General features: G+C 43.5%; 1 protein-coding gene across 2 annotated transcripts; it reads right to left on the bottom strand.

Moving 5' to 3' along the window:
* Positions 1-34,107: 34,107 nt before the first annotated feature.
* Positions 34,108-62,538, bottom strand: AGPAT3 (1-acylglycerol-3-phosphate O-acyltransferase 3). Of its 2 annotated transcripts, none has more exons than XM_063445737.1 (9): positions 62,447-62,538; positions 43,322-43,554; positions 42,964-43,133; positions 39,021-39,182; positions 38,156-38,309; positions 37,859-37,961; positions 37,490-37,565; positions 36,466-36,664; positions 34,108-36,069 (listed from the first exon to the last, which is right to left on the bottom strand). In XM_063445737.1, the coding sequence occupies exons 2-9, from the start codon at positions 43,497-43,499 to the stop codon at positions 35,981-35,983; spliced, it is 1,131 nt and encodes a 376-aa protein (XP_063301807.1). In that variant the 5' UTR covers positions 43,500-43,554; positions 62,447-62,538; the 3' UTR covers positions 34,108-35,980. The 2 variants fall into 2 exon arrangements, with proteins under 2 accessions (XP_063301807.1, XP_063301799.1); XM_063445729.1 differs by lacking the exon at positions 62,447-62,538 and adding an exon at positions 46,406-46,823.
* Between the last annotated feature and the right edge of the window lie 9,551 nt (positions 62,539-72,089).

The following is a 72,089-nucleotide window of genomic DNA, read 5'->3' as shown; positions in this document are numbered from 1 at the left end:
AGCCCTTAAGACGATCAAATAACTCGGTAATAAGTGGAATAGGATAGGCATTTCTGACAGTTATTTTATTCAAGCCTCGGTAATCGATACAAGGTCTCAGCGTGCCATCCTTTTTCTTAACGAAAAAGAACCCAGCCCCGGCCGGGGAAGAAGACCTCCTAATGAATCCCTTTTCTAAATTCTCCCGAATATACTCCTCTAGAACCAAGTTTTCCTGAACAGACAAAGGATATACATGGCCCCTCGGAGGCATAGTCCCAGGTAAAAGCTTAATTTTACAATCAAATGGCCTGTGTGGCGGCAAAGAATCGGCATTCTTCTTGTCAAATACTGCCTTTAAGTCTAGGTAAAGGTCTGGTATCTGTCTTTCTGTGGACTGAATAGGAGTCTCAGGTATGTTAACATTAGCTAATGGAGAAACCTTGCATAAACACCTATCCTGGCAACCCTGGCCCCACGAGAGTATCTCCCCTAACTCCCAATCGATAATAGGGTTATGTTTCTTCAACCATGGGTACCCCAGAACTATGGGAACGGAAGGGGATGAAATGAGCAAAAGAGATAAATTCTCCACGTGTAGGATACCAACATTTAAACTAATGGGTATGGTTTCACGAAAGATAACAGGGTCTAGTAGTGGTCTACCATCTATGGCCTCAACGGCCAAGGGTGTCTCCCTTAGCTGGGATGGGAAATTGTTCTTAATAGCAAAAGCTTGGTCGATAAAATTCTCAGCAGCACCGGAATCTATCAATGCCATAGCCCTTACTACTTCCTTCTCCCAAGTTAAGGAAACTGGTAGCAGAAGCCTGTGATCTTTATAATTAGGAGTAGAGGACAAAATAGAAACACCCAAGGCTTGTCCTCTAGAGAGACTTAGGTGCGAGCGTTTCCCGGACGGTTAGGACAGTTCGAGAGTAAATGACCCTTGGCTCCACAATACATACACAAACCCTCTCTTCTCCTGTACTGTCTTTCCTCCTCAGAGAGGCGGGTATAACCTATCTGCATAGGTTCAGGAAGCAAAGATACCATGGAGTCAGGACTTGGAAAAGCGGGGGCTAACCTAAAAGAAGGTCTCCGGTTCCTCTCTCGAGTGTTCTGTCTCTCTCTTAAACGTTTATCGTTCTCCCATAGTGGGTTGGCCCATGACAACAGAGGCACCCGGCGGCCAACACAGGTCCCAAGTTGGGTACACCAGCATATTTAATTTAAACGATTCGCTGGTGGTCCACTGGTGCGCACCAGCAGTAGGTGCAGTCAGATCATATCCTCTCCCTCGTGGTTCCGGTGCTCAGTTAGTGAGTCGGAGCACAGGCTCAGAGATTCTCAGCCTGTGCTCTGACAACATTGAAAGTCAGAGCCGTGAAGGAGCGGGTATGGCAAAGAGCTACTGATTAGCATAACATCAATATCCGTTATAAAACCAGAAAAAGGTGGGCATGGATGGTGAACTGATTTGGTGGCGCAATGGGCCACTTGACTGGTTTTGCCCCCCAGGCCTAAGGCTGCCAGCCCTCCCTTGTCTGTGACACTGTAAGTATATATAGCAGGCCGAGCAGAGAGAAGAAAAATGCATAATGGAAAAACTTATAAATAGGTCATATAAAAGAGGGACTGTTTTAATTAGGCTTGTAGGCGTGTGTCTGGAGTGTAAAAGGTCTAGAGAATACACAGCTTGCCTGACTCTGTTATATGTTGCTATCGTTAGCCACGTCCCATGAGGTGCCTGAGGCAGAGGCTAGAGTCCAGCATCATACGCCCGTAAGGATTCCCCTTTCAGCCTATACCCGCCGGGTGTTCTGTTGTGTCCATCTTGGGGGTGCCTTGCCCGGGGGTGGCTCGCTCTTTTGGGGGGGTGCTGGTGGTTGTGCTGTCGCGGTCAGGTGGTTGCCCCCTCGATGCTCTCGTTCCGGTTGACCGTGGGTTATTCTTTTGTTTTTGCCATTCGGACCCCAAATCTGCTGCGGTGTGCTTTTTATTGCTATCGGCTCTGCTAGTCCCACTGTGCCGGGTTGCGCTGTGCGGGACGGCTGTTGCTGGGGCCCCTTGTTGGTAGGCAGGTCGGGTACTCCTGCAGGTTCCCTGCTTGAGTTTGGGGTCGCGTGTGTTGTCCTGTCGGGAGGCTATTTTGGAGCCACATGGGGGGTTCCACCGCAGGTCGCGGCAGGTAGCCGGGCGGATGCATGCCGCCACCGCTTTCGCTGCCCGTCTGAAGGGTTGTCTCCTTGCCTTAATTTTCACCCACAGGTAGGAACAGAGTCTGTAGAAAAACTCTGTTGTGTGCTGGGGCGGCTTGGGAGGCTTCTTCCTGCGCTGTACCTGCTCCGCCATCTTGGTTAGGCCCTGACGCCCCCGTTTGGGTGCGGGTTTAGTTGCTTAGGTTTAATGGGAAGCTGTAGCCGGTGCACTGGTGCCGTGATGACCCTCAACAGCGGGGGGGGGGAAGCAAGAGCCCAGCAATGCAGGCAGCGGGAAGACCGGCCGTATCTCCCCAGCCGCTCCCGCAAGCAGGCCCAAAAGAAGCTTCAGGTTTTGACCGCCGGTCAGGTGAAGAGATGCCGTAGGAAATGTCTCCCAGGAGAGTATAGTTACTCCAGCCGGATAAGAGCTCGTTTTCTTAGGTGGAAAATCTTTATTTTCATTCGTTTGGTTTCACTTGTCGGGAGCTCACTTCATGTGCGTCTTGTCTGCATGGCGGTCGGGCCCTGCCCCCCACAAACAAAGTATTTTAAAGGTCTGGGGACAGTCTTAAAGGGGCATTGTTCCCAAAAGTCCCAATATGAACCCAGACGGTTCTTAAAGGGCCAGCATGGTCCAATAAAAATCCATAAGCTCCAATGCTGGTTTTAAAAGGCACCAGGGGCCATAGTCAGCAGGCAGGAGGCGGGCAAGCAGCCCCCTCCAAAAACCAGTGTCGAGGTCCCTTTCGCCACAGATACTACTGACTTGGGGGAGCATTCACTCTCTAAGAGCCAGGAGGAGCATTCATTGGTGTTCGCACAAGAATTCCCGAAAAATTACCGGACGATGCCCCCTTTTCTCTGGAACTGTTTGGGCTATCACCTTTACTTAACCCGAATGGCGATTCCGTTCTAGCGAATGGATCTGAGTGCTATTTGGACAACTTGGGTGCTCAAATTCTAGATATAAGACTTGTGGGTGTCGTGCAGTTTGAATATATTGTTGGGGTGTTTTGTATATTTCATGTATGGTTCCCTGTAACTGAGAAATAATTGAGTTACCGGTCGTTGACTCAATTATCTCCCAAACACAGGGACGGGTTTGTGTTGTTTTGTATGGAGACCCCATGCTGGGGGCCTGTGCATAAAAAGCCAAGTGTGGCACAATAAACCTCAGTTGTACTCCCAGAACTGTGTGTCATCCAGTTACTGGGGAGGGATAGAGCTATTCACTTTACAGCACCTTGTTCCAGAGTTCCAGTTACTACAGATACTTGTCAGGACTAGAGCTTCGCTACATTGGTTGGCAGCAGAGGGATCCAGAGCTCACTGCGGAACAAGAGCCACAGTGTCAGGATCGGGACAGGGATCCAACACGCAGAGTACAAACAGTAGCCAGATACGTATACCGGACCTTAGAATGGCCGGACTAACGTAAGTAGTACCGTATAGAATGGTCAAAGACAAGCCGAGGTCGAGGGTAACAGAAGACAGGTAAGCGAGAGACAAGCCGAATCAAGGGTAACAGAGATAAGCAGAGTAAGGTAAACAAGCCGGGTCAAAACCAAAAGGGATAATAGAATACACAAGCACTGAGTGACTAGAACAAGCTAGAACCACGACAGGGCAATGAGCTAATGAAGGAAGCTCTGTTAAATACCCTGTTCAGAGCAGTAACCACACCTCCGCGACGTCCTGATTGGTCCTGCAGCAATTGACTGACAGGTCGATCCGGGGGAGTGTCCTGATGATGACTTCCTGCCTAGATGGTGTAAAAGGCAGTCACTCCCTCGCGGCCGGCCTTGCATGACCGGATAGACCGCGGGGAAGGGAGTCATCAGACCGTCTGGATGGTGGAACAGCTAAGTCTCTACCTCTTTTGGAGGTAGAGACCACAGGTACCCTGACAGTACCCCCCCTCTCAGATACGCCCACCGGGCGGAATGAACCGGGACGAGATGGGAAGCGAGAGTGATACGCCCTGCGGAGACGGGGAGCATGAACATCTTCCTGAGGTACCCAACTCCTCTCCTCAGGACCATATCCCTTCCAATCAACCAGATATTGTACTCTCCCCCGGGAGATTCGAGAATCAATAATAGAGTTGACCTCATACTCCTCCTGACCCTCCACCTGAACGGAGCGAGGAGGGGCTATTGTGGAGGAAAATCTGTTACATATGAGTGGTTTCAGCAATGAAACGTGAAACGAGTTCGGAATGCGTAAGGTATTAGGAAGAGCTAAACGATACGCAACCGGATTGATACGGGTCAGCACCCTGTAGGGTCCTATATAACGAGGAGCGAACTTCATGGAGGGCACTTTTAAACGGATGTTCCTCGTGCTCAGCCATACCCTATCACCTGGAACAAAGACCGGAGCCGCCCTTCTATGTTTATCAGCGTGTTTCTTGACCAACATAGAGTTGTGCACAAGGATTTGTCGAGTTTGATCCCACAACTTCCTCAAATTGGCAACATGAACATCAACCGACGGCACCCCCTGGGAAGGAGAATCCGAAGGAAGAATAGACGGATGAAAACCATAATTCATGAAGAAGGGGCTTGAATGAGTAGAATCGCAAACGAGATTGTTGTGTGCAAACTCTGCCCAAGGAATCAAACCGACCCAATCATCCTGGTGTTCAGAAACAAAGCATCGTAAATATTGTTCAATTTTCTGGTTGGTACGTTCAGCAGCTCCGTTAGACTGAGGATGATAGGCAGAAGAAAAGTTTAATTTAATACCAAGTTGAGAGCAGAAGGACCTCCAAAAGCGGGAAACAAATTGGGAGCCTCTGTCCGATACAATTTGAGAGGGTATCCCATGTAGGCGAAAAATCTCCTTGGCGAATATCTCTGCCAATTCGGGAGAAGACGGAAGTTTAGGCAGGGGAATGAAGTGTGCCATCCTAGTAAACCTGTCAACCACGGTGAGGATAACAGTCTGTCTTTTAGAGATAGGTAGATCGACAATAAAGTCCATGGCCAAACAGGACCATGGTTTCTCTGGAACCTCCAAGGGTTGCAGGAGTCCACATGGAAGCGTATGGGGTTGTTTGGTTTTAGTACAAACTTCACATGCAGCGATGAACTCCTCAACATCCCTCCGTAAAGTAGACCACCAGAAGTCCTTAGAGATCAAGGCGTAAGTTTTGCGAATACCAGGATGTCCCGCCATCTTGCTATTATGTAAACACTGTAAAAGTTCCAGTTGAAAAGCAGGAGGAACGAAATGACGACCCGCAGGGGTCTGTTTAGGTGCGAGATGTTGCAACTTAATGATCTCGGCCAGTAATGGAGAATGAATCCTGAGATTCGTATTAGCAATGATATTGCACTTCGGAACTATAGAAGAAAGAACTGGTTCAGGTACAGTAGAAGGTTCATATTGGCGAGATAATGCGTCGGCTTTAGAGTTTTTAGAACCAGGTCTGTAAGTCAGTACATAATTGAAGTGAGTCAGGAATAAGGACCAACGAGCTTGTCTAGAGGATAAGCGCTTAGCCTCCCCAATATATGACAAGTTTTTGTGGTCTGTCAAAATCGTAATAGGGTGTAGGGTCCCCTCCAACAAATGTCTCCACTCCTTTAAGGCTTTAATGACTGCTAACAGTTCCCTGTCTCCGATGTAATATCTGCTCTCAGCCCCAGAAAGTTTCCTGGAAAAAAAACCACACGGGTGTAATGGTTTATCTACCGCTAATCTTTGTGACAGAACCGCACCTACTCCTGTCTCAGAGGCATCGACCTCGAGTAGAAACGGCAAAGTCGTATCAGGATGGACTAATATTGGAGCAGAAGCAAAAAGTTCTTTGAGCCTCTTGAAAGCAGCGAGAGCTTCAGGAGACCACGTCTTAGTTTCTGCCCCCTGTTTGGTCATATTGGTAATGGGCGCAATAATAGACGAGTAACCCTTAATGAAGCGCCTATAATAATTGGAGAAACCAATAAACCTCTGAATAGCCTTGAGTCCCTTAGGTAATGGCCAATCTAAAATAGACTGGAGTTTGTCAGGGTCCATCTTAAAACCTTCCCCAGAAATCACGTAACCAAGAAAATCTATCTGAGACTGATCAAAGCTGCATTTTTCCAATTTACAGTATAGACCATGTTGCAGAAGTTTCTGTAATACCGCTCTGACCTGTCTATGGTGAGATTCAATCTCCCTAGAGTGTATCAGTATGTCGTCTAGGTAGACAATGACACAATCATGTTGAAACTCCCTAAGTACCTCATTAATCAGATCCTGAAATACTGCAGGAGCATTGCAAAGTCCAAACGGCATAACTGTGTATTCATAGTGACCGTACCGAGTATTGAACGCCGTCATCCACTCGTGTCCCTGCTGGACTCTCACCAAATTATATGCCCCTCTGAGATCTAACTTGGTGAAGATTTTGGAGCCCTTAAGACGATCAAATAACTCGGTAATAAGTGGAATAGGATAGGCATTTCTGACAGTTATTTTATTCAAGCCTCGGTAATCGATACAAGGTCTCAGCGTGCCATCCTTTTTCTTAACGAAAAAGAACCCAGCCCCGGCCGGGGAAGAAGACCTCCTAATGAATCCCTTTTCTAAATTCTCCCGAATATACTCCTCTAGAACCAAGTTTTCCTGAACAGACAAAGGATATACATGGCCCCTCGGAGGCATAGTCCCAGGTAAAAGCTTAATTTTACAATCAAATGGCCTGTGTGGCGGCAAAGAATCGGCATTCTTCTTGTCAAATACTGCCTTTAAGTCTAGGTAAAGGTCTGGTATCTGTCTTTCTGTGGACTGAATAGGAGTCTCAGGTATGTTAACATTAGCTAATGGAGAAACCTTGCATAAACACCTATCCTGGCAACCCTGGCCCCACGAGAGTATCTCCCCTAACTCCCAATCGATAATAGGGTTATGTTTCTTCAACCATGGGTACCCCAGAACTATGGGAACGGAAGGGGATGAAATGAGCAAAAGAGATAAATTCTCCACGTGTAGGATACCAACATTTAAACTAATGGGTATGGTTTCACGAAAGATAACAGGGTCTAGTAGTGGTCTACCATCTATGGCCTCAACGGCCAAGGGTGTCTCCCTTAGCTGGGATGGGAAATTGTTCTTAATAGCAAAAGCTTGGTCGATAAAATTCTCAGCAGCACCGGAATCTATCAATGCCATAGCCCTTACTACTTCCTTCTCCCAAGTTAAGGAAACTGGTAGCAGAAGCCTGTGATCTTTATAATTAGGAGTAGAGGACAAAATAGAAACACCCAAGGCTTGTCCTCTAGAGAGACTTAGGTGCGAGCGTTTCCCGGACGGTTAGGACAGTTCGAGAGTAAATGACCCTTGGCTCCACAATACATACACAAACCCTCTCTTCTCCTGTACTGTCTTTCCTCCTCAGAGAGGCGGGTATAACCTATCTGCATAGGTTCAGGAAGCAAAGATACCATGGAGTCAGGACTTGGAAAAGCGGGGGCTAACCTAAAAGAAGGTCTCCGGTTCCTCTCTCGAGTGTTCTGTCTCTCTCTTAAACGTTCATCTATACGAGAGATGAACGAAATTAAATCTTCTAAATTCTCAGGGAGTTCTCTGGTAGCAACCTCATCAAGGATTACTTCAGATAGGCCATTCAAAAATACATCCATATACGCCTGCTCATTCCACTTGACTTCTGACGCCAGAGACCTGAACTCTAGTGCATAATCCACCAGTGTTCGGTTCTCCTGTCTCAGGCGCAACAGTAATCTGGCTGCATTAACCTTTCTACCTGGAGGATCAAATGTTCTTCTAAAAGCAGCTACAAATGCGTTATAGTTATACACTAATGGGTTATCGTTCTCCCATAGTGGGTTGGCCCATCTCAGAGCTTTCTCAATAAGTAGGGTGATAATAAATCCTACCTTTGCCCTATCTGTAGGATAAGAGCGGGGTTGCAATTCAAAGTGGATACTAATTTGGTTTAAAAAACCACGACACTTCTCAGGAGCCCCACCATAGCGTACTGGGGGGGTAATGCGAGAAGAAGCACCCACTGTGGCTACCTCTAGACCTAAACTGACAGGAGAAACAGGGGTATTACGTATCTCCTCTGGTGGGTTATTGGCATGAGATAATAGAGCCTGTAGCGCAAGCGCCATCTGATCCATTCTGTGATCCATGGCTTCAAACCTAGGATCAGGAGAAGCCAGCTGACTGTTTGTACTTGCAGGATCCATTTTCCCTGTCGTAATGTCAGGATCGGGACAGGGATCCAACACGCAGAGTACAAACAGTAGCCAGATACGTATACCGGACCTTAGAATGGCCGGACTAACGTAAGTAGTACCGTATAGAATGGTCAAAGACAAGCCGAGGTCGAGGGTAACAGAAGACAGGTAAGCGAGAGACAAGCCGAATCAAGGGTAACAGAGATAAGCAGAGTAAGGTAAACAAGCCGGGTCAAAACCAAAAGGGATAATAGAATACACAAGCACTGAGTGACTAGAACAAGCTAGAACCACGACAGGGCAATGAGCTAATGAAGGAAGCTCTGTTAAATACCCTGTTCAGAGCAGTAACCACACCTCCGCGACGTCCTGATTGGTCCTGCAGCAATTGACTGACAGGTCGATCCGGGGGAGTGTCCTGATGATGACTTCCTGCCTAGATGGTGTAAAAGGCAGTCACTCCCTCGCGGCCGGCCTTGCATGACCGGATAGACCGCGGGGAAGGGAGTCATCAGACCGTCTGGATGGTGGAACAGCTAAGTCTCTACCTCTTTTGGAGGTAGAGACCACAGGTACCCTGACACACAGTCAGTGGAAAAAAAATAAAATTTTACCCATGTGACATCTAGTGGAACAGGGGAATAAATAATTATATAAATTTGCTGAAAGTCCATTTCTCACCGACCAGGGAAGCCGATTATTAGTGGCGTAGACTCACTTACATCCAAACTGTCTGAATTTATAGATTTCCATCTCCAAAAGTAGGCTCAGGGGGCAAGATCATACCTGAAGGACACAAAAAGTCTCATACAAGAACTTGACTGTTTAGAGTGGAAAAGTGACTATATTTGGGCAACAGTTGATGTCACATCACTTTATATGATCATCCAACACCATTTAGGCCTCCTGGCAGTGAAGACAGCCTTAGAGCTAGATACAGAGATATCGGCAGATTTTTGCTAATTTTTATTAGATATGTGATATGTAGATAGATATGTAGATAGATATGTGTGTTTTTATTTTAACACATAATTTCTTCCTTTTTAATAATGAGTTTTATCTCCAATTGCAAGGGACAACCATGGGTACCAAGTTCGCGCCAAGTTGCGCAAATTTTTTTTTGGATCATTGGGAACAGAATTTTATTTGGTCTAATAATCCATTTGGCACGAACTTGGTACTCTGGAGAAGATATATCGATGACATTTTTATTATTTGGAATGGCACTGAAGACACTTTAACACAGTTCATGGCTTACATTAATGATAATAATTGTTCATTCATTTTTTCTCCAGTTTATAATAAGAATGAAATACATTTTTTTAGACCTTACAATTTTTATTAAGGATTCTAAAATACAAACAAAAACTTTTTTTAAGCCGACTGATGCTAATGGTTATATCGACACTGAAAGTAGCCACCATCTAACCTGGCTCTGATGGGTTCCTCGGTGTCAGTTTATGAGATTGAGAAGAAATTGTACCGACCAAGAACTTTTCTTAGAACAAGCTTCCCTTTTTTTTTTTTTTTTTTTTTGTGCAAAGAAAAATAACAGCATGCGTGTGGTACCCCGACGGCATTCCTCACGCTAAGTTTCAACATTGTTTACATCAGTGTATTCAAGGGTATGTGCACATTTTTAAAATTTATTCAGATGATGTTCACGCATAAAACTTACAATTTACTTGTCACACACGCTATGTGTGTCTAGGAGAGTTTCAAGAGATTCCGGCAGTCATCACGAGGGTGACAGGATTAACTGAATGAATAACAGCCTGGCTAGGGAAACTACCAGCGGGGGGACATATATTTATACTTTTGCTAGGCCTGTATGTCTGACTACAAATAACAGATAAGAGCTTAGGCAATCTAATCATGAACTAAACAAAAAGTAACGAGAGGAAGTCTGTAGCATACATTACGGCAGCCGTTCAGCTCAGTGTAGGTTAAGTATAAGCATTGTGTCTGTGTATGGCATGCTTGGAGCTGTTTGCCTAGTCCAGGTGAACCTATTTAGCCGATGTCCGTGCGTGAGGCCAGTTCCAGCGGGTCTGACGGTGGTGCAGCAGGGAGCGGTTTCCATGCGTCCCAGGGGTGCAGCCTGTGGGAGATTATTGTGGGTGATTGCCTGCATGTGGGGCGCGTGTGCGCTGCCGTCCCTGAAGGAAGTGAGCGGGTTAGGTGAAGTCGTGGGTAGTCTTCATTTTTTTCCCTCCGCGGTCGCCTTGTTTTTCCCCCTCTCTGGGTGTTGGTGCACTGCTTTTGCTGTGCATGTCTGTGGTCAGGGGGTGTTGGGGTCTCTGTGGCCGGCCCGGTTTGTCCGCCTCCGGGGGGCCTTGTTGGCCTTTCAGCAGGGCACGCATGGTAGTGATGGCGGGCCCCGCCATGTGTGTATCACTTGGTGCTTGTTTTAACCTGGGGGGCTCCCCTTGTTGATGTCTGCTCCCAGGAGGTGCGTTTCCCCGCTGTACCTGCTTGTGCTGGTCTAGGGGGGAGGAGTGTTATGTATTGGGGTGTTATGCAGTCCACCTTCCAGTAGATGGCAGCATAGTGAAGTTATGCACTTGTTCTGTTGTGTTAGTCTCTCTCGTGTTATGTCATTATGTGTGTGTACTGAAGTAAAGATAAGTTTTATTTTACTACAATGTCTGAGAGCCATTTTGTGAATATATAACATGCTAATACACTAACCTGGCGACGAGGATGGGATGTCAGTAAATGGACACTGCAGTATATATATACAGGAAATAAGATCAGCCTGAGTGAGGAAGTAAAACTTTCCTTTTGGAATTCTATTATCTACAAATATCTCCAGCATGGCTTCTCTGGGACACATGGAGGAATTTGATCTGGCTAATCCAGCCTCATGGAACCCACATGCTGAGCGGTTAGGGTTTTTCCTGGAAGCTAATAAGGTGGTTGAAATGACTGCAGGTGTTTACTCAAATGTCTATGTGAATAAAGTGGAAAATTCGCCATCAGGACTGAAGATTTACACTGAAATTATGCTGCAAGATGTTCCGTGCAAAATGGAAGTAGATTCTGGGTGCGCATATTCTTTGATTTCAGAAGAGACATTTACATTGTTATGGCCTCATAATTCCCCTTCAATAGTACCTTGTGATATTCATCTGGTGGACTACAACAAACAGGCTGTGGATGTTAAAGGGGTTTGTTTTATACCAGTAAAATATGGTAAATTCAGAGGACACTTACGTTTAATAATTACTAAGGGAGAGAGTGGTTTGAACCCTTAGGAATTTCATAACTGGAGTTAATAATGTATCCACAGATATTCTACAGAATGTGATTGATAAATTTAGTGCAGTTTTTGAAGAAGGTCTAGGCATGTTTAAAGGCCCTCCTGTTTCTTTTGTATTAGATTCAACAGTACCCCCAATTCGTATGAAGCCTCGCAAAATTGCATTAGCTCTCAGACCAAAAATAGATGCTGAGATTACACGTCTTGTGAAACAAGGTATACTTGAACCCGTAACACACCGAAAGTGGTGTACACCCAAATTGGGATATCAGAATCTGTGCTGACTACAAATGTACAATCAACAAAACGTTGCAAGAGCATCCCTATCAAATTCCAGCTGTTGGTCAACCAACCTGACCGGACGCCATTTGCCTCAGCTCCTGGATGGCCGACTGGAATCCAGTTAATATCACCCCACACAGGGACCATCGGCCCAAACAAACCAGCTACCCGGCATCATGACGACGGGGCGAACGGATTAATTCAGTTTTTTCAAGCCGCCAAACAAACCCGGCAACGGCGCAAGTCCGCGGCCTACCGCACCACACCAGCCCTCAACCTCGAGGTGCTTTTCGGCGGACCGTGAGAGGGCCGAGACTACCCAGCATACTCCCAGCCGGACACACCAACCATGGGCCGCCGCACTCCTAAGACTACTGCAGGCGACAGTACCCAAGGTAGGGACATTGGGGAAATGCTGATGAGGCCAGCACATACCGCGCTAGCACAAGCGGACCACCCGCCAAAAATGGCCCCTGTCCCAGAAATAGAGGGAAGAACGACCCCAGACACTCAGCAACTCCAGATGGGGCTTTTGAATTCCCAGTCCTCGCCAGAGGACTCAGCTCCCACCACTAAAGGGGATCTAAAAATGCTCCTGGCAGACATACAGAAGCTACTGGCTGCTGACATGGCCCTGATCAAAAAAGATATGCAAACAGTCACAGACCGAGTAACAACTACAGAAACAGACATAGCAGGAGTGCACAACAATATAACCACCATGAAAGACTCACTCCAACAACTGCAACAGGAACAACAAGTATTAGCAGCCCAAATAATGTCCCTTGAAGATAGACAAAGACGGACACGCATAAAAATCCGCGGCATACCCAACACCATCACCACTGAAGACCACACTACACGAGACGCCTCCTGGCAACGATCCTGTCACACTCAATAGCAAAAAAAATCACTCTGGATGGCATATATCGTGTCACAAGCTCTGTCCGCATCACACACGAAACCCCCAGAGACGTCATTTTACGCTGTCACCATACATGACAAAATTCAAATAATGACTGCCCTAAAGGGCAAAATGCCACTAGAATTCGAGAACGCAAAACTTCTATTTTTTCAAGACCTCACCAGAGCCACACTGCTCAGACGCAAAATCTTTGGCGCTGTGACAACCACTCTACGTAAAGCAAATGTACCTTACAGATGGGGCAACACTGGCTCTTTACTCGTCCACCAGGAGGGGACCACTCACAACCTCACCACCCCGATGGGAGCTCCGGCCTTACTGACTGCACTAGGACTCCAACCGGGGCCACACTACACTACAGAAGACAACTGCGATGCAACCTGGGACCAATCTGCTAGCACCTCCACCGGACCAGTGATGAAGAACCTGCTACCCCCAAATACCTAAACCACGACGGGAACTGAGAATCTTATCTAGGTTCAGCCCCATGACTACCTAGACACCATACTCGAACGGTCTATCAGGACTTTAATTCCAACCAGCGAAGAGTCCATAGACTCATATTCTGTTACATAATGTTCTTTTCCCCTTTGTCTCCCCCCCTCTTATCTACTTATTTTATTTTGTTTATGCACACACGACATGCACCCCCCTTCCCCCCTGCCGAGCAAACAACTAGCCGCAAACCACAAGGCTTTCCAGAGACGAATGGCGTCTGTAATACCCCCCCACCACACACTAGGCCAGGGGTAAACCTGGGCATGTCAGACCACCAACAAACCACTACTCGCACAAACATGTCTCTTGCACTGCACATAATGCCCACAAGGCGTATACACCCTGGCACCACTACCACACAACAACCAACCTGATAATATGCACGTAAAAGCTCCAATGCAGCACTGCATCCTCCTGAACCTACAGGAGCACACCTTTAACCTTCAGCTTGTAGTATCCCAGGAGCGCAACAAGCACTAACACAACACTTGCCAACATGCTATGAGCCCTGGGCATGTCACCTAACCTGACCCCCCCCCAAAAAAATGTGCCCGCCAAACACATTTCTAAGCACACCCTGTTAATCACCTCCAATGATGTTAGAACAAATGTTAGAGTTACATGCTTGACAGTTGAAAGTTTGAAATTACGCTGAAATGTCAGATGTCATCTTTTTGTACCACCAAGTACGGAAAAATAAAGATAAAAAAAAAAAATTCCAGCTGTTAATCAAATTCTTACTACTTTGGCAAAAGGAAAAGTATTTGCCAAGTTGGATATGGCTCAAGCCTACCAGCAGTTACCTGTGGATGATGAGGATGGTGATGCACAAACGATAACACACAAAGGAGCTTTCCGAGTAAGACGTTTGCAGGTGGAGTTTCCATTGCTCCTGGCATATTCCAGAATGGAGGACTAGAGATGTCCCGAACGGTTCGCTGGCGAATAGTTCCTGGCGAACATAGCTTGTTCGCATTTGCCGCGGACGGCGAACATATGTGATGTTCGGTCCGCCCCCTATTCGTCATCATTGAGTAAACTTTGACCCTGTACCTCACAGTCAGCAGACACATTCCAGCCAATCAGCAGCAGACCCTCCCTCCCAGACCCTCCCACCTCCTGGACAGCATCCATTTTAGATTTATTCTGAAGCTGCATTCTTAGTGAGAGGAGGGACAGTGTGCTGCTGCTGATTTAATAGGGAAAATGATAGCTAGGCTAGTGTATTCAGTGTCCACTACAATCCTGAAGGACTCATCTGATCTCTGCTGTAAGGACAGCACCCCAAAAAGCCCTTTTTAGGGCTAGAACATCAGTCTGCTTTTTTTTCCCTGTGTAATCTAATTGCAGTTGCCTGCCTGCCAGCTTGTGTGTCAGGCTCACATCGTATACTGTGCCCACTTGCCCAGTGCCACCACTCATATCTGGTGTCACAATAGCTTGCATTTTAAAAAAAAAACAACTTTTTTGACTGTAATATAATAGCAGTCAGTTTCCTTCACACGTGTGCATTTCAGGGCCTGCCAGGGCACAGTGTCACACCAGTGCAACTCATATCTGGTGTAACAGTAGTGTACATTTAAAAATAAAAATAAAAATTTTGACTGTAATAGATTGAATAGCAGTTAGTTGTCTGCAAGCGTGTGTGTCAGGCCTACAGCGTCTACTCTGCCAACTTCTGCCAGTGCACAGTGCCACTCATATCTGTTGTCACAGTAGCTTGCACACATAGTACCACTAATCGAAAAAAAAATGACAGGCAGAGGCAGGCCACCCCGCAGGGGCCGTCGTGGTCGTGGTGCTGTGATTCCCTTTGGCCCTAGAATAATGCCCAGTGTTCAGAGGCCACGTACCCTGAACTCGAAAAGTTCTGAGGACATAGTTGACTGGCTAACACAGGACACCCAATCTTCTACAGCTTCCGCTTGGAACCTTGACGCACCATCCTCCTCCAGCTTAGCTTCGGGCACCTCTCAAGTTACCACTCGCCCGCCTGCCGCCACCACCAACACTAGCACCACAGCCGCTTCACTTGATCTGTCAGAGGAGTTATTTACACATCAGTTGGAAGAAATGAGTGATGCACAACCATTATTGCCAAAGGATGTAGATAACAGGGATATGTCTCAGTCAGGCAGCATTACACACATGGACGTACGGTATGATGATGATGTTGTACCCGCTGCTGCTTCCTTTGCCGAGTTGTCAGATACAAGTGAAGCGGTTGATGATGACGATGCGTCCGTGGATGTCACGTGGGTGCCCACTCGGCAAGAAGAAGAACAGGGTGAAAGTTCAGATGGGGAGACAGAGAGGAGGAGGAGGAGATGAGTTGGAAGCAGGGGGAGGTCTTCGCAAGGAGCTAGTGGCACAGTCAGACAGCATGCATCGGCACCCGGGGTCAGCCAGACAGCACGCCAATCAACGCATGCTGTTGCCACCACCAGAATGCCGTCATTGCAGAGCTCAGCAGTGTGGCATTTTTTTGGTGTGTCTGCCTCTGACAACAGCGATGCCATTTGCAACCGGCGCCAAAAGAAACTGAGTCGTGGGAAGTCCAACACCCACCTAGGTACAACTGTTTGCGAAGGCACATGATCGCACATCACAAACGCCTATGGGATCAACACATGAGTACAAGCAGCCCACAAACTCAAAGGCGCCATCCTCCTCCTGGTCCAGCATCTTCAGCCACGTCAATCACTGCTGTCCTCCTTGCCTCCTCTCAACCATCCGCCACTCCTGCTCAGCTGCCCACAGTCAGGTGTCTGTCAAGGACATGTTTGAGCGTAAGAAGCCAATGTCACAAAGTCACCCCCTTGCCCGGCGTCTGACAGCTGGCTTGTCTGAACTCTTAGCCTGCCAGCTTTTACCATACAAGCTGGTGGAGTCTGAGGCGATCCAAAAATTTGTAGCTATTGGGACACCGCAGTGGAAGGTACCCGGCTGAAATTTCTTTGCACAAAAGGCAATCCCCAACCTGTACTTGATTGTGCAAAAGGAAGTAATGGCATGTCTGGCACACAGTGTTGGGGCAAGGGTCCATCTGACCACTGATACCTGGTCTGCAAAGCATGGTCAGGGCAGGTATATCACCTACACTGCGCATTGGGTAAACCTGCTGACGGCTGCCAAGCATGGAATGCGTGGCTCTGCAGAGGAGTTGGTGACACCGCCACGACTTGCAGGCAGGCCTGCTGCCACCTCCTCTACTCCTCCTACTCCATCCTCTTTCATAACCTCCTCGGCTGAGTCCTCTTCTGCTGCTGCGTCTTGCTCCACATCAACGGCACCCCCCAGGCTCCCCAGGTAGTATTCCACATCCCGGATACGGCAGTGTCACGCCGTCTTGGAGTTGACTTGCCTGAAAGCAGAGAGTCACACCGGACCAGTACTCCTGTCCGCCCTGAACGCACAGGTAGATCAGTGACTGACTCCGCACCAACTGGAGATCGGCAAAGTGGTTTGTGACAACGGAAGAAATTTGTTGGCGGCTTTGAATTGTGGCAAGTTGACACATGTGCCGTGCATGGCACATGTGTGTAATCTGATCGTACAACGCTTTGTGCATAAGTACCCAGGCTTACAGGACGTCCTGAAGCAGGCCAGGAAGGTGTGTGGCCATTTCAGGCGTTCCTACACGGCCATGGCGCACTTTTCAGATATTCAGCGGTGAAACATGCCAGTGAGGCGCTTGATTTGCGACAGCCCAACACGTTGGAATTCAACACTCCTAATGTTCGACCGCCTGCTCCAACAAGAAAAAGCTGTTAATGAATATTTGTATGACCGGGGTGCTATGACAGCCTCTGCGGAGCTGGGAATTTTTTTGCCACGTTACTGGCCGATCATGCGCAATGCCTGTAGGGTCATGCATCCTTTTGAGGAGGTGACAAACCTAGTCAGTCGCACCGAAGGCACCATCAGCGACATACCATTTGTTTTCTTCCTGGAGCGTGCCCTGCGAAGAGTGCTGGATCAGGCCGTAGATGAGCGTGAAGAGGAAGAGTTGTGGTCACCATCACCACCAGAAACAGCCTTATCAGCATCACTTGCTGGACCTGCGGCAACACTGGAAGAGGATTGTGAGGAAGAGAAGGAATGTGGCTTTGAGGAAGACCAACCACAACAGGCATCCCAGGGTGCTCGTTGTTACCTATCTGGTACCCATGGTGTTGTATGTGGCTGGGGGGAAGAACATACCTTCAGTGAGATCACTGAGGACGAGAAACGGACATGAGTAGCTCGGCATCCAACCTTGTGCAAATGGGGTCTTTCATGCTGTCGTGCCTGTTGAGGAACCCTCGTATAAAAAGGCTGAAGGAGAACGACCTGTACTGGGTGTCCACGCTACTAGACCCCCGGTATAAGCAGAAAGTGCCTGAAATGTTACCGAATTACCGCAAGTCAGAAAGGATGCCGCAGTTCCAAAATAAAATTTAAAAAGTATGCTTTACACAGTGTATAAGGGTGATGTCACAGCACAACGGGAATCTAACAGGAGAAGAGGTGAAAGTAATCCTCCTCCTCCCACGACGGCAAGGACAGGACGCTTTACAGACGTGTTGTTGATGGAGGACATGCGGAGCTTTTTAAGTCCTACGCATCGCCACAGCCCTTCAGGGTCCACTCTCAGAGAACGACTCAACCGACAGGTAGCAGACTACCTCGCCTTAACTGCAGATATCGACACTCTGAGGAGCGATGAACCCCTTGACTACTGGGTGTGCAGGCTTGACCCGTGGCCTGAGCTATCCCAATTTGCGATAGAACTTCTGGCCTGCCCCGCTTCAAATGTCCTGTCAGAAAGGACCTTCAGTGCAGCAGGAGGTATTGTCACTGAGAAGAGAAGTCGCCTATGTCAAAAAAGTCTAGATTACCTCACCATTATTAAGATGAATGAGGGATGGATCCCGAAGGGACTGACAGTGGGCGATACATTCGACTAAAAAAGGCCTGATGAGGGGGACTACTTAACACACCACTCCTATCTGGTGGCACATTAGATTGCACGCGCAGTACCCCAAATTTGAAGTAGGAGGACCGACCAAGCATCTTTTTCCATCTCCCGGTTCCTAAAATCGATGCCATATACACGTCCCCTGATAGGGGACGTAACAGGTATTAAACGGATAGGAATAGTACTACTTAACACACCTTATAATAACGCAGAGAGAGGCAATGCAGAGAGAGGAGTCTGAAGAAGAGGAGTCAGAGGAGGAAGGTGGCTTTGAGGAGGTGGAAGACCAAACACAGCAGGCGTCCCAGGGGGCTTGTTGTCACCTTTCGGGGACCCTTGGTGTTGTACGTGGCTGGGTGGAGGAAGAGACCTTCCATGACATCAGTGAGGACAAGGAACGGGACATGGCTAGCTTGGTATCCAACCTTGTGCAAATGGACTGTTTGCGGTTGTTTGCGGTGCGTTAAACGGGGAGTTTGGTCTGTCACTGTGAAGCGGGCGTAACCCTTACACTACCTGATCGATACAACATCATACCTGATGTTTTAAAGCACGTTATTCCAAACAATTTAGGGATGTTAAGTGATTTATGCCCTTTATGGATTAAAACCAGACTCTGCATCAACTATGTAATTTTCCCTGGAAGTTTTGCCATTGATCCCCCTCCGGCATGCCACAGTCCAGGTGTTAGTCCCCTTGAAACAACTTTTCCATCACTATTGTGGCCAGAAAGAGTCCCTGTGGGTTTTAAAATTCGCCTGCCTATTGAAGTCTATGGCTGTTCGCCCATTCGCGAACATTTGCGGAAGTTCGCGATCGCCTTTCGCGAGCGGAAAATTTTATGTTCGCGACATCACTATGGAGGACCTCTTATCTGGACTTCCAGGTGTGGTGCCTTATTTTGATGATGTTCTTATTGGAGCAGATTCTATACAGTCATTGGTTGCACAGCTCCAACTTGTTTTACAAAGTTTTCTTAATGCTGGTCTAAAACTTAAAAAAAGAAAAGTGTGTTTTTGGTGTAAGCAGCGTGGATTTCCTTGGTTACCGAGTTGACACACAGGGCATTCATCCAACTGATTCTAAGGTTGAAGCTATCCATAGAGCTCCGGTTCCAACAAACAAACAAACAAGAACTGCAAGCTTTCCTAGGGTTGCTTAAATTTTACCATTCTTGTCTGCCTGATAAAGCCACTGTTGCTGAACCTCTGCCTCGTCTTCTAGAACCTCTGCATCGTCCATGGAAGTGGACTGACGTTCATACTACCGCTTTCAGCGCTGCTAAAAACCTGTTGTTTTCTGACAGTTTACTTGCACACTATGATTTGGAGAAACCGCTCAACCTCACCTGCGATGCTTCTCCGTATGGCATAGGGGCTGTATTGAGCCACACTTTGAGAAATAGGGTTGAGGCTCCTATTGCGTTTTATTCACGCACTTAAAATCTACTACAGTGAGGAATTACACCCAAATTGACAAGGAGGCTTTAGCTATTGTGTCCGGTGTAAAAAAGTTTCATGACTATTTGTATGCGCGGAGGTTTACTATTATAACAGATCATAAACCTTTACTGGGTCTGTTCAAAGTTTTATGTCATCTGCAAACACTGATACATGGCTTTAAATGCCTATTTCAAGATCATTTATAAATATGTTAAATAAAAAAGCGGTCCCAAAACAGAACCCTGAGGGACACCACTTAGCATTTTTGTCCAGCCTGAAAATTTACCATTAATGACAACTCGTTGTACTCTATGCTTAAGCCAATGTTCTACCCAACAACAAGAATATTCATCTAGACCAATTTCTTTTAGTTTGAAGTGATACCTGTCAGAGGGGAGGAAAGAGGGGAGACTGCCACAAGGCTAAACTTCACCCTCTTCCCATTATCAAAGAACCCTTCGGCCTGGTAGCAGATTGGTAGGACACCTGGCGAGCCTAACCCCTCCGGCAAGAAGTATAGCTCGACAGTATGCGACCTTGTACCCAGAGGCGGTGGCGTTAACCAACATTCACGCAGAAACGGTTGTGGAAGCCCGGATGCAAATTTTCTCCCGAATGGATTTTTCTCGGATCAGGGCTCCCAATTTACCCCAGAGGTCACACATCAACTCTAAAAAGCTCTGCGGCATTGGGCCGAGCATGAGCTCCCCTTACCGTCCCCAGACGAATGGCTCAACAGAACATTAAAGGAAATGCTCCAAACGTTTGCCGCCACCAGCCAAGACTGGGAGAGATTCACACCTCACCTCCTGTTCGCTTACTGGGAGGTGTCTCAGGAATCCACCAGGTTCTCCCAGTTTGAGCTGCTATTCGATAGGCGGGTGAGAGGGCCCTAAGATTTCATCAGGAAACACTTGGAAGGGGATGTTAGCCAGGACGGGACCCCTGTAGTCCCGTATGTACTGGAGTTCCGTAACTCCCTGGAGGAGATAACGAGAGACGTGGTGGTAGAACAGAAATGTGGTGGTAGAACAGAAATGTGATACCACCTATGTGATCCGCCCTTGCTCTGGAGCAGAAGGGCAATGCATGCTCCATGTAAATATGCTGAAACCCTACCCTAGTGGTGGGGATCTGTGCCCCTACCTTCAAAAATTGTGAAAACCTTCCCATACCTGACCTAAGGGACGGGAGTCAATTGACAATTTAGATGATGTCAAGATGGGGTAGCGGCTGAATCTTCAGGAGCGTGCCCAGGTACAACAATTACTTGAGTCCAAAAGGGCCACCTTCTCCAACCTACCCGGGTATACTTCTTTGGCAACACGTAGCTACCACTACACCAACCTCTGTACCAAATCCCTGAATATGTGAAAGGAGATCCAAGAGATGCCCCGACTGGGGGTCGAGTCATCTGACAGCCCTTGGGCCTCCCCAGTAGTCCTGGTACCGAACCAGGATGGTACGACCCGCTTCTGTGTAGACTACCGAAGGTTAAATTATACAAGACTGTGTCGGACACTGTGGCGGTACCGCTGGCTGTCCGTGAATTGCCCTCTTCTATATTCGCAGATTCCCCATTATAAAATGTGTTTCCCCATGTAGTTTTATTTTAACTGTGTAATATGCCTTTTGAGCCTGCGGGGGTGCCCTGTCGCACAATGCCCGTGCATCGCCCGAATGAAGACCACCCCGGTGCCCCATTAGAACATTCCCACCAATAAATCAGAACTGTTCACACTTGCAACACAGGTGTGAAACCGATATGGAATGATTTAATGAGTGCTCCCCTGGGTGGCCGCCAGGGGAAGCATTCCCATGGGTGACCACCAGGGGGAGCGTTCGGATCCCGAAGAGGGACGCTTCCGTTGCGAGGGCTTCGCACCGAGACTCCAGGGAAGGGTCCCTGATGTTAAGTGGGATATCTTCAGGGGTACTGGTGGTCTGGATCATTCTAACCTAGTCTTTAGGAAGCCATAATCACTGTTCCCCTACCCTGGGGCTGCAAGGTCAGACTCATATCTGCCCACAGAGCACTCCTCCCGGGGTCTGCCTCAGTGGAGGCGGCCACCGGGGAGAGGCATGAGCCCCAGCGGGGACCCTTGTGCTGTGAGTTGGTTCGCAGCCGCAGAGTGCCCGCTGGCCGCCTGGAAGTCCATCCCAACCAGTGGGAGAAGGCGCTCCTATTCAAACTTGGTTTGCGCCATTCTCCTGATTGGTCGACACGAGGGAGTGCTGATTGGTCACTGCGGGACACAGACGACCAGAGGAGCGCCTTCCAAAAGGGGTTTCGCACCATTTCGTCTGATTGGGTGGCGAAACCCCACTCCTCCCCGAGCGCCGATTGATGCAACAGAGTTTCGCACCCTTTCTTTGGATTGGGCAGCGAATCTCCTCTTCTCCCCGACCACTGATTGGCGCGATTTGGTTTGCGCCCTTTCAGCTGATTGTTGCTTGGTTTAGGCGCGAAGTTTGAATTCACCAGACTAAACCAAGCAACTCCATGGAACTAATTTTGGGGATGTACAGAGCCTCGAGCCCTAGACTTAAGACGATGATTTCTCGGGCTTTGTACATCTAATAGCCCCGCTAGTTGCAGGGATCCCAGGGGGGACCTGGGGCTATCCAATGATATGTGTGCCCCTTCCCAAGGCGCGGAGCCTCCAAGTGTCCCCCCCTGTATGTAATATGTTTTAATGTAACTATTGTCCAGTTGCTATCTCCCAGAGCAGGAGATGGTTATTTGCTGTAAGCCATCCCCCACCAGCCTGGGACTATGGAATTTGTACTGAATGAATGGAGACCCACTTTGGGGGTCTGTGTATAAAAGAAGCCCGTTTTCAGTAAAGTTGTACCTCCAGAACTGTGTCTCGTCCAGTTACTGGGGGCACTGGGTCTCTTTGTATTTTAAATGGTTCCTGATCGGCTGAAGGAAGGGGATTAGCGGAGGTAACCAGTCAGGTTACCAGGTGGTCCGCTTCAGACACGTACCCTATGCCTGGGATAGACGAGTTGCTAGACAGGATGGCTATGGGCCAGTAACTCACTACAATGGATCTTTGTAAGGGGTACTGGCAGATCCCTCTAGCCAACGAAGCCATGCCTAAGTCGGCATTCACCACCTCGTTCGACTTCCACCTATTTTTAGTCACGCCTTTCGGGACAAAGAATGCTCCGGCTACGTTCCAGAGGATGGTAGACCGACTCCAAGCTTCCAAGACTATTCTTTCTCGGTGGCAACATAGCTTACCTCTTGGGATAATAGCTTTCGGCTTATGTAAGCTACGGTATGTCCTCCGCCATCAGTGTCAACTTGGCTCAGTACTGCTCCCAATTAAAATATTGAAGCATCTGTAAATGGGGGTCAGTTTGTTTCCCCGAACGCAGTGGTATATGGTTGTCAACTGTCTATAACTCCTTTCAGCTACGCGATCCGGCGAACCTCAGGGAAAATTGTACCACTGCCTGTTCCGCCCACAGACCAATTAGGAGAAAAATACTACCAACTGGGGGAGGGAGGGAGCATTCGCTACGTAAGTGCCAGGGTGAGCATGTGTTGGTGTGTTTACAGCTCCTTGCTCCAGAGTTCCATTTACTACAGATCCAGCAGAGAAAAGTCCCTGTCAGGACTAGAACTTCGCTACAAAGTTTACCCCTACTGGGCATAGACTTACTGAGCATAGTCCTACTGCTGAAAAGGTTACACCTACTGGACACACACCTATTGCTGAAAGGGTTACACTTACTGGACATAGACCTACTATTATTATTATTGCCATTTATATAGCGCCAACAGATTCCGTAGCGCTTTACAATATTATGAGAGGGGATTTAACTATAAATAGGACAATTACAAATAAACTTACAGGAACAATAGGTTGAAGAGGACCCTGCTCAATCGAGTTTACATTCTATAGGAGGTGGGGTGTAAAACACATCAGGACAGGGATTTGCAATCAAATAAGGTGGGCTGCCCTTTAGGAGAGGGCAAGAGACAGGTATGTGAGGTAAGGGTTAGTCTTGGAGGCCATAAGTTTTCCTAAAGAGATGGGTTTTAAGGCACTTCTTAAAAGATGCAAGACTAGGGGAGAGTCTGATGGCGGTAGGCAGGCTATTCCATAGGAAGGGAGCCACCCGCGAGAAGTCCTGCAAGCGTGAGTTGGCCGTACGGGTGCGGTCAACGGACAGGAGGTGGTCACGGGCAGAGCGATGGATCTGTGAGGAGATATAAGAGGGGCTAGAGTTGTTCAGTGCTTTATAGGTGTGAGTTAGTACCTTGAATTGACTCCTATAACATACAGGAAGCCAATGTAAGGTTTGGCAGAGGGGTGAGGTGTGAGAAATGACTAGAGAGGAAAATCAGTCTAGCAGCAGCGTTCATTACGGACTGTAGGAGTGCAATCAGGAGGGTTACAATAATCCATGCGGGAAATTACTAGAGCATGGACAAGCTCCTTCGTAGTATCTGGTGCAAGAAAGGGCCGGATGCGGGCTATGTTTTTAAGATGGAATCTACACGATTTGGCAACATGCTGGATGTGAGGCTCAAAGGTGAGACCAGAGTCAAGTATGACGCCAAGACAGCGCGCTTGCAAGGATGGACTTATGTGGATACCACTGACTTGAAGGGAGAGCGAAAGAGGAGGATCAGTATTAAGAGGAGGAAAGACAAGGAGCTCAGTTTTTGAGAGATTGAGTTTCAGAAAGCGGGAGGACATCCAGTCAGCGATGGAAGAAAGGCAAGCAGTGACACGTTGCAGGACGGCAGGGGAGAGGTCCGGGGAGGAGAGATATAGCTGGGTGTCATCGGCATACAGGTGGTAGTGGAATCCAAAAGAGGAAAAAGGTTGGCCAAGAGAGGCAGTATAAAGAGAAAATAGAAGGGGACCAAGGACAGAGCCTTGGGGGACTCCAACCGAGACAGGACGAGGGGAGGAGGTATCATTAGAAAAAGAGACACTGAATGAGCGTTGGGAGAGATAAGAGGAAAACCACAAGAGGACAGAGTCACAGAGACCAAGCGATTGAAGAGTTTGAAGAAGGAGAGCATGATCAACGGTGTCAAAGGCCGGTGAGAGGTCAAGAAGAATTAGTATGGAGTAGTGGCCTTTGGATTTAGCTGCGATTAGGTCATTAGTAACTTTGATAAGGGCAGTCTCTGTAGAGTGGAGAGGGCGGAAGCCAGATTGAAGGGGGTCAAGGAGAGAGTTGGAATTGAGGAAATGAGACACACGGGTAAAGACAAGTCTTTCTAGAAGCTTTGAGGAAAAAGGGAGCAGGGATATGAAAGGGTTACACCGACTGGAGAAAAAAAAAAAAAAAGTAATAGGCGCTCACTATAGTGAATGGTGAACAGGCTGCAGTATGCAGAACAAGGATTCCCAGGACCTTGTAAGTGAATAACAAGAAAAAAAGGGGGGGGGGGGGGGGGTTGTATACCGCGCCTAAAGATTAATATATACAAAAAATATACATATATTATGCAAATGTGTCCAAAGTAGATGGTAACCTCGAAATAAAAATAAGCAAAGAGGTAATAGTGCAATACAGTAAATCAATCCAGAAAATAGTGAATATAACTATACACCGTCCACTCACATTTGGATGAGCTATAACAGAGCTCGGCTGTGATGCGCTTGGACGGTACAATCCCCGTCTCAGGATATGTGGTTGTGACGAGAGCAATCTCGCCACATTGCATTGGAGAAGCCTGGCTGCCCGCCTGCTGGCTTTGGACTATGGCCCTGGGAGATTGGGCCCTTTAAAAACAGTATTCGGCCATACCAGAGTGTATGTCACTCATTCTGGCCCTTTAAATACAGTGGGGTCATTTGGTACTTGCCCTGTGTGAGCTGTGGTAACCCAGATAGCTATGCCATGGAGCCTATTCGTGTGATTAAAGACTTTGGCTCTATGGCGATTAAACTGTATTCGGTTGGTCTGAGTGCCATTCACCTAATAATGTGCACTCAGACCTGAGCTATCTGGGGATATGTGAAATGTCTGTGTGTTATGTGTAAAATGTGACTTTATGTATTTTAAAGTGTTTTATGTTGTTTTGCAACCATGTGGTTAATGGAGTCTGCCTCTAGTCCTGGATAATTGGATTACTTCTCCAATTATCTCCAGGGCAGAAGGGATGAAACCAGGATGCATTGTGGGGATGTTTTGTTTGCCATGCTGCCAGAGGTTTTAAAAGATACTTTACTAACTTTTGAACCCCTGGTCTGATTCATGCCAATTTTTAATATGTTGTTCCCCTGAATGGATTGATTGTGGATATGGATTTTTATGTGAATGTGATGTATGGTTTTAGAGTTATGAAAGTTGGGTAAAAAGTATGTTTTAACTGTATGTATAATGGGATTATGTGTCACACTAAGGGGAGAGGATGTGTGGGTTGCACCCGTGATACTATTGGTTATTTTATGCCTCCCCCTGGGTGTGGCCTGTATGTGTTCACTTGTAATAAAAACCAGGCTGGGTGTGCCAGCACCTCAGACCACTGCTTGACCCCCAACACAGAGCCTTGTCTCGTTCTTGGGGGGATTCACTGTATGCTGTTGGAGACTGATTGCCAGGAGTGTAAGCTGATGTCTGCTTTTCCTGTTCGTCTGCTAGCAGCTATTCGTGAGGTTCCAGTTTGGAGTGCTATTTTGTATCCAGTTCGGGAGTTTTGGTGTTCTGCAGTAGCTGTGCCTGTCTCTCAGAAAGGGGCATATCGCCTAAACGGATTTTAACCCCTTCTCTGATGAAACGGTCCGTTACAGTGGTTATGTTAACTCCAGATGTTTCCAAAATGCAATATGCGTAGTGTATATGGAGAAAAAAAGATATAGCAGCAAATGGTGAAGTAAGTACCAATAATTGGAAAAGAATAAATAGTAATGTACTTACAATTACTAGAGCATAAAGCCTGCTCTAGTGTAAACAGCTTGGGTGGTATAATCCCCACCAAGGATGTGCAGGATCCAGGAAGTAAATAAAAATAGTTGAATATAAAAGTAATCTATATAAAGTATACTTTATATATAACAAACAAGTAAAAAATCATAACAAGTATGCAATAAAAGTCCACTTAGCGCGTTTCGCCTGGGAAGGCTTCTTCAGAAGTGTGGAGTGACTCCCTCAAGGATCCGTTTATATATGCTTGTAAATTGAGTAATTCGTTTATGGTGTGCTGCTTCCTATTTCCGGGATTTTCGGCTGGAACACATATGTCGCATAGATAGTGACGCGGTACTCGCGCCGCACCGGAAGTGACGCGGGTACACGCGTCATGCCGGAAGAGTATTTCGGCGCGATTAATCCAATGATACTGTTGCGCTCAGATGGAACGCACGCAACGCTAAGAGAACAGCGTGCGTTGCGTTCCAGAGCGTCATGGCTGCTGGATTAGATCGGAACATACAGAGAATGGGCATATAGTCCTTCTCTGTGATAACATAGCTGCCATGATTGTAATTGGCAAAAGATACGAGTATATATTTGTCACAAAGACCACCAGAATTAGAATGTTTACACATAATACTAATTATATAAATAGCAATAGTAGCAGCAAAGCATGTTTTGAATAATCATAAAGAATTATACAGTACATTAAGATTATACAGTACATGAGGGGATGTAACTTATTGGACATAATTTGAGTGAATATATATCATGTTTATAATGAAGATATTATATCCAAATATAATCATATTAGATAGATCTGAATTAAGATTAGAAAACATATAAAAGTACATTGATGTAGTGTATATATATATATATATATATATATATATATATATATATATATATATATATATATATATAGATATAGAACAGGAAAACAAATATATATATATACACACACACACACACACACACACACACACAATAAAATTCATTGAAAAACTCATTAAGAAACAAAAAGGTCATATATGTATAAAAAAACAGGAGTAAGATTAATGTAAAAAAGATCGGAAAAAATGTAAAATAAAAAATTATATATATAAATTTAATGAGTAAGCGAAAAAAATGAAAAAGGGAGATATAATAAAATATATATGTTATAAAAAATATTAAAAGGCCAGTTCATGCGGTTATAAAAAATTGTAAAGATCAAAATCAGCATTCAACCCATTAGGGTGTAGGGTGTCTAACTGGTACTACCACTTCATTTCTATTTGTCCAATCTTTTTAACAATATCTCCTCCCCTCCAGTGATTTCTTACAGTTGCAATCCCAGTAAATGAAAGGTGTTTTGGATCATTATTGTGCATGCAAAAATGGGTTGGTATTGAGTGATATTTTTTTTTAAGCCTTTTTCTACATTTCTGCAGTGCTCTGCTATATTGTCTTTAAAGATCTAATCGTTCTGCCTACATACTGAAGGCCACACGGACATTCTAATAAATAGATCACATTCTTACTGTTGCATGTGATAACCTCTTTTATATTGTATATTTTCCCAGTGTTATTTGACCTAAATTCAGTAATCGTTCTCTTTGTTGTTTTAGTTTTTTTGCATGCCATACAACAATTGCACTTCTAAAAACCTTTTTTATTCATAAAATTATTAACTTTATTAGGACTATTCCTTGTAAAAAAAATTTGTTAAATGCATCTTCAAATGTGGTGCTCCTCTGAATATTATTTTTGGTTTATCAGGGATTATTTTTCTCAGGATTTCATCTTCCTTCAATAAGTGCCAATGTTTAGTTAAAAAAATGTTCAAGTGTTTATTTTTATTATTATAATCTAATACAATTGGTAAAATATTTATTATAGCTGTTTGGTTGATTGTTGATTCAATATTCTTAGCGTTGTATCCTTTTTGTATGAAACTCTTTTAATGTGTTTGCTTGTTTAAGAAAAGTCGCATTATTTGGCTTTTAGGTATACTATCTAGCCATATTTTATTATGGCAACTGTCAGTGCTTATATAATTATTTACATTTACATCCTTGAAATGTTTTTGTTTGTATTGTATTCAATATAAATATTTAAATCTAAATAAGTCACCATGGAATTACTAAAATCTGCAGTTAAAAGCATACCATCATCATTATTGTTTAAAAGAGAAATAAAATCCTTAGCTGAACTCATAGGCCCTTTCCACATAAAAAGGTCATCTATGTATCGAATAGGATACCAGGCATTCCACCCAGTCATGCCCCCTCCAAACGGACTGGTCCTCCCACTCTGCCATATAGAGGTTGGCATAACTGGGTGCAAACCTGGTACCCATAGCTGTTCCCGTTTTTTGCAGCTGTTCCCGTTTTTTGGTACTTAGGAATCCTAAGTACCAAATAATATAATTATATTAATATACAATCCCCTAAGATCCCAGTCATATTTCCTTCCAAAAATCCATAAAAATATAAGCAACCCCCGGGACGACCAATTGTATCCGGTATAGGATCACTCCTTTCTAACCTATCCGAATACATTGATATAATGTTACAGCCATATGTGAAACAAACAAGATCCTATCTTAAAGACACGATAGACTTATTAAAAAAATTGGAAAATATTGTTTGGAAAGAAGACTACATACTTATCACCTGTGATGTACAGTCACTGTATACGATCATACAACATGACAAAGGGTGTCAAGCTATCAGATCCATTTTAGAAAGAGATGATTCTATGCCTCAAGAACAAACTGAGTTTTTAATTGAAGGCATAGACCCGTTTAACTAGCACTTAAAGGCACAGCGCACTTTTTTTTCTGCACATATTGCACCCAGTTATGCCAACCTCTATATGGCAGAGTGGGAGGACCAGTCCGTTTGGAGGGGGCATGACTGGGTGGAATGCCTGGTATCCTATTCCCGATACATAGATGACCTTCTTTTTATTTGGAAAGGGTCTATAAGTTCAGCTAAGGATTTTATTTCTCTTTTAAACAATAATGATGATGGTATACTTTTAACTGCAGATTGTAGTAATTCCATGGTGACTTATTTAGATTTAAATATTTATATTGAGAACAATAAAATACAAACACATTTCAAGGATGTAAATGTAAATAATTATATAAGCACGGACAGTTGCCATAATAAAATATGGCTAGATAGTATACCTAAAAGCCAAATAATGCGACTCAAAAGAAACTGTTCAGATACATCGACTTTTCTTAAACAAGCAAACACATTAAAAGAGTTTCATACAAAAAGGATACAACGCTAAGAATATTGAATCAACAATCAAACAGCTATAATAAATAGAAATCAGCTCATATATAAAACAAAACCTCGAGTGAATCAAGGCAATTCTGATTTTATTTTACCAATTGTATTAGATTATAATAATAAAAATAAACACTTGAAAAAATTTTTAACTAAACATTGGCACTTATTGAAGGAAGATGAAATCCTGAGAAAAATAATCCCTGATAAACCAAAAATAATATTCAGAGGAGCACCACATTTGAAGATGCATTTAACAACATTTTTTACAAAGAATAGTCCTAATAAAGTTAATAATTTTATGAATAAAAAAGGTTTTTAGAAGTGCAATTGTTGTATGGCATGCAAAAAAACTAAAACAACAAAGAGAACGATTACTGAATTTAGGTCAAATAACACTGGGAAAATATACAATATAAAAGGGGTTATCACATGCAACAGTAAGAATGTGATCTATTTATTAGAATGTCCGTGTGGCCTTCAGTATGTAGGCAGAACGATTAGATCTTTAAAGACAATATAGCAGAGCACTGCAGAAATGTAGAAAAAGGCTTAAAAAAAAATATCACTCAATACCAACCCATTTTTGCATGCACAATAATGATCCAAAACACCTTTCATTTACTGGGATTGCAACTGTAAGAAATCACTGGAGGGGAGGAGATATTGTTAAAAAGATTGGACAAATAGAAATGAAGTGGTAGTACCAGTTAGACACCCTACACCCTAATGGGTTGAATGCCGATTTTGATCTTTACAATTTTTTATAACAGCATGAACTGGCCTTTTAATATTTTTTATAACATATATATTTTATTATATCTCCCTTTTTCATTTTTTTCGCTTACTCATTAAATTTATATATATAATTTTTTATTTTACATTTTTCCCGATCTTTTTTACATTAATCTTACTCCTGTTTTTTTATACATATATGACCTTTTTGTTTCTTAATGAGTTTTTCAATGAATTTTATTGTGTGTGTGTGTGTGTTTTCCTGTTCTCTATATATTTATATACACTACATCAATGTACTTTTATATGTTTTCTAATCTTAATTCAGATCTATCTAATATGATTATATTTGGATATAATATCTTCATTATAAACATGATATATATTCACTCAAATTATGTCCAATAAGTTACATCCCCTCATGTACTGTATAATCTTAATGTACTGTATAATTCTTTATGATTATTCAAAACATGCTTTGCTGCTACTATTGCTATTTATATAATTAGTATTATGTGTAAACATTCTAATTCTGGTGGTCTTTGTGACAAATATATACTCGTATCTTTTGCCAATTACAATCATGGCAGCTATGTTATCACAGAGAAGGACTATATGCCCATTCTCTGTATGTTCCGATCTAATCCAGCAGCCATGACGCTCTGGAACGCAACGCACGCTGTTCTCTTAGCGTTGCGTGCGTTCCATCTGAGCGCAACAGTATCATTGGATTAATCGCGCCGAAATACTCTTCCGGCATGACGCGTGTACCCGCGTCACTTCCGGTGCGGCGCGAGTACCGCGTCACTATCTATGAGACATGTGCGTTCCAGCCGAAAATCCCGGAAATAGGAAGCAGCACACCATAAACGAATTACTCAATTTACAAGCATATATAAACGGATCCTTGAGGGAGTCACTCCACACTTCTGAAGAAGCCTTCCCAGGCGAAACGCGTTAAGTGGACTTTTATTGCATACTTATGATTTTTTACTTGTTTGTTATATATAAAGTATACTTTATATAGATTACTTTTATATTCAACTATTTTTATTTACTTCCTGGATCCTGCACATCCTTGGTGGGGAATTATACCATCCAAGCTGTTTACACTAGAGCAGGCTTTATGCTCTAGTAATTGTAAGTACATTACTATTTATTCTTTTCCAATTATTGGTACTTACTTCACCATTTGACCTACTGCTGAAAGGGTTACACCTACTGGACATAATCTTCTGGAGTTTGAAATCAGTTCCAGATATGCACTTGGACTTTCATTTTACACGCTGGTGAAGGCTCACTGTGATAAAACTGAGCATTGAAAGAGACCACCACTCGCTGCTGCCTAGCCTAAGGATACCTTTCCATATAAGATCTAGATCAGCATATCCACAACGGGGATTGTACTGTCCAAGCAGCTAGATCTGGAGCGGATTTCAAGCTCCAGAAAATTGTAAGTGTGTTTCATTTATTTTATTTATAATCACCAGCATCAAAAATACTGCACCATATTCCGTTTTTTTGTCCTGCTTTTGTATTTTGCTCCGTCTTTGACACTTGTAAAGGCATTCCTTTCCTTCTTTCCCTTTTTTTTTTTTTATTCGTCACCCAGTATTGGTCACCATTTAATTCACTGCTGGTTGATCAGACTGACCTATTATATATTGAATAACGTTTCATACCCCAATCTACAATACAAAGCGGTTACATTAAAAGAATAACATTTTCAGGATTTGATATATTTATCTTACTCAAGCGTGTCTCCCCTCTCTGCACTAATGTGTTTTTAGAAGCCAACTGAACACCATTGATTTCCACATTCGAATTTCCATTGACACATAAATAAAAGAAGGTAGTAACAAGCCTCTGAAATTAGAATGTAATGGGTATTTTACAGGCAGCATTCATTGTCTTTATCTTCTCAATTTATATCAGCATGGAGCTCTGTGTGGTTCAGATCGTATCTTCCATCAGCGTGGAGCTCATACAGGAGTAAGCTCTGTGTGGTCCGTATCAGATCTTCCATCAGCGTGGAGCTCATACAAGAGCAAGCTCTGTGTGGTTCAGATCGTATCTTCCATCAGCATGGAGCACATACAGAAGCAAGCTCTGTGTGGTCCGGATCGGATCTTCCATCAGCATAGAGCTCATACAGGAGTAAGCTCTGTGTGGTCCGTATCGGATCTTCCATCAGCATGGAGCACATACAGGAGTAAGCTCTGTGTGGGCCGGATCGGATCTTCCATCAGCATAGAGCTCATACAGGAGAAAGCTCTGTGTGGTCCGTATCGGATCTTCCATCAGCGTGGAGCTCATACAGGAGTAAGCTCTGTGTGGGCCGGATCAGATCTTCCATCAGCATAGAGCTCATACAGGAGAAAGCTCTGTGTGGGCCGGATCAGATCTTCCATCTGCATGGAGCTCATACAGGAGGAAGCTCTGTGTGGTCCGGATCGGATCTTCCATCAGCGTGGAGCTCATACAAGAGCAAGCTCTGTGTGGTTCGGATCGGATCTTACATCAGCGTGGAGCTCATACAAGAGCAAGCTCTGTGTGGTCCGGATCAGATCTTCCATCTGCATGGAGCTCATACAGGAGGAAGCTCTGTGTGGTCCGGATCGGATCTTCCATCAGCGTGGAGCTCATACAAGAGCAAGCTCTGTGTGGTTCGGATCGGATCTTACATCAGCGTGGAGCTCATACAAGAGCAAGCTCTGTGTGGTCCGGATCGGATCTTCCATCAGCGTGGAGCTCATACAAGAGCAAGCTCTGTGTGGTTCGGATCGGATCTTACATCAGCGTGGAGCTCATACAAGAGCAAGCTCTGTGTGGTCTGGATCGGATCTTCCATCAGCGTGGAGCTCATACAAGAGCAAGATCTGTGTGGTCCGGATCGGATCTTCCATCAGCATGGAGCTCATACAAGAGCAAGCTCTGTGTGGTCAGGATCTGATCTACCTTCTGGTCATGTTTATCCTTCTTATTGACCAAACCCATTTCTACCACAAAAACAATAGCTAAATCTGCAGCTGGACAGCAGTGTTACAGACCTAAAAAGCCATTAACCATAAGTTATGAATTTCTTTTAGAAAACCCTGAATACTTTTATTGCATAAATCAACCCTTTTTCCATGTACCAAACCTAAAAAACATTAACTGTCGAGCCCGTGCTGATCAGTTTAAACCTTTTTTTCCCCCAATATAAGCATTGGTTCTACGAGACACCAGCGATTTTCCAGTCACACCACATTTGTCCATACAGATCCTTTCCAGCTGGTTTCTAATTTAATTACACCTCGTTGTGACTGTCCCCTACAATCGGCACTGGTTTGTATTGGCTGGTGTTGCTCAGATCGAGAGCACAAGTCACATCAAATAATCCAACCAAACACATGCAGTCCTTTCATGCACGGGGCACACACTCCAAGGCAACTCACAGAGCAGAGATCTCCATCCTTCAACTCATCTCTTTAATATTTGTTAGTCCTAGATTCTCAGTACAGGGGATTGATTAAACAGGCAGCAAAATAATGAGTGAATGAAGACTATGCAGCTCTTGCTCACAAACTGTATTAAGAGCTACATGTACCTTTGAGACACATGTAAATGCCGCATACACAAAATCCATACACAAGAATGGGGTGTGGTGCATCAAATCTCCTAGTGTACATAGCCCTGCTCCATGGTGAACGACATCCGTACAACGCTGCTTCATGGTGAACGAGATCCTTAGGGCCCAGCTCCATGATGAACATGAAGCAGATGGCCCCGCTCTGTGATGAAAGCAAAGCACACGGACCCAGTGCACAGTGAAAGCCCTGCAGTAAATGTGCACCATAAACAGCTGTAAGGTACCTGGGAATGTGGGTAGTATATGGCCCCTATGGAAAAACATGCAGTTCTACCGGGGACTCTAGAACCTACCCTATAGTGAAACTTGATTGTAAATGGCCCCATGCATATCAATCATGGATCAATGTCTATAGTGAACTTTGCACAGATACAGACCTAGGCCAATCTGCTGTAACCGCAGATCAGAAATGATCCAGTCTACAATGAATGTGGATGAGAAGTGGTCCTGGCTATGGTGAACATGTACCATATGAAGGCCAGCTCTACGGTGAGCACACTCTAGCGGCAGTGTAACGTTACAAATAAACATATAAATACATTGGTAAAGACCACTGCTACTGGCCATATAATACCTGTACACATAGCGCCAGTCCTGAGCATCATGTATGCCCACAGCAACAGACACCATAGAGCCCTTCTGCAGAGATTAAGGCCCTGTACAAGCCATATACTGTAAGAAATGATCTTTGCATGTTCACCTGGAGATTCAGAGCCACACACACATTACTTAATAGGACTTTTGTGTACACATTCACAATCAATTTCTACATGTTATGTCTGCACCCATGGAATGAGGGATGTGCTGCTTCCTTCTAACATGTTACACATGACTGGCCAAAGACATGTTAGATCTACTGCGGTGGTACCCACTATCAGATAGGCAGCAATAACAATAGCTAAACACTGAGTTAGAGTGGGGAGAATTAACCCTTTCACTGCCAGAGAGTCCTGCCCCCTGTGAGGTAACGGGCTAATTTCACTGAAATAACGGAAAAGAAGAGATTCAAATAGAAATACCGGTTTCTGACATAGGGTTGTTATTCCCAGGATAGGAAGGATTGATTTTTTTTTTTAAGGTATTAGCTTATTAGTGGTGGTCTATAGGTGAGCCCCTATCAGCACTTCCTGCCAGGACGGAGATAATCAGTTGCAGAGTAGTGGGCAGACCTAGCAAGTACACAATCCAAGCAGTGGAAATGACCAAAGCTCTGCAGACAGCACCATGAAGTGAATTAGCTGCACATCGCAATGTAGAAGATGTTCCACTGAATTGCTAAAGCACATTAACCCCATATGGATGGCAAGGGCCCTGCCCAGGGTACAGGTAAAGCCAGCAAGTGGGAATCAGAGACATCTTGTTCCCCTTAAAATAAATTGAGGTTACAGCCAGCAATGGGAGATAAACAGGGATGTAAAATTTAGAACAAAGGGCTCGTTCGAGAGAAAAAGCAGGATGATATGGACTGTGAAACGTGTGTAGGGGCAAAGTAGCAAATATACAGTCACTAGTGAAGGAGATGAGCAGAACGCAGGTTTTATTGCGCTCATGAAATGGCGGATTCCTATTGGCTCTTGGTACTGCTCCATGGGGGTGGTGCTCTGCAGGAGGCTCCTCCCTCTCAGTTCATGTTAGTAATAAATATAACCAAGACAAGTCCAGACCGCACTACAATTTCAGATATCTGGAGCATCTAATCCATTTTCTTCACCTCTCGATTCCCATAACTCGAGCCTCTTTCTATCTCTGTCACCCCAATGAGACGTCGCACTGCAAACGAGGCTGGAAAGGAGATAAAATGCAAGCAGAAAAAATAAACGGTTTACAAAAAAAAAAAATCTAAAAAAACCTCACAAGCAAACAAATGCTTGTTTGCATCTTAAGACAACACCGCAGACAATTCCATCCATGCATAGGATGAAAGAGCTGAGCAGTGCAGCTTACCACCAGCATAATTGAATACATTCTTTATTTTACTTCTGCATATATTAAAATCATACATCCACCTATAACGAACACAGTGGTCAGTTTACCCATAAACAGGACTATTTCAGCTGCTAGGGTTTACCCCCACCCTTATGCAGGGACCCACTTCCAGTTCTGTACATTTCACTAAACTCCCATAAGAATATAAATAACATGACTGATTATGACAAAATACAGAGACTGATCACTTACCTGTCCACATGAAGCCCATAAAAGAGAGAATGAGAAATGGAGAGCCACTGGCAAAAATGCCAACTGCAAATGAGAATAATGGAGACAGAAGAAGAGTGGCCCAGAATAAGAAGTTTATGAGAGTCCATGGTCTGCGGCGTGGTACAATCTGGGGACCCGGGAAGGTGCCCTCCTGGAGGTATCGTTCCTGCAAAGCATCCTTGAAAAAGAAGAAACATCTCAGAAGACATGGAAACCAGTCAAACTTTTCTCCCAATATATAGTGCCCTCTTTTATATGCCCAGTCTATTCTCCGATCACATATAGAGAGCGGTGTGACCGTGCAATGCTCAGCACAGCGGAATCAATTATCTTCCTTTCTCCCAATATATAGTGCCCTCACTTCTGATGATGTCAGCAAACACAGGCAGTTTAGTGGCAGCAGCGTCAGACTTGAATACAAGTAAGATTTTACTATATTTAGGGAAGCAAGGGGGGAGCCAGGGGCGCTAGCAGGGTTTTTTTAACACGATAGGGTCAGAAAGAGTTTTTTTTTCCTGACCTTAGTGTCCCTTTGAGCTTAAGGGGCAACTAAAGCACGAAAACAATTTCATTTAAATGAAGTTGTTATGGTGCAAGGAGGCCCCTGGAGCAAGTTTACCTCAACGTGTTAAACAATTTTCAAATGGTTTAACCCCAAAGTTACCTCCAGCTGCGATGTCCATGCGTTCTGAAATGTCAATTTCAGGAAGCGCGGAGTGCTGCGGATTGACAGAGCGGTCAGCTGAAAACTGGATGAAAAAAAGCTACGTTTCTTTCTAAGCCAGTTCATGGAACATAAGAAGAGTGCCTCCAGGGACCATAACTTCATTTAGATGAAGAAGTTTTGATGCTTGGAGTGTCCCATTAATCAATATCCACTCCCATGTCATGACTTTACAATATTCTAGAATTGCGCAACACAATTTGTGCCATCTTACTTTTGGATCGGTTATGGAATGGGTATACTTGCAGGACTATCACTCGTGGCATCCCATCATTTTACCTTTTCCTGGTAGAGTTTGTGAAGCCAGTTTGCCGCCTCTTTCTCATCGAGTGGAATATCCTCCAGAGGGAAACGTCTGAGACAGAGAGATAACATGAGATTGGGAGACAGTGGCTGTGAGAGTTTAATAAGAGTCGACCAAAAGAGGGAGGATGGGTGGTCAAACGAGGCAAATTTACAAAGCGGAAAACAGAATGATGTTCAAAGCGCCAATGGCAGAATAAAGACACTTTAATAGAAACCAAGAACACTAAACGCCAACATGTAAAAAAACAGCACAATTAAAGGGTTAGTCCAAGTAACATGACATGGTCTATAGAACATAAAATGTCGCCATTTTCTAGCTCTATTATAACTCAAAACACTCACCTCACACACATATCAGCCTCATATTTTTTCCCATATAAAATTCCCAGCAATGATGGGTTCTTATTCCCACGGAAATTCAAGGTCACATCATAAACAGCGGAGACTGTGAAGAGAGAGCAAGTGATCAGTTTGTGATAACGGCCAGCTGTCTTACCAACGTATATCTACCATTCGTTTAACACCTACAGTGTCTAGGAAATGACAGCTGGTTTAGTGGACAGTCACACAATGTGCAAGGCTTTGGGAAGCCATTTTCATTTTAAAGGTAGACTTTTGGACATGTGGCTGTTGAATTACCTGTTCCCCTCAGACACTGCACAGCTGTAGTAAATCCTCGGGTACGTGGCAGTAGATGGTGTTTGAGACGTGCTAGTCCTTTCTTATCTGCCACCTCCATACTGATTCTGTGCTTTGTCTCAGTGAAACGCGTGCCTTCACAGTACAGCAGGAACTAAGGGGATAAAAAACAATGAGCAGGGGGAATGGCGACACGGAGAGTGGGGGGGGGAGGAGAAGGGCGACACGGAGAGTGGGGGGGGAGGAGAAGGGCGACACGGAGAGTGGGGGGGGGGGAGGAGAAGGGCGACACGGAGAGTGGGGGGGGGGGAGGAGAAGGGCGACACGGAGAGTGGGGGGGGGGAGGAGAAGGGCGACACGGAGAGTGGGGGGGGGGAGGAGAAGGGCGACACGGAGAGTGGGGGGGGGGGGAGAAGGGCGACACGGAGAGGTGGGGGGGGGAGGAGAAAGGGCGACACGGAGAGTGGGGGGGGGGGAGGAGGGGACGGGGGGGGGGGGAGGAGAAGGGCGACACGGAGAGTGGGGGGGGGGGGAGGAGAAGGGCGACACGGAGAGTGGGGGGGGGGAGGAGAAGGGCGACACGGAGAGTGGGGGGGGGAGGAGAAGGGCGACACGGAGAGTGGGGGGGGGAGGAGAATGGCGACACGGAGAGTGGGGGGGGAGGAGAAGGGCGACACGGAGAGTGGGGGGGGAGGAGAAGGGCGACACGGAGAGTGGGGGGGAGGAAAGAATGGCGACACGGAGAGTGGGGGGGAGGAAAGAATGGCGACACGGAGAGTGGGGGGAAAGCGATAAAAAGAAGACAGAGCGCAGGAGAAGGAAGTATTGGAATATAATTTTTTTCAAACAGGGAGAATGCACTAACCCACATATACTCGGGGTAGTCCCTGAGGTTTTGAAGGCCATGCATAACGGTGTCTCTGTCTTCTTCCCACTTGCGTTTGCAAAAAACTATTTCCAAAAAATACCACGTCCAACCGATGAGGGGCACCATCAGCAGCTCTTTCTTTGCAAGGACCTTCGAACTCTGGAGGGAAAAAAATAAATAAATAAAGAACGGACATGGAGACAATGTGAGATACAGCGAGAGCACGCCATGGAGTCAGCCACAGACACAGCGAGAGCGCGTCTAGGAGCTAGTGAGAGACACAGCGAGACAGGGTCTAGGAGCTAGTGAGAGACACAGCGAGACAGGGTCTAGGAGCTAGTGAGAGACACAGCGAGACAGGGTCTAGGAGCTAGTGAGAGACACAGCGAGACAGGGTCTAGGAGCTAGTGAGAGACACAGCGAGACAGGGTCTAGGAGCTAGTGAGACACAGCGAGACAGGGTCTAGGAGCTAGTGAGAGACACAGCGAGACAGGGTCTAGGAGCTAGTGAGAGACACAGCGAGACAGGGTCTAGGAGCTAGTGAGAGACACAGCGAGACAGGGTCTAGGAGCTAGTGAGATACAGCGAGACAGGGTCTAGGAGCTAGTGAGAGACACAGCGAGACAGGGTCTAGGAGCTAGTGAGATACAGCGAGACAGGGTCTAGGAGCTAGTGAGAGACACAGCGAGACAGGGTCTAGGAGCTAGTGAGATACACAGCGAGACAGGGTCTAGGAGCTAGTGAGAGACACAGCGAGACAGGGTCTAGGAGCTAGTGAGAGACACAGCGAGACAGGGTCTAGGAGCTAGTGAGAGACACAGCGAGACAGGGTCTAGGAGCTAGTGAGAGACACAGCGAGACAGGGTCTAGGAGCTAGTGAGATACACAGCGAGACAGGGTCTAGGAGCTAGTGAGATACACAGCGAGACAGGGTCTAGGAGCTAGTGAGAGACACAGCGAGACAGGGTCTAGGAGCTAGTGAGAGACACAGCGAGACAGGGTCTAGGAGCTAGTGAGAGACACAGCGAGACAGGGTCTAGGAGCTAGTGAGAGACACAGCGAGACAGGGTCTAGGAGCTAGTGAGAGACACAGCGAGACAGGGTCTAGGAGCTAGTGAGAGACACAGCGAGACAGGGTCTAGGAGCTAGTGAGAGACACAGCGAGACAGGGTCTAGGAGCTAGTGAGATACACAGCGAGACAGGGTCTAGGAGCTAGTGAGAGACACAGCGAGACAGGGTCTAGGAGCTAGTGAGAGACACAGCGAGACAGGGTCTAGGAGCTAGTGAGAGACACAGCGAGACAGGGTCTAGGAGCTAGTGAGAGACACAGCGAGACAGGGTCTAGGAGCTAGTGAGATACACAGCGAGACAGGGTCTAGGAGCTAGTGAGAGATACAGCGAGACAGGGTCTAGGAGCTAGTGAGAGACACAGCGAGACAGGGTCTAGGAGCTAGTGAGAGACACAGCGAGACAGGGTCTAGGAGCTAGTGAGAGACACAGCGAGACAGGGTCTAGGAGCTAGTGAGATACACAGCGAGACAGGGTCTAGGAGCTAGTGAGATATACAGCGAGACAGGGTCTAGGAGCTAGTGAGATACAGCGAGAGCACGCCATGGAGTCAGCCACAGATACAGCGAGACAGGGTCTAGGAGCTAGTGAGATACACAGCGAGACAGGGTCTAGGAGCTAGTGAGATACACAGCGAGACAGGGTCTAGGAGCTAGTGAGATACACAGCGAGACAGGGTCTAGGAGCTAGTGAGAGACACAGCGAGACAGGGTCTAGGAGCTAGTGAGAGACACAGCGAGACAGGGTCTAGGAGCTAGTGAGAGACACAGCGAGACAGGGTCTAGGAGCTAGTGAGATACACAGCGAGACAGGGTCTAGGAGCTAGTGAGAGACACAGCGAGACAGGGTCTAGGAGCTAGTGAGATACACAGCGAGACAGGGTCTAGGAGCTAGTGAGAGACACAGCGAGACAGGGTCTAGGAGCTAGTGAGAGACACAGCGAGACAGGGTCTAGGAGCTAGTGAGAGACACAGCGAGACAGGGTCTAGGAGCTAGTGAGAGACACAGCGAGACAGGGTCTAGGAGCTAGTGAGAGACACAGCGAGACAGGGTCTAGGAGCTAGTGAGAGACACAGCGAGACAGGGTCTAGGAGCTAGTGAGATACACAGCGAGACAGGGTCTAGGAGCTAGTGAGAGACACAGCGAGACAGGGTCTAGGAGCTAGTGAGATACACAGCGAGACAGGGTCTAGGAGCTAGTGAGAGACACAGCGAGACAGGGTCTAGGAGCTAGTGAGAGACACAGCGAGACAGGGTCTAGGAGCTAGTGAGATACACAGCGAGACAGGGTCTAGGAGCTAGTGAGATACACAGCGAGACAGGGTCTAGGAGCTAGTGAGAGACACAGCGAGACAGGGTCTAGGAGCTAGTGAGAGACACAGCGAGACAGGGTCTAGGAGCTAGTGAGAGACACAGCGAGACAGGGTCTAGGAGCTAGTGAGATACACAGCGAGACAGGGTCTAGGAGCTAGTGAGATACACAGCGAGACAGGGTCTAGGAGCTAGTGAGATACACAGCGAGACAGGGTCTAGGAGCTAGTGAGAGACACAGCGAGACAGGGTCTAGGAGCTAGTGAGAGACACAGCGAGACAGGGTCTAGGAGCTAGTGAGAGACACAGCGAGACAGGGTCTAGGAGCTAGTGAGATACAGCGAGACAGGGTCTAGGAGCTAGTGAGATACAGCGAGACAGGGTCTAGGAGCTAGTGAGATACACAGCGAGACAGGGTCTAGGAGCTAGTGAGATACAGCGAGACAGGGTCTAGGAGCTAGTGAGATACAGCGAGACAGGGTCTAGGAGCTAGTGAGATACAGCGAGACAGGGTCTAGGAGCTAGTGAGATACAGCGAGACAGGGTCTAGGAGCTAGTGAGATACAGCGAGACAGGGTCTAGGAGCTAGTGAGATACAGCGAGACAGGGTCTAGGAGCTAGTGAGATACACAGCGAACAGGGTCTAGGAGCTAGTGAGATACAGCGAGACAGGGTCTAGGAGCTAGTGAGATACACAGCGAGACAGGGTCTAGGAGCTAGTGAGATACACAGCGAGACAGGGTCTAGGAGCTAGTGAGATACAGCGAGACAGGGTCTAGGAGCTAGTGAGATACAGCGAGACAGGGTCTAGGAGCTAGTGAGATACAGCGAGACAGGGTCTAGGAGCTAGTGAGATACAGCGAGACAGGGTCTAGGAGCTAGTGAGATACAGCGAGACAGGGTCTAGGAGCTAGTGAGATACAGCGAGACAGGGTCTAGGAGCTAGTGAGATACAGCGAGACAGGGTCTAGGAGCTAGTGAGATACAGCGAGACAGGGTCTAGGAGCTAGTGAGATACAGCGAGACAGGGTCTAGGAGCTAGTGAGATACAGCGAGACAGGGTCTAGGAGCTAGTGAGATACAGCGAGACAGGGTCTAGGAGCTAGTGAGATACAGCAAGACAGGGTCTAGGAGCTAGTGAGATACAGCAAGACAGGGTCTAGGAGCTAGTGAGATACAGTAAAGGAGAGTGTCTAGCAGCTAGTGAGATACAGTAAAGGAGAGGGTCTAGGAGTTAGTTAGTGTGAGAGAGGGGAAAGGAGAAAGGGAGCTTCAATATGATCGCCATCAGTTAGTCGATCTATATGGAGATTTATGAGCCCACCCTACAACTGGCTGATAATGGTAAATGTGTCATCCGGAATAGGGAATACAGTGAATGAGGTTCCCTCAAAGTCATGCTACAAAGCATGTTCTCCGTAGGTCGCCTCCTTATTGAAGACAAGCTTTGTCACCCGAAACAGGGCGATAATCTTCTAAATGTTCATAAATTAGACTTGAGTGTCTTAGCCTCTCTAAACACTAAGTGGGCTCAGCAGAGATATGGATCTCACACTCACCCCGAGCACTCCAAAACGTTCACACATGGTCCAGCCACACAAGAAGTCAATCTCAAAATTGTGATTGAGGATAATGATGACGTGCTCCTTCCCAAAGTGATCCACCGTCTGCTGGTCCGTGAAGAGCGTGCATTGTGTGCCAGACCACCACTCCAACAGCATCACCAGCTCTAAGGAACAACACAGAGTGTCAATGATTGCCAGCGCCATACCAATATCCAGCATTATATAACAAGGAGATCCTTTCTACTGCAGGGCTAAATAGAGAGAGAGGCGCTAAGGATCGTACTGTGCGCGTGACATTATCTAAAAATAATCCCATATTACAATGAGACTAGCTAGACACTGGGGTACTCACGGCTCCAGAGGGAGTATGCCAGCCGGCAGTTGAGCCTGCGGTACGCCTGCTTGTTTATACCCCACAAGGGAACAGTGCAGAGCTGAATGAAGTTGATGATGAGGCCGCTAAGCACGAACACAAAGCCAATGAGAAGATGAACCACAAACTGAGTCTTCACGAACCCCCAAACCCCCATTTCTGCTTCCTGCGCTCAGTGCCGCTTACACGGACCCTCACTCAGAGCCACCGTCCTGTGAGAAGAAAACAGAATGAGATGGGTCAGTTTGAGAAGAAAGCAAAAGGGGCATACGGTCACTTCATCAGTATAAAGTGATGTGTGTACATTGTATTCAATGAACCCCAACCCCCTGTTATGTCCACAATCCCCACCCCCAGTTATGTGCCAGATGTTAACATCAAGCAATCTTATGGTACTGAGCCCAATGCCCCCATGTAATCCCCCATGTCAGAACGACTGGTTCCAGTGTACATTGCTTGCAGTGAATATATCAAAACCATCCTCCTAGCCGCAGGAAATCCACAAAACAGTTATTGACAACATTTCTCCTTTTCCATTGTAAGTGCACCGCAAGGAACTATTTAATGGACATCGCCAATAGCAACTATAGGCCAGTAAGCCTTACTTCAGTAGTGGGGAAAGTGATGGAAACCATGTTAAAGGATAGGATTGTTGAACATCTAAAAACACATGGATTTCAAGATCAGAGACAACATGGGTTTACTTCAGGGAGATCATGCCAAACTAATCTTATTGATTTTTTTGATTGGGTAACTAAAATTATAGATCAGGGTGGTGCAGTAGACATTGCTTACCTAGATTTCAGTAAGGCTTTTGACACTGTTGCACATAGAAGGCTTATCAATAAACTGCAATCTTTGAGTTTGGATTCCAATATTGTTGAATGGGTAAGGCAGGTGGCTGAGTGACAGGCAACAGAGGGTTGTAGTCAATGGAGTATATTCGAAGCTTGGGCTTGTCACCAGTGGGGTACCTCAGGGATCTGTACTTGGACCCATTCTCTTTAATATTTTTATTAGTGATATTGCAGAAGGTCTTGATGGTAAGGTGTGTCTTTTTGCGGATGATACGTAACAGGGTTGATGTTCACGGAGGGATAAGCCAAATGGAAAATGATTTAGATAAACTAGAAAAATGGTCAGAGTTGTGGCAACTGACATTTAATGCGGATAAGTGCAAGATAATGCATCTTGGACGTAAAAACCCAAGGGCAGAGTACAGAATATTTGATAGAGTCCTAACCTCAACATCTGAGGAAAGGGATTTAGGGGTGATTATTTCTGATGACTTAAAGGTAGGCAGACAATGTAATAGAGCAGCAGGAAATGCTAGCAGAATGCTTGGTTGTATAGGGAGAGGTATTAGCAGTAGAAAGAGGGAAGTGCTCATGCCATTGTACAGAACACTGGTGAGACCTCACTTGGAGTACTGTACGCAGTACTGGAGACCCTATCTTCAGAAGGATATTGATACCTTAGAGAGAGTTCAGAGAAGTGCTACTAAACTGGTTCATGGATTGCAGGATAAAACTTACCAGGAAAGGTTAAAGGAACTTAACATGTATAGCATGGAGGAAAGACGAGACAGGGGGGATATGATAGAAACATTTAAATACATAAAGGGAATCAACACAGTGAAGGAGGAGACTATATTTAAACGAAGAAAAACTACCACAACAAGAGGACAGTCTTAAATTAGAGGGACAAAGGTTTAAAAATAATATCAGGAAGTATTACTTTACTGAGAGGGTAGTGGATGCATGGAATAGCCTTCCAGCTGAAGTGGTAGAGGTTAACACAGTAAAGGAGTTTAAGCATGCGTGGGATAGGCATAAGGCTATCCTAACTATAAGATAAGGCCAGGGACTAATGAAAGTATTTAGAAAACTGGGCAGACTAGATGGGCCGAATGGTTCTTATCTGCCGTCACATTCTATGTTTCTATGTTTCTATAACGCTGTGCATTAGTTTTCATTTACAAACACTGTCAATTTCTCTAACATACCCTTTTATAAGTTTTATTTATACCAATAAACACTCAAGTTCAAACCCGACCCATTGCACAAAGTACATAACCCACCCAACGGATTAAATCCCTACAACACTGCCCAGTACACATTGTACCAATTCTCCAACTAACCGAGTACAAACACCGCCCCGGCACACATTGTACCAATTCTCCAACTAACCGAGTACAAACACCGCCCCGGCACACATTGTACCAATTCTCCAACTAACCGAGTACAAACACCGCCCCGGCACACATTGTACCAATTCTCCAACTAACCGAGTACAAACACCGCCCCGGCACACACTGTACCTATTCTCCCACTAACCATGTACAAACACCGTACCTATTCTCCCGCTAACCGAGTACAAACACCGCCCCGGCACACACTGTACCTATTCTCCCACTAACCATGTACAAACACCGCCTCGGCACACACTGTACCTATTCTCATGCTAACCAAGTACAAACACCGCCCTGGCACACTCTACCTATTTTCACGCTAACCGAATACAACCACCGCCCGGCACACACTGTACCTATTCTCCCACTAACCGAGTACAAACACTGCCTGGCACACACTGTACCTATTCTCCCACTAACCATGTACAAACACCGCCTGGCAAACACATGAAGACCCAGAGGCCAACGTGAAAATAAAAAGGTTGCCACCAAATAGTTCTCCATTCAGGAAAGTACATTTACACTTTACTATGTACAGAATGGGCTACCTATCCTGGAACGGTAACTTATCACAGGAAAGGTGCCAATGTATTCAGAATTTGTGGACAAACTGAGCTTATCTGTCTTTTATAATAAGCAGGATTTCTTAAACCAAATTCTAACAATACTTCCACCAAAAAACAGCTCAGTCAAGGACTGCACACAGGGGGCAGCTCACAGCGTGGGGGATGGGGAATATGTAAACGCAGTGCCGTTTGTACTTACGCAAAACATTCCAACACCCACCAAACAATCACACAAGAATGGATTCAAAGACAGATAAGCTTAACCACGTGAATTATTATCCCAAAAGACAGCTTTGTTACACTCACCAATACAAGTAATACACCAGGGCCAGCGCAAACAGGGTGGCACAGACCCCCGAGAACAGGCAAACCGTGGACTGATTGCTCAGCATTCTTAGTGGGAGCTGGACCACGTCTTCTAAAATGCAAAATAAATCTTTGCCCTTAGAGATGGGAAGAGTCTGAAACTGGTAAGGAGATCCTCTTTAAGTGGGTGGGGGTCCCTAGAGCCTGGCAAGGGAGGTAGGTTCTCTCCCAGTCTAATCCCCTGGAGATTAGAATCCGTTCTTCCTCTCTTCCTGGCCTGCGTCTCCTTCAAGAAAGGGCCCCCTCCAGTCTAGGCCCCTTCTTTCGGGGACAGACCACCCTCTGTCTCCAGGGGTCAGATTTGTTGTTAATTTCTCCCAGTTTCCTTTGCTGTTGCTGCACTAGGTACCAGGGTATGCAGACGTGTCAGGTAAGGCTCTCACTAAATCCTCAAAATCCCTGAGGATTAAGATTGTACTCAGGAGAAGCTGCTGGGTCAGCAGAATCTGCACAGAGGGGGGGAGGAGATCCCCTCTCGTAGGCCACCTTGCACCTAGAACAAGGGGGTCAGCCTCCGGTAGACACAACGACACCCCTAACAAGCAAGAAGGCAAAGTAGTGCATAACGTCTCCAGCCTTGTGATTTACAGAGCATTTTAGTGACCATGCACACATTCCAAGCTGGACATGCACTGCAAGACAGACAGATTATAGACAGTGGGAGATGGAGGCACCAAAACACACATACATAATGCAAGATGGACAGACAGAGCGAAATGGACAGACAAGTTTCCAGCATCAGATTATTTTCCACATTATGTTTAATTTATAATGGGATAAAAAAAAAAAAAAAATTATATATATATTTCCAGCTAAGGTGCCAGAAATTGCCGGTCCCCTGTTATCACGGTGCATATACCCGGGTTTACTATCAGGATAAAGATGTTCCAGGCTGCTTGAGGTTGGTGGGAGTTAGTCTTATGGTTCCCCTCACCAATAAAGCACAGCTCCCTTCACAGCAATATTCTCCTGCAGACACACACCTCTCTTAATTGGAGGTTCTGAAAAATGGAAGCAGACGCTTGGTTCCAAGCATCACACTACCTGTGAACATTAGCATTGTAGTGGTTATGGTGTTTGTCAGCTCAGTTATCAATATGGATTTATACAGCATCCAATGACAATAGACAGATTAGACAAAAGGAGCCAATACATATTAAAAATATAAAAAATATTCACAAAACCAGCTGAATTTCAAGGTCAGGGTGCTACAGAGTACCTTGCGCGTTAAGTATATAAAGTACTGTGACAGTGTGTCCTCTGTGTGCCCCAGGAATCGCACAGTAACCCTTACTCCCATTAAAGGGCTCGCTAACCTATGGACTCCGCTGTCAGGAATGTCTCTTATCTGGGAAAGCAAAGTCCTAAAGTCCACATAGACGAATATTACCCCCTTGGATACAATGAATGAAGCCCTTTTTGCATCTGGGACGGACCTAAAACTGCTGGGAGCGATCATAAAATCATTCATGATGGACACAGAAAGAATACATAAAGGAAGGGAAATAAGTATCCAGAAACCTTGTAAATAACCGCAATTACATATACACACGGCAATATACCCCACCAAATACAATATATATATATATATATATATATATATATATATATATATATATATATATATATATATATATATATATATATATATATATATATATATATTTGGGGAAACGGATCACCTGGCACCCCGACTGGGTACCTCCGTTGAAGGATGCTCCTAGCGCTTCCTGAGGGCTCCAAACACTGCAGCTGACACCATAACCACCGCAGACCCCATGAACCGCTGCAGCTTGGTTGGGGTCTCGTCGACTCCTACCGACCCTGGACCTCCAGTGGGTGACCCTCTCTTTCCCCAGAGAGTAAAGCTGGACAGGAACAAGCTCTTAGAAGAGCTTAGTGATTATAGCATGGGAGTATGAAGAGCATAGCAATCCCTTGTAGCAGATTCCCCCCAATAAGAGACAGGACTCTAGATTGAGGGTAAATTAGAACTGCAGGTTTAATGATAGATCTGCTTCTTTTATACAGTATTTCCCCACAAGGTTACCGCCCACGTGGACCTTGTGGAGCACAGGACACAAAGTTACAAAAGCCAATAGAAACAATAATTAACACCGAACCACTCCCACATACAGTCAGAAAGTCCTCCTCTCTGCCTGTGATATAATTAAGCTAGCTAATGGAATAACTTAATTATCCACAGGCAGAAAAAAAAAAAAAAAAAACATTTATATAAACCCCAAAAAACAACATATCCCCATTAATGTTATATCCCCGATCTGGTGAACAACATATCCAAAACTCACCCAGATCAGAGCAGGGGTTCAAAAGTTCCATGGAAGTCACATGTGACTGACCGCAAGCATGGCTTTCATGACAAAAATAGTTCCACAGAATTTGGCTGCGTGGCCGATCTATTTCCAATAGTTTCAAATGCCAAGTTCCGTTCGAATGCACAAACAGGAGCCGTTTGTGAAGATATCCACTGTTAACATGGCGTTCGAATATTCGAACGCACTTCGATTTCCGAAGTGTTGAAGTCTGTACAAGGTAAAGTTCAGGTAAAGTTCAGCAGTGTTCGTGCCGTCGCGTATCCGATTTGAGTTCCATGAACTCGACGACCAAACACCGCTGAACGTGTTTGAATGAATTAAAATGGCCGCTGCGTGTTCGAATGGCGGCCACTTCGACTAATTCGTCTGTATCCGAAGTGCCATTTCAAAAGGGCAGATCCTTTCCCACAAGATTTTAAAGCGGCAGAATGAGTGTATTAAAACTCTATAAGCTCGAATAGGGTTTTTAAACGGCAATACCCCCCCCGCAGGGGCCAGTCATAGGGCAGAAGGCGGGCAAGCAGGCCCCTCCAAAAAACTCATGGCAAACTCCCTTAAATATACACACACACTTGTGTTCGGTGCAACCATCGATATGTTGATGCAAAGTCGTGTAGTGACGCAACATGTTATAGGACAAAGTCTGTTGAAGTGTGCCGGAACGGACTTAAGCGGTAGGCCAGTAAATAAAGTGGGCAAAAAGGAAGTAGTATCTTGGCAAAGAAAATTTTAATACAATGAACATAATACAAAGAAATACCTTAAGATGACATGGTTTCAAAAGCCCTCTGCATCTCCTGTATGGGTTGCGGTATGTCTACTGAGAAGTCAGATGATTTCCAACGACCTAGTGATTTAATAACATGGACTGGTATGTCCTGACTGGAGGCCATAGATCCGGCCCCTATCCTGAACGAGTGTCCAGAATATCTACCAGGATTTAAACCCAATCTTGTGAGTACGATTGTTACTAACAACATGAACTTTGATGTAGTTAGGACTGCCCTGTGAAGTGACAGCAAAAGGTGTGTGATGGTCTAGGTAGGGTTTTGAGATAAGCCTCCAAAACCTTCAATGGGCACCATCCGTTTTGCGTAGGGTAATATGTGATCTGAACCGGTTCTCCCAGCTGACTAGTCTTGGTACTGGATAGTGACAGTACATAATGATTGTGATGTCTAACCAAGTAAGAGTGTTTGAGGTAGGGATGCACAGAAATGAAAATTTTGGGCCAAAAACCAAAAATTCAGCATGCCCTTGGCTGAAAACTGAAAATGACTTTTCCCCAAATGATTTAAAAATAGTTTTTTTCTCTATAATTTTATCAATATTAGACACTTTAATGAATTTAATATGATTACAGGCTCTCTTTTAGTGGTCCGCCCCCCCCCCCCCCCGCTTAATGTTCCTCTCCCCACCCCCCAGTGTTCTTTTCCCCCTCCCCTGTCCCATAGTGTTCTTTTCCCCCTCCCTCTGTCCAAAGTGCAGTATTCTTGACTGTTACGGTACACCCCGGTATAAGAGGGGTTAATACCGTTGAGGACGTTCCCTTTCCGAATGAAGCAGCTAACAGCAGTTCCAATTAGCCAAACAGAAACCATACAAAATCCTTCACGAACCAAACAGCGGAACAAGTAAATCATACGAATCCAATACCCCCAAGTACGAGACCAAGCTCCGTATTGAGGGTTAAGCAGAGATCTGGTTTATTGAGGGCTACCTGCCCGGTATTTATGCAGGTCTAAATTCCACGAACAGAATCCCCACATTCAACGTATCCCCAGATAGATTAGATAAGAGCGCACATTACCGAATTCCGCTCAGATCCTATGCATACAGTTCAATCGCCAAGGAGCCAAAGTCTTTCACATTGTCTTTCGTTATACGAACAGGCTCCATGGGATGGCTATCTGGGGTGCGTCTATTCGTGCCGGAAAGTACCGAACGGACAGACGTTCCGTGTGCGGATGGCAGAGAAAGGAGGTCGGCAGCTTCAGTGGTGTTCGTGAAAAATAGTGTCTGTTTTCAGTTCCATAGTTTGGTCGCCGAACACCGCTGGCCGTTCGGGACTTTAAAATGGCCCCCGCCACGTGGGAGTTACACGAACAGCGACCGACCCAACATTCACCAATTAAGCTGCGGTTAACTGCAACTTCTGGGAGGTCAATTGATGGCACACTCCAGTTCCCAGGTGGTCGATAGTTCGGTAGTTTGTGAAATAAGTGAACGGAGGGTACGGACAGGCAATTAACCAAAAGATAGACGAAGGCAACGGAATAGAAGCATAGTTCCAAGACAGAGAGGTCTGTCACATTGACTTTTCAGGTTATCATTATTATCTTTCATTGTGACATATAATCATCTGAATTGTTAATGTAAGAATGTCTGTTAAACTATGCACTACAAAAAATAACCCACAGTAACAGAGGGGTTGAGGGCCCTCCTCAATGAGCTTACATGCTAGAGGAAGTAGGGTAAAGGGACACAAAAGGTAAGGATAGAATTAGGGAAGTAGATCAGTAGAATACTATTCACTGAAGATTAAGTGTTTTGTTTTTGATTTTTAATGACAGTTGCAGGAGAGGAATGTTGAATCTGCTTTTACTGAAACAAAGTCTGTAAACCTCGAATTAAAGCATTATTTGACGTTTCTGTAAGCCATGTGGGTAGTGTATGTTTCAAGATCATATTTCCTTGAGCTTTTCTCTGGAAATAAATAGGCCACCCGATCTTCTGAAGGGAGCTGTTCTACACACTTTTAAAGAAGAAACCGTGGAGACCAGCTTAAAACCTACTTGAAGAAAATGCAAAATAGTATCTGAAGGAGACCAATAAAGGCAGTCGTGTTCTTTACACCAATGAGAAATTTATTTCCATATTTGAATGTATATTTTGTATGTAGATTTTTTGGTGGAGCATTGAAGTACATCCGCACGGTTTTGCTGGATCCCATGATACTTAAAGGAACACTATAGTCCCCTAAATTACTTTAGCTAAATAAAGCAGTTTTAGTGTATAGATCATTCCCCTGCAATTTCACTGCTCAATTCACTGTCATTTAGGAGTTAAATCACTTTGTTTCTGTTTATGCAGCCCTAGCCACACCTCCCCTGGCTATGATTGACAGAGCCTGCATGAAAAAAAAACTGGTTTCACTTTCAAACAGATGTAATTTACCTTAAATAATTGTATCTCAATCTCTAAATTGAACTTTAATCACATACAGGAGACTCTTGCAGGGTCTAGCAAGCTATTAACATAGCAGGGGATAAGAAAATCTTAATTAAACAGAACTTGCAATAAAGAAAGCCTAAATAGGGCTCTCTTTACAGGAAGTGTTTATGGAAGGCTGTGCAAGTCACATGCAGGGAGGTGTGACTAGGGTTCATAAACAAAGGGATTTAACTTCTAAATGGCAGAGGATTGAGCAGTGAGGCTGCAGGGGCATGTTCTATACACCAAAACTGCTTCATTAAGCTAAAGTTGTTCAGGTGACTATAGTGTCCCTTTAAGGATTAACCCTGCAGCAGTCAAGGCACCAATTGGAACATTTGAAGCATTTCTAGAGGAAGATGCTTGTTTTCGAGTAGTAGCAGGGAAGTGAGAAGCTGCCATAACTCGATTGCGATCATCTTTAATTCCAAAAACCAACTTCAGTTGGACCAGTATGGAATTTTAGCAAGTACCAGAGAGCTCTGCCTGTTCTGATTTTCTGTATGACTCTGGGAATCCGAGCTACCGGAAGGGGGACGTATGCCAAATCTGGACCCCACTTGATTGTCATAACGTCTGACCAGTCTTGTCTATCGTGGGAAGCAAGCTTGGAGATTGTCCGATTTTTTTCTTCTTGTCATAAGGTCTATCTGTGGATATCCACATTCCTTCACGAGAACACTGAACAGGTCTGGATAAAGGGACTACTCTGTTTGGGACCACCTTGCTCTGCTGAGATAATGTCACAGAATTTTCTTTTCCCTTTATATATGAGTGACTGACAGGTCTCATTCTCTCGGAGTCTATGACATTAGCTCAGAACAAAGGAGATGACAACTTGTCTTGTTCCACCTTGACTGTTTATATACAAGACCATATTATTGTTGTCTGATTGGACAGTTATTGGTTTTCCTAAAACCCCTGGTCTAAAATGAATCCGGGCATTGAAGACTGCCTTTAATTTTCTGCAATTTGCCAATCTGTTTGCGTTTTTGGTAGACCAGACTCCCTGACACATGCGTCATTGTAGATGAGCACCACAGCAAATCTTTGAAGCATCTATTAGAACATACCACCCTTTGTTTGAAGGAAAAAGCCTTTTGAAATTAAATTGGATTATTCCCATCATAAGAGTTGTTGTCAGACCTTATTGGGGGAAAAAAAAAAAAAAAAAAAATGTATTCACCCAGATCTTTCCTGAAGCACTTCTGCAAGATTTCCCATTGAGAGTCTCTTGGCTCATTTTATTTCTGGAATGGATGCTGTCAAAATGCCAAGGACACATCACTCTCCTTATGGAACAACTTAGAGCTTGTTGCAAGGTGGTGGTTTCTTTCTTTATCTTTTTTCTTTCTAGTGTCAGATGAAGTGATAACGTTTTTGAATCTATCAGGAAGCCCAGAAATTTAACCCTAGTGGAAGGTGGTAGCTGTGACTTTTCCTGATTGATTATCTGTGATTATCCAGAAAAAGAATTGAAGTCTGAACATGTCGCAGAAGATTTTATGAGTTGGCTTTTAGAAACCAGTCGTTCAGATAAGGGATTATAGAGATTCCTTTTTCTCTTAGAGCTGCCATAAGAGGAGTAATATTTTGTGAAAACTCTGGGGGGCTGATTTTAGCCGAAGGGCATGGCTTTGAACTGGAAATGGTAGTTGTTTGAATCCACTTTTGGCAAATCTTAAAAGCCTTCTGGATTTTACCGCCATTGGGATGTGACGATAAGCGTCCTTGAGGTCTAATGTGGTCAAAAAGTCCCCTCTCTGCAAAACGTGAGTTGCTGAAAGAATAGTTTCAATTCACATATAGGATGATTTTGTTAATTTGCTTCAAAGCCAATACCGGACAAAACTACAGATTTTTTTTTTTTGGATACCTAAAAAGGTGTGGTTATATGCCCTTGCATCCTTGTTTTCGGGGAACTTTTTCCCACTACACTAGCTATTAGAAGTAAAATAGCTTCTGCAAGAGCAGACTGACATTTTTGATGGCTATGATGAAACCAGAAACTTTGTCTTCAGTTTCTCTGTAAACTTGAGGGTATAAACCTCTGCAATAGTACTTAGAACCCACGGATTCTATGTTGTCTTTTTCCAGGCGTGATAAAAGTTTTGGAGCCTTCCTCCAACTCTCCTGATGTCAGCATCTCCTTTTTTTCCTGACGAGTGTTCAGTTTAACAAATTTGGTATCTTTTTTATGTCTCTGAAAGTTCTTAAATTGGTCTTGCCACCCATACCCTCGTCGTGTACGAAACAAAGTTTTTGTAACCTTGCTTCCAATAATCCAATCTTGAGGTAGAGCTTTTTTAGTTTCAGACATTTGTCTGTTGAGGTCTTCCAAAGATGTTCCAAAACAACTTATTTCTTTCTAAAGGCAGTTCACAAAGAGCCGATTTAGAGACAGTGTCAGCCATCCAGATACCAAGACAAAACCATAATGCAAGCTGCTAATTTGAGATTTTTTTCAGACATATCCATGGTATACTTGTTTGATAACTTAAAATTCAACACAAGATGTGATAGATCTTTGTCTGTACCATCCATAATACAATCTTCTACTGCTTGTATCCGAATATTCCGGGCTTTAGCCACCGCTGCTCCTGTCAATGCCACCAGCAGATTAGACCGCTCTCCTATACGAGTTTTCTGGTAAACTTTTCTCTTTTGGTTTTGAAGATGCTTCTTTATTCAATACCAAAGATACTTCTTTAAATAAAATAAAATATTTACTCAGTTCCTCTGGTGGGAATCCCATCTCCACACTAGATGACGTACCTCTAGACGCAAAAAACATTCTCCAGAAAACACTTCTGACCTTAATGGAGATCTTTTGTGCCTCTTTATGGTATGCTCTTGTATTGCCACAGGAACACTAGACCTTGCCTTTTTAAAAATGAGTAACGTCTGAGCCAAGAAAGGAATGATATCCTTCTGCTTGTTTTTTTCAATAGATTCAGATAAACAAAGTGAACAAATCTTCCTCTTACACCCCCCTGGCAGAGGAGTACCACAATCACTGCATGAGAGTCACTATTTTCTTTTTGTCTGGTGAAGCAGGATTAAACAAATCTGAAAATCTCAAATGAATGAAATAAAAATATACTCTGGGAAAAAAAAAAAAAAAAAAGGGCCGTACCAATCTCACCTCAATAAACCTGTGTGGGGGGCTGGTGACATGGCAGATCCAAACTACACAGCATTTAGACTGATAGTAGGATCTTGCACAGCTTAAGACTTGGGTGATTTGAATTTTGCGCCAATTTTGAAATTCAGGTTTGCGCATGCGCAGTTGGAATTTCAGTGGAACGCAAGGCCTCCCGGGCGTGCGCTCAACCACTGTGCGCAGGGGCACGGCCTGCCACGTCATAGAAAAAAAAAAAAAAAAAAAAAAAAACTTACTATCAACACTCTCTCTGTAACCTCCTTGTGCTGGAGGAAGGCCCAGGCAGCTACCAGGGCAGATCCCCCTGGACACAACTCACGTGCCTCACTATTGAAACGATTGCTATATCTTTGCTGCTAGGCTTTTATAGCCTCCATGGCCCTTGAGCAATGCGCAGAAGCCTTGAAAAATTAGAATTTTGGCACCTGAACACAGATTGAATCATGCATGCGCAGTGCACGCTGCTATCTCCTTGTGGAACACATCACAAACTTTGTGTGCGTTCCGCCAGGACCGCCCAGCTTGTGCGCGCAAGCACACCTTCACCATTTCCTGGCACCCGGCATGAATAGGCGTAAGTTAAATCAGGTGTGCCAGGAGTGCCTGGTGTGCATTTCACCTAGGGAGACAGAAGAAGCGCCAGACCCGCTCTGCGTCCTTAAGGATAACAACCAAGGTTTAAAGCAAAAAACAAACTGCCTGAGAAATTTTATAGCTGGCTCCCAGATTCAAAGCAAAATTGTCAAGCCCTATTATTACGATCGCCATTCATATAGCGCCAACAGATTCCGTAGAGCTTTACAATATTATAAGAGGGGGATTTAACTATAAATTGGACAATTACAAGAAAACTTACAGGAACAATAGGTTGAAGAGGACCCTGCTCAAACGGGCTTTACAGTCTATAGGAGGTGGGGTGTAAAACACATTAGGACAGGAATTTACAATCAAATAAGGTGGGAGTGAAGCAGAGCTGGAGGAGAGAGTAAAGTGCTGCCCTATAAGGTAGAGGTTACTCTGGGAGGCCATAAGCTTTCCTAAAGAGATGGGTTTTAAGGCACTTCTTAAAGGATTGAAGACTAGTGGAGAGTCTGATGGGGTAGGCGGGCTATTCCATAGGAAGGGAGCCGCCCACGTGCAGTCCTGCAAGCGTGAGTTGGCCGCACGGGTGCGAGCAGCGGTCAGGAGGTGGTCACAGGCAAAGCGGAGGGAACGAGGAAGGGCATACCTGTGGATCTGTGAAGAGATATAGAATACAGGAAACCAATGTAAGGACTGGCAAAGGGGTGAGGACCGACTAGAGAGGAAAATCAGTCTGGCGGCGGTATTCATTACAGACTGTAGCGGGGTAATAATTTTGGGAAGACCAATCAGGAGAAGCTTACAATAATTCATGCGGGAAATTACTAGAGCATGGACAAGCTCCTTGGTAGCATCTTGTGTAAGACAGGGGCGGATCAGTATTAGGAGGAGGAAAGACAAGGAGCTCAGTTTTAGAGAGCGTGAGTTTCAGAAAGTGGGACATCCAGTCAGAGATGGAAGAAAGGCAAGCAGTGACACATTGCAGGACGGCAGGGGAGAGGTCTGGGGAGGAGAAATATATTTGGGTGTCATCAGCGTACAGGTGGTAGTGGAATCCAAAAGAGGAAAAAGGTTGGCCAAGAGAGGCAGTATAAAGAGAAAATAGAAGGGGACCAAGGACAGAGCCTTGGGGAACTCCAACCGAGACAGGACGAAGGGAGGAGGTAACCTTGGAAAAGGAGACACTGAATGAGCGTTGGGAGAGATAAGAGGAAAACCATGAGAGGACAGTCACAGAGAGCGAGTGATTGAAGGAGAGCATGATCAACGGTGTCAAAGGCAGCAGAGAGGTCAAGAAGTATTAGTATGGAGTAGTGGACTTTGGATTTAGCAGCGATTAGGTCATTAGTAACTTTGATAAGAGCAGTCTCTGTAGAGCCAGACTGAAGAGTATCAAGGTGAGAGTTAGAATTTAGGAAGAGACACACGGGTAAAGACTGAAGCTTTGAGGAAAAAGGGAGCTGGGATATAGAAAGATAGAGGGGGAGGACGGGTCAAGAGATGTTTTTTTCAGGATAGGTACTACAGTGGCATGTTTGAGGTCAGCAGGGACAGTGCCATAAGGGAGAGAACAGTTGAAGATGTGTGTTAATGAAGGCACAAGACAAGAGGAGAGAGATAAGGTGAGATGGGACAGGATCAAGCGGGCAAGTGGTGGGGCGAGAGGAAAGGAGAAGCGCAGCCACCTCTTGTGCAGTAGCCGGGAGAAAGTCTGAAGGGTAGGAAAGGCATGATCTATGAGTGGTTGAGATAGAGAATGGCAAGGTGGGGAGAATGCTTTCCTTAGCTGTTGAATCTTGTTGGTAAATTAACATGCAAAGCTATCGGCTGTAAGGGTAGTTTGGGGGGTGGCCACAGCAGGGCAAGAAGAGAGTTAAAGGTGTCAAAGAGAAACAGGGATTGTGGGAGCATGAACTAATAAGAGAGGAAAAGTAGGACTGTTTGGCGAGGGCAAGGGCTGTGCTGTATGAACACAATATGAATCTGGAGATGGCCAGTGAGGGACAGGAGAGGGAAGGGATTGATAGCAGTTGTGAATCGAGATCAGCTGCTGGAGGTCAACAGAATTAAGGTTCCTCCTGATTGAGGGGGGTTAGGCTGAAGTTGTTTGGTGAAGGGGTACTTGAGAGCAAACGATAAGAGGTGGTGATCAGAAATGGGGTGTTGCAGATATTAGATACTGTACATGAATAAGAGAAAATGAGGTCAAGGGTATTGCCAGCTACATGGGTGGGAGAATTAGCCCACTGTGATAGCCCGAGGAAGTAATTTAAAGTAGTTCAGAGGCTGCTGAGGTCAAAAGGTGGGTTAATGGGAATATTGAAGTCCCTGAGAATTAGGGATGCAATATTAGAAGAGAGTAAGTAGGAGAGGGGAACCAGGGGGAGGGTGATAAATAACAGCAAAGCAGAGAAGTGTTTGATGAGAAAATGATGGAAAAGAGGGGGGGGGGGGTAGAGGTTTGAAGGAGCAGGGAGAGGAGAAACCCTACACCACTACCTTTAGATTCAGTGTGTCTTGGGTTGTAGGTAAGTTGAAGACCACCAAAGGATAAAGATGCAGGGGTAGCAGTGTCAGAGGGGGAGAGCCATGTTTCTGTTAAGGCTAGTAAATCTAAGGAACAAGAGATGAAGAGATCGTGGACAGCAGTGGATTTTGTAATATTGCAAAGAGAGCGTGCATTTCAGAGGGCAGTATTGAAGGAGGATTTAGAGGTAGAGTAACATGAGATGGGAATGAGATTGGTGTGGTTCCTTGAGTTAGTACATGGTGAGTTTGCCGAGAAATCACCAGCTGCTAGGAGCTGAAGGAAAGAAAGGAATTGAAGGGGAGAGTGGGATTTGAAAGTTTTGTAGGAGGGTATGTGTGACAAACTCCTCTTTTACTGTGAGTTTGCAACACATTCTTGGAGGGGCCTGCTTGGCAGCCACCTGCCCACAGACTATGAACCCTGTAAACTGTGATATGAAAGTCTCAGTTTGTCTATTTGAATTATATGGTTTGATAACGGAGCAACCGCACGAACCAGAGACCACCCTGGAGCTTGTTAAGCTTAATTGATACATTGTTGCAATTTCCACCTCAGTGGTCTAAGTGTTCAGCTGGGTGGCCGCAATTCCTATGGACGACCATGAGGTGGTGGTCATCTTGTTTGCATGGACCAAAACTGCATATAGACTTCAGGAGGACTCAGCCGCGAATGCCCTGGAACTATTTTCGGCATGAAAACTTTGCGGTTCCCAGTCAGTTCACCAGCGGCACATAGCAGTGATTCTATAGAACTATTTTCGGCTATGGGACCATGCCTGAGGTCGGTCAAATAAATGACTGCCAGGAAATTCCTGAACTAATCTGGGTGATTTTTGGATAGGTTGGTCACCCAGACCAGGGGATTTTTTTTGTGGGTTTTTATGTATTTTTAGGGTGTTTTTAAAAAAAGTATGTTTTTCTGTGCTTGGAGATAATTGGATTAGAATAACTACAGTTATTGATCCAATTATCTCCCAGGCAGAGGGGAGGGATTGTGTGCTGTGTGTGGGAGGTTGCAAAACAGTCCCCCACAAGATTCCTGTGGGCGTACCCTTGCATGGGGATTGTCATATAAGGCCAAGTGTGGCTCCCATTAAACAGATTCGTTTACCCCTTCATGAAGTCTTGGCTCATGTTTGGGGGATTGGAGAACTACATTCACTCTGGGGATTGCTATATCACAATACTCCCCTGAGTATAATCACTAGCTCTTATAAGAGCTGTTCCTGCTACGCTCTCTGGATTAGGAGAGGTCTACCCACTGGAAGCTGGATCCTGGGGGGCTGCGTGGGGGGGGAGGGTACAGATATTGGGGGGCTGTGTGGGGGGGGAGGGAACAGATATTGGGGGGCTGTGTGGGGGGGGAGGGAACAGATATTGGGGGGCTGTGTGGGTCCAGGGTGGGTGGAAGACAGCGAGACCCCAACCAAGCTGCGGCAGTTCGTGGGGTTTACAGTGGTAATTGTGTCCCACTGCAGTGCTTATGGTGCTCACAAGTACTAGGAAGCAGTGATTGACGGAGGTACCGGGTCAGGGTGTCAGGCGGTCACAGTATCTATATAGAGGATTTAGGAGGAGTTGGAGGAGATAGGCTGGAACTAGAAAGGAAGCAACACTGGAACTGATTAACGAATATGGTACCTTTTCAAACTATAAACTTAATCTGAATAAAACGCAAATCATCTCAATAAAATATTTGTCCAGAATTAATTAAAAGTTTACAATCAAAATTATTTGATATGGAAGAAAGCAGATATCGAGCACTTGGGCATCAAGTCGAATTTTGTCTTGGACCAGTTCGTATATATAATTTATAATGCAAACAAGACAAATCACTATATAATCTAAAAATGTATTGGGTCCTTTAAGGAAAAGTGTTCCCTCAAGGAACTTAACACAAAAAAAATAAACTAAATAAACAAAACAGGAAAACAGAATACAATATATATATATACACACACACACACACACACACACACACACAGCCTGTATATACAATATAAGAAACCAGTAAGTCAAATAGTATTGGGGAAAAAATAATAAATATAGTGCAGTATAATCAGCACAGAGGGAGAAAACGCACCCAATGGATGGAAATCCAGGCATGCCTATCTCTCAGATAGTCAACACTAACATCGTCAAGATGCAGACGACAAATGAAGTGTCAGCAGATCTCGGACACTTCCAATTGGTGGAAATGCAATGCGTTCCCATCATCGCATGATTAATAAGCTTTTAAAGCATACTACAATAAGTCCACAAACCTTTTTTACATTTTTATTTCATATGGATTTACCAAGTGAAATTAAGCAGAACGTTATTTTTTTTATAATACACATAGTTATTGCTGCTAAAATCTGGATGGCATGATATTGGAGCTAACTGAAACAATTACAACGCAGGTAAAATGGAATCTGCACGGAAAAAGGGTCATTTAGATACATGAATAAGTGGTGGGTATAGGAAGAAACATGGAATCCCAGGTACGGTATCCGGAAAGAATATAGAACCTGAAATAATAATAGCTCAACCCCACACGTCATTAGAACAATGGCAAAAGCAATACACAAGTAGCAAGTGATTTGTTTTCTAATGGATTGTGGATAGGATAAAAGCTAACGTTAGGTATGAATGTAGGAACTGATCATTGGAATTAAACTGCAACAACTTAAACAATATATAATAAACGTGTAAATATCGCACAATGCGCAGCATAAAGAGGTGGGGGGCGGGGGGGCCTGCGCGCTACACAGAGGAGGGGGCGGCCTGCGGGCTACACAGAGGAGGGGGCGGCCTGCGTGGGGGGGAAGGGTGCAGATATCGGGGGGCTGTGTGGGGGGGGAAGGGTGCAGATATCGGGGGGCTGTGTGGGGGGGGAAGGGTGCAGATATCGGGGGGCTGTGTGGGGGGGGAAGGGTGCAGATATCGGGGGCTGTGTGGGGGGGGAAGGGTGCAGATATCGGGGGGCTGTGTGGGGGGGGAAGGGTGCAGATATCGGGGGGCTGTGTGGGGGGAAGGGTGCAGATATCGGGGGGCTGTGTGGGGGGAAGGGTGCAGATATCGGGGGGCTGTGTGGGGGGAAGGGTGCAGATATCGGGGGGCTGTGTGGGGGGAAGGGTGCAGATATCGGGGGGCTGTGTGGGGGGAAGGGTGCAGATATCGGGGGGCTGTGTGGGGGGAAGGGTGCAGATATCGGGGGGCTGTGTGGGGGAAGGGTGCAGATATCGGGGGGCTGTGTGGGGGAAGGGTGCAGATATCGGGGGGCTGTGTGGGGGGAAGGGTGCAGATATCGGGGGGCTGTGTGGGGGGAAGGGTGCAGATATCGGGGGGCTGTGTGGGGGGAAGGGTGCAGATATCGGGGGGCTGTGTGGGGGGAAGGGTGCAGATATCGGGGGGCTGTGTGGGGGGAAGGGTGCAGATATCGGGGGGCTGTGTGGGGGGAAGGGTGCAGATATCGGGGGGCTGTGTGGGGGGAAGGGTGCAGATATCGGGGGGCTGTGTGGGGGGAAGGGTGCAGATATCGGGGGGCTGTGTGGGGGGAAGGGTGCAGATATCGGGGGGCTGTGTGGGGGGAAGGGTGCAGATATCGGGGGGCTGTGTGGGGGGAAGGGTGCAGATATCGGGGGGCTGTGTGGGGGGAAGGGTGCAGATATCGGGGGGCTGTGTGGGGGGAAGGGTGCAGATATCGGGGGGCTGTGTGGGGGGAAGGGTGCAGATATCGGGGGGCTGTGTGGGGGGAAGGGTGCAGATATCGGGGGGCTGTGTGGGGGGAAGGGTGCAGATATCGGGGGGCTGTGTGGGGGGAAGGGTGCAGATATCGGGGGGCTGTGTGGGGGGAGGGTGCAGTTATTGGGGGGCTGTGGGGGGGAGGGTGCAGTTATTGGGGGGGCTGTGGGGGGGAAGGTGCAGTTATTGGGGGCTGTGGGGGGGAGGGGGCAGTTATTGGGGGCTGTGGGGGGGGAGGGTGCAGTTATTGGGGGGGCTGTGGGGGGGAAGGTGCAGATATTGGGGGGCTGTGGGGGGGAAGGGTGCAGATATTGGGGGCTGTGGGGGGGAGGGGGCAGTTATTGGGGGCTGTGGGGGGGAGGGGGGGAGGGGGCAGATATTGGGGGGCTGTGGGGGGGAAGGTGCAGATATTGGGGGCCGCCATGGACTCACCTCCCGGTCCGGGTCGGAGTTGCCGCAGACACCTGATAGCCGGAAGCCCCTCCCCCAATGCCGGGCTGAACCGGAAGTGCTCGCAGATAACCAGCACGTGGGGAGCCAGCCAATCACAGGGACGGCCCATATGTACCGACGGACACGCCCACTTCCTGCCTCTACAGGAAACGCAGTGCATCACGGGAATTGTAGTTCGACTTACTGAGACACCGGAAACTAAGCGGCGAGAGAGAGAGAGACCCCCAAACCGATACCCAGAATATAATAATAATATAAACCGATACCCCATATACCCAGAATATAATAATAATATAAACCGATACCCCATATACCCAGAATATAATAATAATATAAACCGATACCCCATATACCCAGAATATAATAATAATATAAACCGATACCCCATATACCCAGTATATAATAATAATATAAACCGATACCCCGTATACCCAGAATATAATAATAATATAAACCGATACTCCATATACCCAGAATATAATAATAATATAAACCGATACCCCGTATACCCAGAATATAATAATAATATAAACCGATACCCCATATACCCAGAATATAATAATAATATAAACCGATACCCCATATACCCAGAATATAATAATAATATAAACCGATACCCCGTATACCCAGAATATAATAATAATATAAACCGATACTCCATATACCCAGAATATAATAATAATATAAACCGATACCCCATATACCCAGAATATAATAATAATATAAACCGATACCCCGTATACCCAGAATATAATAATAATATAAACCGATACTCCATATACCCAGAATATAATAATAATATAAACCGATACCCCGTATACCCAGAATATAATAATAATATAAACCGATACCCCATATACCCAGAATATAATAATAATATAAACCGATACCCCATATACCCAGAATATAATAATAATATAAACCGATACCCCATATACCCAGAATATAATAATAATATAAACCGATACCCCATATACCCAGAATATAATAATAATATAAACCGATACCCCGTATACACAGAATATAATAATAATATAAACCGATACCCCGTATACCCAGAATATAATAATAATATAAACCGATACCCCGTATACCCAGAATATAATAATAATATAAACCGATACCCCATATACCCAGAATATAATAATAATATAAACCGATACCCCATATACCCAGTATATAATAATAATATAAACCGATACCCCATATACCCAGAATATAATAATAATATAAACCGATACCTCATATACCCAGAATATAATAATAATATAAACCGATACCCCATATACCCAGAATATAATAATAATATAAACCGATACCCCATATACCCAGAATATAATAATAATATAAACCGATACCCCATATACCCAGAATATAATAATAATATAAACCGATACCCCGTATACACAGAATATAATAATAATATAAACCGATACCCCGTATACCCAGAATATAATAATAATATAAACCGATACCCCGTATACCCAGAATATAATAATAATATAAACCGATACCCCATATACCCAGAATATAATAATAATATAAACCGATACCCCATATACCCAGTATATAATAATAATATAAACCGATACCCCATATACCCAGAATATAATAATAATATAAACCGATACCCCATATACCCAGAATATAATAATAATATAAACCGATACCCCATATACCCAGAATATAATAATAATATAAACCGATACCCCATATACCCAGAATATAATAATAATATAAACCGATACCCCATATACCCAGAATATAATAATAATATAAACCGATACCCCATATACCCAGAATATAATAATAATATAAACCGATACATAATATACACAGAATATAATAATATAAACCGATACCCCAAATACCCAGAATATAATAATATAAACCGATACCCCATATACCCAGAATATAATAATAATATAAACCGATACCCCATATACCCAGAATATAATAATAATATAAACCGATACCCCATATACCCAGAATATAATAATATAAACCGATACCCCATATACCCAGAATATAATAATAATATAAACCGATACCCCATATACCCAGAATATAATAATAATATAAACCGATACCCCGTATACCCAGAATATAATAATAATATAAACCGATACCCCATATACCCAGAATATAATAATAATATAAACCGATACCCCATATACCCAGAATATAATAATAATATAAACCGATACCCCATATACCCAGAATATAATAATAATATAAACCGATACCCCATATACCCAGAATATAATAATAATATAAACCGATACCCCATATACCCAGAATATAATAATAATATAAACCGATACCCCGTATACCCAGAATATAATAATAATATAAACCGATACCCCATATACCCAGAATATAATAATAATATAAACCGATACCCCATATACCCAGAATATAATAATAATATAAACCGATACCCCATATACCCAGAATATAATAATAATATAAACCGATACCCCATATACCCAGAATATAATAATAATATAAACCGATACCCCATATACCCAGAATATAATAATAATATAAACCGATACCCCATATACCCAGAATATAATAATAATATAAACCGATACCCCATATACCCAGAATATAATAATAATATAAACCGATACCCCGTATACCCAGAATATAATAATAATATAAACCGATACCCCATATACCCAGAATATAATAATAATATAAACCGATACCCCATATACCCAGAATATAATAATAATATAAACCGATACCCCATATACCCAGAATATAATAATAATATAAACCGATACCCCATATACCCAGAATATAATAATAATATAAACCGATACCCCGTATACCCAGAATATAATAATAATATAAACCGATACCCCATATACCCAGAATATAATAATAATATAAACCGATACCCCATATACCCAGAATATAATAATAATATAAACCGATACCCCATATACCCAGAATATAATAATAATATAAACCGATACCCCATATACCCAGAATATAATAATAATATAAACCGATACCCCATATACCCAGAATATAATAATAATATAAACCGATACCCCGTATACCCAGAATATAATAATAATATAAACCGATACCCCATATACCCAGAATATAATAATAATATAAACCGATACCCCATATACCCAGAATATAATAATAATATAAACCGATACCCCGTATACCCAGAATATAATAATAATATAAACCGATACCCCATATACCCAGAATATAATAATAATATAAACCGATACCCCATATACCCAGAATATAATAATAATATAAACCGATACCCCATATACCCAGAATATAATAATAATATAAACCGATACCCCATATACCCAGAATATAATAATAATATAAACCGATACCCCATATACCCAGAATATAATAATAATATAAACCGATACCCCATATACCCAGAATATAATAATAATATAAACCGATACCCCATATACCCAGAATATAATAATAATATAAACCGATACCCCATATACCCAGAATATAATAATAATATAAACCGATACCCCATATACCCAGAATATAATAATAATATAAACCGATACCCCATATACCCAGAATATAATAATAATATAAACCGATACCCCGTATACCCAGAATATAATAATAATATAAACCGATACCCCATATACCCAGAATATAATAATAATATAAACCGATACCCCATATACCCAGAATATAATAATAATATAAACCGATACCCCGTATACCCAGAATATAATAATAATATAAACCGATACCCCATATACCCAGAATATAATAATAATATAAACCGATACCCCATATACCCAGAATATAATAATAATATAAACCGATACCCCATATACCCAGAATATAATAATAATATAAACCGATACCCCATATACCCAGAATATAATAATAATATAAACCGATACCCCATATACCCAGAATATAATAATAATATAAACCGATACCCCATATACCCAGAATATAATAATAATATAAACCGATACCCCATATACCCAGAATATAATAATAATATAAACCGATACCCCATATACCCAGAATATAATAATAATATAAACCGATACCCCATATACCCAGAATATAATAATAATATAAACCGATACCCAGTATACCCAGAATATAATAATAATATAAACCGATACCCCATATACCCAGAATATAATAATAATATAAACCGATACCCCATATACCCAGAATATAATAATAATATAAACCGATACCCCATATACCCAGAATATAATAATAATATAAACCGATACCCCGTATACCCAGAATATAATAATAATATAAACCGATACCCCATATACCCAGAATATAATAATAATATAAACCGATACCCCATATACCCAGAATATAATAATAATATAAACCGATACCCCATATACCCAGAATATAATAATAATATAAACCGATACCCCATATACCCAGAATATAATAATAATATAAACCGATACCCCATATACCCAGAATATAATAATAATATAAACCGATACCCCGTATACCCAGAATATAATAATAATATAAACCGATACCCCATATACCCAGAATATAATAATAATATAAACCGATACCCCGTATACCCAGAATATAATAATAATATAAACCGATACCCCATATACCCAGAATATAATAATAATATAAACCGATACCCCATATACCCAGAATATAATAATAATATAAACCGATACCCCATATACCCAGAATATAATAATAATATAAACCGATACCCCGTATACCCAGAATATAATAATAATATAAACCGATACCCCATATACCCAGAATATAATAATAATATAAACCGATACCCCATATACCCAGAATATAATAATAATATAAACCGATACCCCATATACCCAGAATATAATAATAATATAAACCGATACCCCGTATACCCAGAATATAATAATAATATAAACCGATACCCCATATACCCAGAATATAATAATAATATAAACCGATACCCCATATACCCAGAATATAATAATAATATAAACCGATACCCCGTATACCCAGAATATAATAATAATATAAACCGATACCCCGTATACCCAGAATATAATAATAATATAAACCGATACCCCATATACCCAGAATATAATAATAATATAAACCGATACCCCATATACCCAGAATATAATAATAATATAAACCGATACCCCATATACCCAGAATATAATAATAATATAAACCGATACCCCATATACCCAGAATATAATAATAATATAAACCGATACCCCATATACCCAGAATATAATAATAATATAAACCGATACCCCATATACCCAGAATATAATAATAATATAAACCGATACCCCATATACCCAGAATATAATAATAATATAAACCGATACCCCATATACCCAGAATATAATAATAATATAAACCGATACCCCATATACCCAGAATATAATAATAATATAAACCGATACCCCATATACCCAGAATATAATAATAATATAAACCGATACCCCATATACCCAGAATATAATAATAATATAAACCGATACCCCATATACCCAGAATATAATAATAATATAAACCGATACCCCATATACCCAGAATATAATAATAATATAAACCGATACCCCATATACCCAGAATATAATAATATAAACCGATACCCCATATACCCAGAATATAATAATAATATAAACCGATACCCCATATACCCAGAATATAATAATAATATAAACCGATACCCCATATACCCAGAATATAATAATAATATAAACCGATACCCCATATACCCAGAATATAATAATAATATAAACCGATACCCCGTATACCCAGAATATAATAATAATATAAACCGATACCCCATATACCCAGAATATAATAATAATATAAACCGATACCCCATATACCCAGAATATAATAATAATATAAACCGATACCTCATATACCCAGAATATAATAATAATATAAACCGATACCCCATATACCCAGAATATAATAATAATATAAACCGATACCCCATATACCCAGAATATAATAATAATATAAACCGATACCCCATATACCCAGAATATAATAATAATATAAACCGATACCCCGTATACCCAGAATATAATAATAATATAAACCGATACCCCATATACCCAGAATATAATAATAATATAAACCGATACCCAGAATATAATAATAATATAAACCGATACCCCATATACCCAGAATATAATAATAATATAAACCGATACCCCATATACCCAGAATATAATAATAATATAAACCGATACCCCGTATACCCAGAATATAATAATAATATAAACCGATACCCCATATACCCAGAATATAATAATAATATAAACCGATACCCCATATACCCAGAATATAATAATAATATAAACCGATACCCCGTATACCCAGAATATAATAATAATATAAACCGATACCCCATATACCCAGAATATAATAATAATATAAACCGATACCCCATATACCCAGAATATAATAATAATATAAACCGATACCCCATATACCCAGAATATAATAATAATATAAACCGATACCCCATATACCCAGAATATAATAATAATATAAACCGATACCCCATATACCCAGAATATAATAATAATATAAACCGATACCCCATATACCCAGAATATAATAATAATATAAACCGATACCCCATATACCCAGAATATAATAATAATATAAACCGATACCCCATATACCCAGAATATAATAATAATATAAACCGATACCCCATATACCCAGAATATAATAATAATATAAACCGATACCCCGTATACCCAGAATATAATAATAATATAAACCGATACCCCATATACCCAGAATATAATAATAATATAAACCGATACCCCATATACCCAGAATATAATAATAATATAAACCGATACCCCGTATACCCAGAATATAATAATAATATAAACCGATACCCCATATACCCAGAATATAATAATAATATAAACGATACCCCGTATACCCAGAATATAATAATAATATAAACCGATACCCCATATACCCAGAATATAATAATAATATAAACCGATACCCCATATACCCAGAATATAATAATAATATAAACCGATACCCCATATACCCAGAATATAATAATAATATAAACCGATACCCCATATACCCAGAATATAATAATAATATAAACCGATACCCCATATACCCAGAATATAATAATAATATAAACCGATACCCCATATACCCAGAATATAATAATAATATAAACCGATACCCCATATACCCAGAATATAATAATAATATAAACCGATACCCCATATACCCAGAATATAATAATAATATAAACCGATACCCCATATACCCAGAATATAATAATAATATAAACCGATACCCCGTATACCCAGAATATAATAATAATATAAACCGATACCCCATATACCCAGAATATAATAATAATATAAACCGATACCCCATATACCCAGAATATAATAATAATATAAACCGATACCCCATATACCCAGAATATAATAATAATATAAACCGATACCCAGAATATAATAATAATATAAACCGATACCCCATATACCCAGAATATAATAATAATATAAACCGATACCCCATATACCCAGAATATAATAATAATATAAACCGATACCCCGTATACCCAGAATATAATAATAATATAAACCGATACCCCATATACCCAGAATATAATAATAATATAAACCGATACCCCGTATACCCAGAATATAATAATAATATAAACCGATACCCCATATACCCAGAATATAATAATAATATAAACCGATACCCCATATACCCAGAATATAATAATAATATAAACCGATACCCCATATACCCAGAATATAATAATAATATAAACCGATACCCCGTATACCCAGAATATAATAATAATATAAACCGATACCCCATATACCCAGAATATAATAATAATATAAACCGATACCCCATATACCCAGAATATAATAATATAAACCGATACCCCATATACCCAGAATATAATAATAATATAAACCGATACCCCATATACCCAGAATATAATAATAATATAAACCGATACCCCATATACCCAGAATATAATAATAATATAAACCGATACCCCATATACCCAGAATATAATAATAATATAAACCGATACCCCATATACCCAGAATATAATAATAATATAAACCGATACCCCGTATACCCAGAATATAATAATAATATAAACCGATACCCCATATACCCAGAATATAATAATAATATAAACCGATACCCCATATACCCAGAATATAATAATAATATAAACCGATACCCCATATACCCAGAATATAATAATAATATAAACCGATACCCCATATACCCAGAATATAATAATAATATAAACCGATACCCCATATACCCAGAATATAATAATAATATAAACCGATACCCCGTATACCCAGAATATAATAATAATATAAACCGATACCCCGTATACCCAGAATATAATAATAATATAAACCGATACCCCATATACCCAGAATATAATAATAATATAAACCGATACCCCATATACCCAGAATATAATAATAATATAAACCGATACCCCATATACCCAGAATATAATAATAATATAAACCGATACCCCATATACCCAGAATATAATAATAATATAAACCGATACCCCGTATACCCAGAATATAATAATAATATAAACCGATACCCCATATACCCAGAATATAATAATAATATAAACCGATACCCCATATACCCAGAATATAATAATAATATAAACCGATACCCCATATACCCAGAATATAATAATAATATAAACCGATACCCCATATACCCAGAATATAATAATAATATAAACCGATACCCCATATACCCAGAATATAATAATAATATAAACCGATACCCCATATACCCAGAATATAATAATAATATAAACCGATACCCCATATACCCAGAATATAATAATAATATAAACCGATACCCCGTATACCCAGAATATAATAATAATATAAACCGATACCCCGTATACCCAGAATATAATAATAATATAAACCGATACCCCATATACCCAGAATATAATAATAATATAAACCGATACCCCATATACCCAGAATATAATAATAATATAAACCGATACCCCATATACCCAGAATATAATAATAATATAAACCGATACCCCATATACCCAGAATATAATAATAATATAAACCGATACCCCATATACCCAGAATATAATAATAATATAAACCGATACCCCATATACCCAGAATATAATAATAATATAAACCGATACCCCATATACCCAGAATATAATAATAATATAAACCGATACCCCATATACCCAGAATATAATAATAATATAAACCGATACCCCATATACCCAGAATATAATAATAATATAAACCGATACCCCATATACCCAGAATATAATAATAATATAAACCGATACCCCATATACCCAGAATATAATAATAATATAAACCGATACCCCATATACCCAGAATATAATAATAATATAAACCGATACCCCATATACCCAGAATATAATAATAATATAAACCGATACCCCGTATACCCAGAATATAATAATAATATAAACCGATACCCCATATACCCAGAATATAATAATAATATAAACCGATACCCCATATACCCAGAATATAATAATAATATA

Source organism: Pelobates fuscus, chromosome 1, assembly GCF_036172605.1.
Source record: "Pelobates fuscus isolate aPelFus1 chromosome 1, aPelFus1.pri, whole genome shotgun sequence".
In the NCBI taxonomy this organism is placed as follows: Eukaryota; Metazoa; Chordata; class Amphibia; order Anura; family Pelobatidae; genus Pelobates; species Pelobates fuscus.
The sequence above is the reverse complement of the archived record's forward strand: the minus strand, read 5'-3'. Positions and strand labels throughout refer to the sequence as shown.

What these genes read in the sequence shown, in the direction of transcription:
- AGPAT3 (XM_063445737.1), bottom strand. Translation starts at nt 43,499, where the DNA reads ATGGGGGTTTGGGGGTTCGTGAAGACTCAGTTTGTGGTTCATCTTCTC. An exon ending in GGCATACTCCCTCTGGAGCC is followed by an intron (nt 43,134 to 43,321) that starts GTGAGTACCCCA and finishes GTTGTTCCTTAG; the next exon opens with AGCTGGTGATGCTGTTGGAG. An exon ending in GAGGCTGATATGTGTGTGAG is followed by an intron (nt 37,566 to 37,858) that starts GTGAGTGTTTTG and finishes TCTCTGTCTCAG; the next exon opens with ACGTTTCCCTCTGGAGGATA.